This window comes from Pinus tabuliformis, chromosome 1_2 (genome assembly GCF_031772625.1).
Source record: "Pinus tabuliformis cultivar Carrire ecotype Pingquan chromosome 1_2, CPIR1, whole genome shotgun sequence".
In the NCBI taxonomy this organism is placed as follows: Eukaryota; Viridiplantae; Streptophyta; class Pinopsida; order Pinales; family Pinaceae; genus Pinus; species Pinus tabuliformis.
The window spans coordinates 63,519,856-63,591,944 of NC_142298.1; positions in this window are offsets into that span (position 1 = coordinate 63,519,856).

Consider the following 72,089-nt stretch of genomic DNA (forward strand, 5'->3'; position numbering starts at 1 on the left):
TTCCATTTCTGATATTTTTGCTCTAAATTGTGAAGTAATGTCCGTAAAGCAGTAGAGTAGGTTTCTGTCTTGTGATTTTGATTAAAACTTCATAAGCATTTGCAAATCTACACCATAATTTCTATAATTATCACAACAATATTCCAACATATTAATCAATACCCATAGAATCTTTACACTCAAGTAGTCAATCATAAAGCAGTTCACCAAGATGTTGTCAAATCCTAATTAATAAAAGATGTATCAATGCCAAAACAATTCTACTCAACTAGGTAAGAGTATCATGTCAAACCTTAGTTACTTCTTGACAGGTATCTAACCAATATTGATACGACAATTTATCAAATTTTGTCATATGATGATGGCATTATTCAACATGAAAACTTAATTATATGTGTTCAACAAATCAAAACAAACCCTATGGAATATGGATGTAGGCTTCCAAAATTGTTGCCAAATGATGTAACAATGTTAACCCAACTTCAATATTCAATCAATTGTTGAAGTTTCCAATCAATTCATACCTTAGGTGTGTTGGAGTATATGCCTCGGGATCTTTGAATTTATGCTCCACATAAACTAGTACCTTCTTACTGCTAAAGATGTAAACCCTTCTCTATCTGTGATAACTGACAGTGATGGAGATACAAGTAAATTTAGTGGGATCACAAGTTTGTGCTTTAGCAATCTTCAAACCTTCAATTTCAATATTATATTCTCCAGATGAAGGTTGTTTGAAAGTATCATATTTTTTCTTAGGATTGTAGCACAATCATAAGATTTAGAACTTTATAAGGACACTGGTTAGGCCACAACTATACAAAAAATATGTCCTACATGATGGATATAGACATACCCTTCAAATCCATTGTCAAATGTCAACCTTGCATAAGGAAAAATGCTCAACAATCTTTTGGAAAAAGATTTACAAGATATTACTTCTACAACATGATTTACCTCAGTTTGTAGACAAGATTCTCAAGGATGAGCTTCAATCACAATGCATATTCATCATTAGTTGCTCTATCATAAATATCCAAATCAGACCGTAATATTGGTATTTTTTATTAGGCTTGTTCCCTTTGGATTGACCCAATGAACAATCTTAGTAATAATGATATGTGCCTCAAATAGTTGTGCCTTACAACCCTATGTCAAAGATTTTTTTTTTCCAAGAGAACCGAAAAGTTGTATGCAATGATTTGTTTGAACAAGGATCCGAAATCAATTCCTGCAACTTCTGAAAACCTAACCATAATTGCTCTCTAAAATGAAAAATGCTTCTAAGATAGAGGGTCAAATTAACCTTGAGATTTAGTGCAAACAATAAAGAGCTTGGATCATTGTTTTGAGTGCCAAAAAAATTTGTAGGACTCAAAATATTAGGGAAAAGTTTGCAAAAAAATTAGGCCTCGCACCACAGGTCAAAACAAAAGGTGAAATCAAGCTAGAACTAGGTCAAAATAGATGAGATCTCTAAGTTTGAAACCCAAGCTATATCTCTACATTCAAGACTAATCCAATGTATTTTTGAGGGTCGAACGTTTCCAGAAAGAGACAAGGATTTCTCCCTTAAACTCCCTTCAATCCTGCATCCAAACTGCTCAAAACGTTTCCCTAATAGAGGGTTGAAATTCTTTTGCAAGAGAACTAAGATCTGAGTCAAGAGTAAGGCCTCAAAATTAGTCTATAAAGGGGCCAAATGGCCATAGGAATGCTCAGTGAATTCCTTAACTCTCACCACAAAATAATGCTCTCAAAGTGATTCTTAAGATAGAGATTTGGTACGGGAAAAATCTTTAGATACACCTGCAAAAACAAGCTTGAAACACCAAATGAAACCCTCATCAAAATCATAACTCAGAACAAGAAAATTCCCAACCAAAAGTTGACTTTGTCTCAGGCTTTGCATGACCACTCCAGGTCAAGAAGATGCAAAGCAAATACCAAAAAGATCAACGTTGAATTCATGGCCCTTGTGAAAAATATGAGTCCCTTTATATATATTTAGAGAAGCATCATTGAGGGCGATCGAATTGCCTTGGAGGGAAAGTTAAATTTTGAAAATTTAATTTTTTTGGAGCCAAAAACCCCTTCTTCAAACCAGGTGAACTTGCACTTATATTTAAATTTACATTTTGATCCCTTCCACAAAGTAACCTTGCCATAATAATACTTGATTTAATTTTTAATGATAAGACCTTTTTACCCATAAGGCCCTAGCCAATAATATACTTCCACATCATCTCCAATTGGGGTTATTGACCACAACAAGGGGGATTTGACCTTCCAAAGGGCATATCTTTCGAAGAGTGAGGAGCTACAAGGTGTGCCATAGACGATTGGAATCAAAACGACAAGGAATATCCAATGATATTCATCCTCAAATTCATCAACAAGTGCGGGGCTTCTAGGGATTTCTAGGGTTTTTTGACCATTGGAGCTTCAATTAATGCAATCCAGACAGATATTAAGAGCATCCAGGAACTGACGTTGGCATCAATGATAACTCCATTCAACAAAGTTCATCTTGATGAAGTTGAATTTGAGTTTGGAGAAGATTAACTTGAGCTTACTTTACTTTCAAATAAGTTGCCATTGATTGGAGAGTATTTTTGTGAATGATGATTATGTTGTCTTCGGTGTTGATTATGAAAGTATTCAATAAGTCCAACAATTTAATAATTCACTCCATTTGAACTCACTCGCTTAAACTTCACACTCACTTTTACTCGCTCTCTTGTTCTTATTTGTTTAGTAACACACTCGCTTGAACTCCCTTGCTTGAATTTGATTTCTTTATTCACTTGAACTTTCTCTCTTGAACTTCTCACTTGCTTGTACTCTTGAAGTCACTCGCTTGATTTTTTCTGGAAGTTGAGGGTGTTGTATACCATTGAAAATGCACCTTAATTCATGATTTTTACAATGACTTGAGTTTCAATTACATAACCTTGTCAAACGTTGACTTTAGAATGACTCAAATAGGTTTTGGGTTCAATCGAAAATGCTCCTAATAATTCCAATTCAAGTTGATTTTGATACTCTTACAAAAAAACTATTACAAGTTATAATTGAACTTACTACAAGTTAAAATTGATCTTTTGGATGTTTTATAATGCATTGAGTTTATATGCTTGATTTGTACATTAATTTCATTAATTTATGTAGAATTATTGTTGAACATTGGTGTGATTTAGTTGTTGTACTTGAATGCGTGTCATTAAACTGCCTGTGCTTGCATTTTCTTATATTTCCTTAGACTTTTTGTATTACATGAAATGATAAATGGTGAATAAATAATGAATATGTCAAAACTAAATATAAAACAACATAAACCTCCATAAAAATTTCACTATCACACAGAACTCAAAATGTTCCTAAAATCCACTCATTCAATCCACTCATTCAATTTTAGACAATAATATCCATAATAATAATAATATCCAAATACATTTTATAGCGGACATGATCTTCACTAACCCAATAAATGTGAAATTTCAACCAATGACCATAAAGATTAAGGCCCTTTGGAACTATGAATCATCAACTCTTTAAATTTTGGTCTTTCTTAAAAGATATATGAAATTCACTCATTACTCCAAAAAGCTTTGAAAATATCTTTCATAAAGCTATAACCCTCCTAAAATCGCAATTTAATTTTCTCTATGAAAAGCTTTATAACTTATTCATATCACTTTATATTTTCTAAAAATGAAAGAGAAGCAGCATTTAATCCAAGAAGATATTACGCCAAAACTCGAAACCAACGCCACCAATCACGTAGAAAAAGAATTTTCTAAATTGTTACTTTATTTTGAGCATCGTATCGAGCTAATGGTAAAAGTATTTTCACAAATGATATGATTTGATTTGACTCTTCTAGATATATACCCTTATTCCATGACAACCCACTTCAACCATCCATATGGTCACGATTGGGACCATATATGCTCAGCGTGGAAGCAATTTTCAGGTTCATCATTTTAATATTGACATGATTCTTTTCCAACAAATAGGATTTCCTTCTTTGTGACTTTTCTGTACCTGGGAATTGGTTAAGAAAAGTGAAATATTATATTGCAGAATTCCTTGTTCCCATGATGCATGGGTGGTGTGATTGGTTCCTTTTATTAAACGTTAAATACCTATGACTATTTCCACTCTTGGCATGATTGGACTCCTCTTCCAGCAAACTTAAATCCATTCAGGGATGAGTAGTGATGCATCCATTCAGGGATGAGTAGTGTGCCATCCTGTTCAAGAGGAAACAAGTACAGTGCTTTTGAAATTTTGGGCCATGAGCCCACTCCATTCATATCATCATAGAATTAAATCTGCTAAAGCTTTCGCAGAACCGAACCTTGTTCTTTATAGCTTTGGATATGACTCCACTGAAGTGAAGGAAGAACAACAATATTTTATAGACTATGTTCTGGTTCGATTCGATTTCAAAGAGGAATAATAATTTCTTTATATACGACTAAACTCTCACTAACCACACAGTTTTAGATACGACCACTCTTATTCTCATGTTGATCCACAGATAATAAGAAATATTCCAATGCTTTTAGAGAGAATGTACATAGACTTTGGTAGCTACAGGCATTTACTGAAACTATAATATTTACTTAATTTATTTCTCCAACAAAAAACCTCTTGCTACCTTTTTGTTCTGCAAGAAATAATGAATACCTCCAAATTTATGGAATTTAGATGCACGGATTTAGATCACAGTTCAGATTCATGGCGCGATTCGAATTAGCAACTAGGGTATTTCTTGATTGAGGCTGATTTTGATGTGATTGATTGGCAAATTGCTCTTCTCTTCACTCGCTTGTATAGATCTGTTCGCCACTAGAGAACCCATCACCACCAACCTTTTGCTAGGGTTTGAACATCACAACTCTGAAAACATAATGCTCGTTGAAATCACTTGAATTTCCGCTTCACCAAATTGCGTTTTCTCTCTCTCTAAACGAATCGACTGCTTTTGTCTCTCCATCTTCTCTCTTGTTTGATGTTGTCAGCACTTGCACGCTAAATTACTTCAATGAAGTAGTTGGCTGCTCTCTAATCAACCTATACACAGAGACAATATTTTAAATTAAGCTCTCATACCAATTACTAAAATATAGCTCACAAGAAAGGCAAGAAAATTGGTGGAAAACGCCTCAACCGGTAATCTCTATTCTCACATTTTGGAATTCAATTCTCACATTTTGGAATTCAGTTTTCAATAATACAAATGTATAATACAATTAAACCATCTCAATTTCACTCATCTTGACACCTCATAAAGAGATAAAGTAGGATGAGACATAATAGGATCTAGAAACACACTTAGGGTAAAAGGTTGCATCCCAAAATGTGAAATATATGATAAAGTAGGATGAGACATAATAGGATCTAGAAACACACTTAGGGTAAAAGGTTGCATCCCAAAATGTGAAGTACATAAAGATGGTATATTAGGACTTCATGATCGTATATGAGAAAGAGCCTAACAGAAGTTGTGCACCAAACACCTCTCTAGTTTCATCCATATTATAATCAACTCTAAGCAAATCCATCATCATCTCATCATTCACAACAATTTCATTTATTGGAATATTCATTGGAGGTTCATCTATTGTGCTGGAAATTGGATTCTCCTTTTCTAAATGTTTGTGTTTTTCCATACCTAGGTTGGCCTTTTCTCTTGCTTCAACGATATTTTCTATGGGATGTTTTTTCCTCGAGGACTTTCTTTTCGGACTTTGATGGTTCCCCATATTTAAATGGATTGTGATTACAAGGAAACAACAATTGTCTTCCAATCATAGATAAACATATAAATTGTCTTCCAATTACAAAAATTGTCCTGCAATTATATAAGAAAACAAAGATTATCTCCAAATTTTAAAAGTAAAAGGACAAAATTTGTCTTCCATTTTCATAGCAGGATAAAAAAAAAAAAATCCTTCCAGGCACATAAAAATACAAAAATAATTTTCCAATTCTTCAACAAGAAACTTTAATTGTCTCCAAATTACTTAAATTTCCTCCTAATTACATACAAATTGTCTTCTAGTTACACAATAAGATAGAATCTTGATTTTCAATAACACAAGTGGAAAAAAATATTCTTTCCATTTACACAAAAACTCATACTAAGTGTTAAATAGTCATTTTTCTTCTATGCTTGTTCGTTATATTTTTTCTAGATGTCGGGCAAGTGGCAAGCGGTTAGGGTTAAGGCTAGCAAAGAAAGTGCACACATTCTTAGGAATGTGCATACATTCTTAGGAATGTTTACACATTACCAACAATGTGCATGCCTTCCCAAAAGTGTGCATGCATCCCTGAGATTAATTTCCACAATAATAAGTTCCCTACCCACCTTCCTCTCTTACCTTCTCATGCTAGCTTGGCAATGGAAGGATCGTGCAAACACTATCGAATGTGTGTATGCTTATGTTTCAATTTCTCTCCCTTTATTCTCTCTCTACCTCTTTGTCTCTCTTTTTTCCATCACACTCTTTGTCTCTCCCTCTTTAGCCCACCTCCATCTCTATCTCTATCTCCCTCCCTCTCTCATTATTTCTCTCTTTACCCCTCACTCCCTCACTACCCCTCTCCCTCTATCCCACATCTCTCTCTCTCTCTCTCTCTCTCTCTCTCTTCCCCCCTTGCTCTCTCTCTCTCTCTCTCTCTCTCTCTTCCCCCCTTGCTCTCTCTCTCTCTCTCTCTCTCTCTCTCTCTCTCTCTCTCCCCCATCACTATCTATTCCTCTCTCTGCCTCTCCCTCTCTCTATCTATCTTTCTTTTCTTTTCCCTCCACTCTCTCCATCCTTCCCTCTCTACTTCGCTCTCACTCTCTATATCCACCTCTCTCTCTCTCTCTCTTCATCCCTCTCTATATCTCTCTCTTCATCCCTCTCTATCTCTCTCTCTCTATCCATGTCTCCCTTCCTCCATCATTCTTTGTCTCCCTTACTATCTCTCTCCATCTCTCTATCTATTTATCTCTTCTTCCCCCTCCACTCTCTCCATCCCTCTATCTCTCCTTCTCTCTTACTATCTATATCACCTCTCTCTCTCTCTCTTATTCCCTCTCTTTCTCTCTCTTCTTCCACTCTCTCTCCTTCAATCTCTCATTTCTCAATCTCCCTCCCCTCCTCCTCTCTCTCCTCATCCCATGTCTCCTCCCTATCTCTCTTTATCCCCTCACACTCTCTATATATAGATATTTCCATTGGCATATGTATCTCTCTTGAGTCTCTTCTTCCTTGTTTTTCTATATATCCTTCCCTCTCACCTTCTCTTTATCCCTCGCTTCCTAAATATCTATTCTCCTCCTCTCTATCCCTCTCTACCTCCCGTCTTCCACTCTCTCTCTCTCTCTCTCACTTTATATCTCTACCTCTCTATATTTTCTTCCCTCTCTATCTCCCATCTTCCACTCTCTCTCTCTCTCTCTCACACACACACTTTATATCTCTACCTCTCTTTATTTTCTTCCCTCTCTATCTCCCATCTCTCTCTCTCTCTCTCTCTCTCTCTCTCTCTCTCTCTCTCTATTTTCTTCCCTCTCTATCTCCCATCTTCCACACACACACACACACACTCTCTCTCTCTCTCACTTTATATCTCTACCTCTCTCTATTTTCTTCCCTCTCTATCTCCCGTCTTCCACTCTCACTATCTCTTTCTCTCTCTCTCCCCTTCGAAATCTCTATCTCTGTTCAAATTATCTATCTCTCTATTTCCATTTTACATATTTGTTTCTCTCTATATCTGTAACTCCCTCTCTCTCTCTCTCTCTCTCTCTCTCTCTCTCTCTATGTCTCTCTCCCACACACAGCTCTCTCTCTCTCCCTCACACACACTCTCTATCTCTATATTTTCATTTACATATTTGTTCGTGTCTCTCTATCTCTTCTTCCCTCTTTTTCTCTATCTTCGTCCCTCTCTCCATCTATCTCTCTCTCCATGTCTCCCCCATTACTCTCTCTCTCTCTCTCTCTCTCTCTCTCTCTCTCTCTCTCTCCCACTCTTTGTTTGTCTCTCTATTCTTTCCTGTCTCTACCCCCCTCTTTCCCCCTCATGCTACTTCTCTTTGTCTCTCTTTTATTCCCTCTCTCTACCTCTCTCTCTCTCTCTCTCTCTCTCTCTCTCTCCCCTCCAACTCTATTCCAATCTCCACTCCCCTCTCCCTCCATTAATCTATTTCACTTTCAATCCCTCTTCCATCCTCTTCCTCTCACTCTCCATCCTCTCTCTCTCTCCCTTCCTCCTTCCTTTATTTATCTATCCCTCCCTCCCAGCCTCATTCCATTTGTGCTTCACAACAACCCCCCCTCTCTCTCTCTCTCCTCAAACTCTATTCTAATCTCCACTCCCCTCTCTCTCTATCAATCTATCTCACTTTCACTCCCTCTTCCATCCTCTTCCTCTCACTCTCCATCCTCTCTCTCTCTCTCCCTTCCTCCTTTCTCTATTTAGCTATCCCTCCCTCCCCGCCTCATTCCATTTTGCTTCACAACCCCCCCATCTCTCTTTATCTCTCTCTAGTTCGATCTCTAAATCCCTCCCTTTATCCTTCTCTATCCCTCCCTCCATCTATCTCCTTGAATTACTCCATCCGCTTAAGTCCTATTTTTATCTCCCGCTTATCTCTCTCTCTCTTTACAAATCTATTTATCTCTCTGCTAGTCCCTCTTCCTCTATCTATTTCAATCATACCTATATCTCTATCTCTCTCTTCCTCCCTCCAGTTCTATATTTTTCCTTCCATGTCTTATTATTTGTCTCTATCTCAACACCTGAATGTCTCTCTCTCTCCATCCCTCATCCAGTCACTCTATGAAACCCTCTCTCTACCCCTCTCTCTCTCCTCTCTCCCTATTTCCCTATATCTCTCGATATTATACCCTCTCTCCATATATATATATATATATATATATATATATATATATATATATATATATATATATATATATATATATATATATATATATATATATATATATATCATTCCCCCTTCCTCCCTCTTCCTTTCACTCTCCATCTTTTCTCTCTCCCTCACTCCCTCCCCTCCAACTCTATTTATATCTCCCTCCTCTCTCTCCCTTTTTATCTCTCCATACCTCTCTCTCTCTCTCTCTCTCCATTCTCCCCTCCCCGCTTCCTCTTTTTATATCCCTTCCTCCCTCCCTCTCTCACTCAGTCTATTCTTCACAATAACTCCTCCCCTCCCTCTCTCTACCCACCATTTATGTCTCTATATTCCTCCCTCTATTCTTTTATACCCATCCCTCCCTCATTCCCTCTCCATCTCTCATCCCCTTCCCCCCTACGCCATTCTCCCTCTCTCTACTCCATCCATTCTCTCCCTTTCTCTCTCTCCGTCCCACCCCCACTTTCACTCGCTCATGCAGTTTGTTTATCTCTCTCTCTCTCTCTCTCAATACATCATTCAGAACATCCCCCTCCAAATTTGTCTCTCTCTTCCTCCTTGTTTCAACCACAACTATCTCTCTCTCTCTCACTTTTTGACTCTCACTCACTCACCAACTCATTCTTCACCACTCCCCCCCACTCTTTCTATATCTCTATATCTATCTATATTTATCTTGATCCCTCTATCCTTCTATATCTCACCCTCCCTCTCTTCCTCCCCATCTCTCATCCCCTCCCCCCTACATGATCTTTCTATCTATCACTCTCCCTCTCTCTTCTCGCTCCACTCCTTTTCTCTCTCTTCTCTCCCCAACCTTTCACTCACTTAGATAGTATCTCTCTCTCATCCCTCTCCCTTTCTCTCTCTCTCAATAGATCTCATTCACAAAAACTCCCTCCAACTTTTTCTCTCTCTTCCTCCCCATGTCAACCACAAATATCTTCCTCCCTCTCCCTTCCCCACTCTATTTCATTATCTCTCTCACTTTTTGACTCTTAGTCACTCTCTCCCCTTACTCACTAACTCATTCTTCCCCACTCCTCTCTCTCTCTCTCTCTCTCTCTCTCTCTCTCTCTTCGGGCCCCTCTATCCCTCCCTCTCTCACCCTCCTCACTCCCCCTAAACGCACCTCAACCATTTCCTACCAAGTCATTCTTCCCCACACCCAACTCTTTGTATGTATCTCTCCTTCCTTCTCTCTTTATCTTCCTTGGCCCCTCTATCTCTCACTCTCTCACCCTCCTCACCCCCCCAAATCCACCTCAACCATTTCCCATGTGTCAATTTCACTAGTTGCATGAGTGTGTGTGCATTCATAGTGCTATAAACACACATGCATTGTTGGCACTAAAAATGTGCATGTACTACTAATTTACACATGTTTGTTGGGTTGTGTTATATTCTTTCCACGACTAGCCCATGTAGTTAACTGGGGGGTTAGAGGGGGGGCGAAGCCCCCCATTCGTTGCGCCGATTAGGTAGCGGAGGGGTCACAAGGGGTTTGAGGGGTGCAGGTAACCCCACTCTATGGGGTCCGAGGCAGCGCCCCAAAAAATTTTGGTTTTGGAACCTATGTTAGGTTGGGCGGACCCACCTATGGTTTTGCGCATGATTTTCGCACATGTTTTTGGATGCGATGGTTTTCGATCCATGGTTTTGGACACGATGGTTTTTGGTCCATGGTATTGGATGCTTCGGCATGTATAAATATGTATTATAACATTGAAAGGAACATAATGAAAAATCAAGTTGGTAGTCCCGGTTTTGGGATCCAAGGGAAAATCTCTATGTATATGTGTTTCATGTGTTATTCTCTCGCATTGTTTATTTTTTGTGTTTTAGAATTCGTATGCAGGTAATTTCTGTACAGGGTTAAAATCTACATTTGGTATCAGAACAAGTTTTGGCTTCAAGGGGACGCCTTTGTTGCTGAGGGGTTTCGCTTGGGCCTGTGGTAGACCCTGTTCAGTGGGAGATCTACGAGATCGATTCTAGTGGTAAAAGAAGATGGCAAGCAGTGGAAAGATAGAGATCAAAAAATTTAATGGTCAAAGTTTTTAATTGTGGAAACTCAAGATGGAGGATGTGTTGGTGGATAAAGATTAGTGGATCGCGGTAGATCCGGGTACTAAACCAATGGGAGTGTCTGATGAAGAATGGAAGAAGTTGGATCGGAAGGAAAAGAGCACAATATGATTGTGTGTCTTAGATTCAGTATTGCTAAATGTATCAGGGGAAGCTACGGCGAAGGCTTTGTGGGACAAGTTACAGACTTTGTACCAATCTAAGTCTCTGGTGAATAAATTGTTCCTGCAAAAAAAATTGTATAACCTGAGGATGAAAGATGGAGACTCAGTGATAGAGCATCTAAACGCATTTAACACTGTGGTAAGTCAGCTAGCATCTGTTGATATTAAAATTTCAGATGAAGATAAGTGCATCAGTTTTTTGTGTTCTCTACCAGATTCGTGGGATATTCTGGTTATTGCAATAGGTAGCAATACAACTGCCTTGCAGTTTGATGAAATAGTCTCATCCTTGCTGATGGAGGAGATGAGACGGAAAAATATGGAGAGCCAGAATGGTGATGCCTTGTCTGTACGAGGACAGTCCCAGAATAGAAACAAAAATAAGTCATCGAATGGGAGATCTAAATCTAGAGGGAGATCTAAATCTCCAGGAAAACCTGTAAAGGTGGTATGCTGGAAATGCGGAAAGGAAGGGCACTACAAAAGGGACTGTAAATCTAAAGCTCCTAATAAAGGAAAGGGATCTGATGATGCTCCTTCTGCGGAGGCGAAAACCACCTCAGATGAAGGTGGCAATGTGTACTTGGCTTCTTCAAGTACACATGTAGATCATGAGGCATGGTTGATTGACTCAGGTGCATCCTTTCACTTCACTTCCCATAGAGAGTGGTTTTGCGAGTATGAGAAATACGATGGTGGTGATGTCTTCTTAGGGGATGATAGGAAGGCTAGAATCGTTGGTCATGGAAAAGTAAAGTTGAAGTTGCAAGGTGGAAGGGTTAGAACACTTTCGGGTGTTCTGCATATTCCTACATTGGCCAGAAATCTGGTTTCTGTAAGCAAGTTGGATGATGCAGGTGTAAAAACAGTGTTCGAGAAGGATACCTGCAAGATGTTTCGGGGAGCACTGGTATTGATGCAGGGAGTTCATATTGGAACTCTGTACAAGCAGCAAGGTAGCACGGTTGTTGATGGGTGAAACAATTCTGTGGTTCCTAAAAGTGGAGTAGAAAATCTAGTGGTATCTAGAGAGAAGACCATGCTGTGGCATCAAAGGTTTGGACATATTGGAGAGAAGGGCCTTCGAATACTTCATGGTAAAGGTATGGTAGAAGGTATGAGTAATAGCTCTCTGGATTTTGATTTCTGTGAAAATTGTGTATATGCGAAGCAGAATCGGGTGAGTTTCCCCTCTGGTGGTAAGAGGGCGAAACATATATTAGAGCTTGTGCACAATGATGTGTTTGGACCTGTGAAGGTTCCATCACTAGGTAAGTCTGTGTACTATGTATCATTTATAGTTGACTTCTCAAGGAATACATGGATATATTTCCTTAAGAAGAAATCTGAAGTCTTTGATAGGTTTAAAGAATTTAAGGCTTTGGTGGAAAACCAGACAGAGAAGAAGATAAAGGTGCTGAGGACAGATAACAGTGCAGAGTTTTGCAGTAAGGGATTTGAAGAATTCTATAAGAAGTGTGGTATAGTATGGAAGAAGACTACTCCATATACACCTCAGCAAAATGGAGTTGCAGAAAGAATGAACAAGACGTTGATGGAAAGGGCAAGAAGCATGCTCAGTGGTGTCGGGTTAGGACAGGAATTCTGGGCAGAGGAGGTGGAGACAGCATGTTACCTGGTCAACAGATCACCTTCATCAACATTGGAGAATAAGACTCCACAAGAGGTATGAACTGGTAAGAAACCCTCTCTTTCACATCTGAGGGTATTTGGATGTGATGCATATGTACATGTTCCAAAGGAGAAACGAACCAAGTTGGATAGCAAATCTGAAAAGTGCATCTTTATTGGGTATAAGGATGGGTTAAAGGGTTATACGCTTTGGAACCCAACAACAAGGAAGGTTGTGTACAACCGAGATGTGGTGTTCAAAGAGGTGAAAGATGTTATTAAACATGAAGTCCAACCAACAGAACTTGAGAAAATAGAGTTTGAACTAAAGGAGGAAGAATCAAACTCTACAGCAGAGGAGGAATCAGAAGATGAAGAGCCACAAACTCCGGGTGTGAGAAGATCAGTTCGAGAAAGAAGGCAGCCAGAAAGGTATAGTCCATCTGCTTTTTGTTCAAATTTTGCTTTATCTATTACTCATCATGATCCCAGAACTGTGAAGGAAGCAGTAGATTCAGAGGATGGAAAACTCTAGAAAGAGGCCATGGTTGATGAAATGGCATCTTTACACAAAAATGAGGCTTGGGATCTGGTGGAGTTGCCGGCTGGAAGGAAACCCATTGGCAACAAATGGGTGTTCAAGAAGAAGACAAATGCAGAAGGAAAGGCAGAGAAATACAAAGCTCGGTTGGTAGAAAAAGGTTATTCCTAGGTGTCGGGAATTGATTTTGGTGATATTTTTTCTCCTGTTGCCAAGGTAACTTCTATTAGATTACTTTTATCTGTTGCTACTGCTTTTGATTTTGAGGTACAACAGATGGATGTGAAGACAACATTTCTTCACGGGGATTTGGAAGAGGAAATCTACATGAAGCAACCTGAAGCCTTTGCGGTGAAGGGTAAGAAAGAACCGGTATGCAAGTTAAAGAAGTCTTTGTATGGGTTAAAACAATCACCAAGGATGTGGTATCAGAAATTTGATACATTTATACGGGGACTTGGCTTCACCAGAAGCAGATCATATCACTGTGTGTGTTTTAAATTAATTGGTGACCGTGTTATTTATTTGGTCTTGTATGTGGATGATATGTTGCTGGTTGGAAATGACAAAGAAATTATTCAAGATTTGAAGACCCAATTGTCCTCTAAATTCGACATGAAAGATATTGGTGCTGCAAACTATATTTTGGGCATGGAAATTAAAAGAGATCAGGTAAAGAGGAAGCTTTGGTTAAACCAGAGGAAGTATGTTGAGACAATATTGCAGAGATTTAATATGCAAGATAGTAAACCGGTGAAGGTTCCTATTCCTGTAGGTGTAAAGTTAATTGCTAAATAGTGTCCCAAGACACAAGAAGAGGAAGAGGACATGTCCCGTGTTCCATATGCAAGTGCAATCGGTAGCCTGATGTATGCAATGGTCTGTACTAGACCAGATATTGCACATGCAGTGGGAGTATTGAGCAGGTTTATGTCAAAACCAGGAAAGGAGCATTGGACAACAGTGAAGCGGGTTTTCAGGTATTTGCGTGGCACTAGTGATTATGGTTTGTGCTACCAAGGAAGACCAGGATTGAACAGAGTGTTGGATATTCGTGGCTTTGTTGATGCAAACTGGGCTGGAGATCTGGATCATAGAAGATCTACAAGTGGGTATGTGTTTAACTTATTTGGAGGTGCAGTCAGTTGGATGAGTAAGAAACAATTTGTAGTGGCACTATCAACTACAGAGGTAGAATACATGGCAGCCACTCATGCAAGCAAGGAAGCAGTTTGGTTGCAGAGATTGTGTTCAAGTATGGGGTTAGTACAGGGAGCTTTAAGGATAGACTGTGACAAACAAAGTGCAATTTTCTTGGCAAAGAACCCTGCTTATCATTCGAAGACAAAACACATTGATGTTCAGTATCACTTTGTGAGGGATATGATAGAAGACAAAAAGATGTTGCTGGTAAAGGTGGACACTTTGAAGAATACTGCAGATGCATTGACAAAATCTGTGAGCTATGAGAAGTTCTCTTGGTGTAGAGAAACAATGGGTGTTGCAGGGCTGGATAAATGACTAAGCTCTCTTGTGGCCCCCTATGGAAAGAAAACAACAAGTGGGAGAATGTTGGGTTGTTTTATATTCTTTCCACGACTAGCCCACGTAGTTAACCGGGGGGTTAGAGGGGGGGCAGAGCCCCCATTCGTTGTGCCGATTGCGTAGCGAGGGGGTCACAGGGGGTTTGAGGGGTGCAAGTAACTCCACTCTATGGGGTCTGGGGCAACACCCTGGAAAATTTTGGTTTTGGAACCTATGTTAGGTTGGGAAGACCCACCTATGGTTTTTTACATGATTTTTGCACATGTTTTTGGACGCGATGGTTTTCGGTCCATGGTATTGGATGCTTCGGCATGTATAAATATGTATTATAACATTGAAAGGAACATAATGAAAAATCAAGCTAGTAGTCCCGGTTTTGGGATCCAGGGGAAAATCTCTGTGTATATGTGTTATGCTCTCACATTGTTTATTTTCTGTGTTTTAGAATTCGTATGGAGGTAATTTCTGTACAGGGTTAAAACCTACAATGTTTTATTGAATTTAATTTTTTCCTTGTGGGAACCCTATATGAAGAATGACTTGATTGCTTCGAATATGGGTTTGAGATCACAAACTTGGTGGTTTAGGCTACAAATACATGGAAACATCAAATTTAGAGAAAGCGCATATATCTCTCCATGAAACTACATACTCTTATTTATGTGTGTGCGCGCGTGTGTGTGTGTGTTACTAATTTTAATACATTTTTCTATTGGTATATATCAACATATTAAAATACATCCATTTTCTATTTCCACTATAACTTTCTGGGGCCTTAAACATTTGGAAAAAAATATATGGGGTGCACTAGAGGACATTCAGGCCTACAATATCGAAAAAAAGAAGGAAAATGATATATATATATATATATATATATATATATATATATATATATATATATATATATATATATATATATATATATATATATAAGATTATAAAATTTGGAAAATTAGTTGTGCACAAGATATTCTATACAACTCCACAAGTTTTTGTAGTGAGATTACATAATTTGATTACTCAAAGTTTGCACCAACGAAAACTCATGCATTATATTTTGCATGAAAAATAACATATTGTTGTAATGGCTACAACCACCCTCCAAAATTTTGGCCTACACCAATTTCATATCCTCCCTTAAAGAGTTTCACTTGATGACTACACACACTCAGGTCTACTCTATGAGCTCGTGTGAGTCTTTACATCCGCCTTGCTTATTCATTGCATTCAAGTTTCTACATGCTGATATCTAAGTCATGCTTGCGACCATGTTATGGTTATGCTCAAATTCCTCGCTTCGTATGTGCTTGTTGTGTTCACTATGAAAGCATTTGTCACACTCACACACAGAGTCACACTCGCTGTCGCGCAAGCATCGTCTCAATCAATGAACACTTAATCACAAGTGTCACTCTTGTCACCTGCATCGTCAGTCAGTCATGTTGAACATGTGTGTCTGGATGGTTTGGGTCGTTTCGTCGTCGAGTCATGTGAGTGTGTGTTTGTATGATCACCTATGCATCTTTTTATCGTTCACACACTTAGTCATTTCTGTTGAAGTTCTAACAACCAGACTCCCCTCTAACAGCCACACCCTCACCCTGCTTTCGACTCGATCGACTGTCAACCAGAACAGCACAGAAGCACCAAGCTAGTCTTTTCAAGCTGCTTTGCCCACAAGCAATCAAATCAACTTCCATGCTGACCACCCAGACAGTCGGACGTGACAGTCACCCCAGGATTGACTCCTTTCAAAAATTACACAGAGGCCACTGACCTCTCTCGCTCAACTGACTGAGGAAATTTCACAGACAAGCCGGACAGACACTAAGTGCTCATCCCCGTCTCATTCCGAAATTTGTGCAGTTTTCCTAGTCAGTCATCTGGACAATCGACCAGCTGCTCATCCAAGAAATTACGTAGTTTTCATGAGTAGGCCTTCTGCTGTCCAACAGTTTGCTCAACTCAGAAATTGCACAGAGATGATCATCAGGCCGACTTCCCAGCTACAGTGAAATTTCCTCGCCAGCATCTCCTAGCAGCAGACTACGAGTTTCCTCCAGGAATTGCACAGATTCTACTACCAGTGACTGAGCAGCCAACTACCAGTCCCCTCTGGGAATTGCGCAGTTTTGGCTGCCAATGACCCCAGCAGCCAATTGTCAGTTTCCTTTGGGAATTGCGCAGTTTTCGTTGCCAGTCTCCCGGGCAATTCCTCCCAAAAACTGTGCAATTCGTGCTTGCTAACCCTTCATGCAGCTCGGCCTGTTCCTATGGAAAATTGCACAAATTTGGCTGTCTAGCCCCACTTCCATTCGTTTCGAAAAATGAGCAGAGCATGCATGCCTTGCCTTCCTGCAGCCCAGACTGTCCCTCCAAAATTTTTCACAATTTTGTCTTCCAACTGAGCCAAACCTCGCAGACAGTCACTGTCGAATCAGATTGCACGTCTTCATCACGTAGTGACTTTGCACAGTTTTCATCAGCAGTGCCCGGAGCCATCATCCTGCTTCACAACCTTGCTGCCTCTCCCGGTCACCTACATCCGAAATGATCATGTGTCATTGTAGGCTAGGAGGTTTTGGATTTGATGACGTCTCGTCATGAGTGACTGCAGGTACAGGTACACCAACAAACATGGCAAGACAACGAATGGGATGAGTGAAGGGAGCACATGCAGAAGGACAGGTTCACCAATGGATGAATGAACGATGCATGCAAAATGGACGAACGCGATGAACATGCACCTTCACGAATATATGAGCCTGTCAAGCCTTCCAACATGCAAGCAAGGAACAACATGTTAAAGCTTCATCAAGCAAACTAAGGACCATCGAAGACTCCACGCACTTCGCCATGCAGAGGTGAAGCTATGATACACCATGAAGGCATCCATCACCTAGCAGCACTGTAGCTCGACATGCACTCCAACAGCAGCATGAATGTACCAACACTGTCATGTCAAGTCTTGTCGAGTCATGTCATGAGTCATGTTGCCCACATCTCCACTATGGGCTTGTTTTCAATCAATGTGATATAATGTGGAAGTCCAAGAGACCCACTTGTTGAACAAAGAGTCATGTAAGTCAAAAATTCATGGAAGTCAAATGATCATGAGGGTAGTCGAACAACCATAAGGGTCAGTTTCACCCTTGGTTATAAATACCCCCTCATTTGTACATGAAAGGAATTTTCACCTCAGCTCCTCTGACATAGCCAAGAGAGTCTGTAATCTTTTCTTTGAGGAGTAAGTAGTGGCTCCAACGCCCTGCACTCGGGGTTAGTGAAGTATGGTGTAACGATGTGTCTTGGAACTTTTGCTTAATTCAGAAGCCTACGAACATGCCAACACGTTTTCACACATGTATTGTATATGTTGTAAGATTGGTCTTTAACACTTGTAATGCATGTTGCCTTAACCTATGTTCTACATCTGAACTTATTCATTTGTTGTAATGTATAATCTATTAATGGAAATATGTTGTATATGCTGTTAACGATATCTCGCCTGTGTAGACTACTCTCCCGGGCATCAGACAAACCTTTCTCATGAAGCTTGTTGTAACAACCATTGCACTCGTTCAGACTGATCCGTTGAGTGTTGTACGTATTAACTTACCTTATATGTTGTGACTTCCGCATCTGTGTGGACTGCTCCTCCGAAAGCTGTGCATGTCCTGTTGTGTTGTGTGTTCCTAACAGTGTTGGGACTACTCCCGATCGAACTGGAACTCACTCTCATCCTCTCCCTCGATAGTTAAAGAACCATTGACACAAGTGACGCTTACACTCACCAGGCATGCGAACCTCACTTCTCGGAGACAAAGCAAACCACTCTCCTGTGCTGACAAGCAAGAGTTGAGGCAGATATTTAAGATAATGGCAACTGGGCCATCGTACTAGATGGGAATCCTACACCAAATGGTGTGAGGTCTAGTTGGGAATTCATACTATGGAGATCCCCTGAATGTTGGTAGGTCCAGCACCGTCAACACATACCAATATTAAGAAAACTCAAAATTCACATAATTATACATTGTCCCTATAAACAAAATTTACATATTCGAAAAGAAAGATCATTTTCCTACATTTCATCATTTTACACCATCTTCAAATTCATTGTGTAAGTACCTCTAATTATCCATTCAAATTAACGTATTATTGATTTTCCAAGTATGCATTTCCACTAGCATGTCATGAGAGACCATCGTTAGCTTGCACTCACCCCCATAGAAGTTTGGAGATACACTATCTTGAGAGTGTTACCTTGAGATACATTGGCTATTTTGTCTCATCCAATCAATAGGCCTCCTAATGGGACCAATAAACATCCTATTCCCACTTTACATCATCATTTCACAAAGGCCTATGCATGAATCTCTCACTCCCCAGAGTTTCTTCTCTAAACTTCATCATCTAAGCCAGTTTTAGTACCAACGCACCTTGACCTCTTGTTGGATAGCGTTCACTTACAGGTTGCTCCACTATGGTCTATGTTGATCACTTGTAGATTTCTCCCCATTGCACCTACATTGGTTCTAGAATTCGGGAAAAAGAGATAGAATCTTGAAGCCTCCATTTCCAGAAGCTTCCAGGATCTGTTGTAACCATTTACCTTAGATAAAAAAATTTAATCCTATCCTATCCTACCTTAGAGTTTCCATCCCTTATCCTTATATCTCATCCTCTCATCAAGAGTGGATCTCAATCCCAAGATTGGTAAAAGGATAAGAGCTCCTAACTTACCTCACTTCTCTATATATTTACAACATTCCATATGCAAGGGGTTGGATTTTGGAGAGTGGTTCTATCCTTATTTTGTTGTTGTTAGAGTTATCCTTTCATGCATTTGGGGTGATTGGAGGTGCACTTTGTGACAAAAGAAGGACAAGTCAACAACTTGGAGGAGCTCTTGTACAAGATCAACACCTATTTATGGTTGTAACTCACTCCATTTATATCAATTCAAAGAGTTCTTTTTTTTTTCCCTATATGTGATGTCGCTATTTCATGTATTTCAGTACCATGTTGATCTGTTGAATGAAGTAGATATATCATGTTACATAGATATCGTAGTTCCTTGGCTTGTGTTGTCTAGTTGTGCAAGTTTTAATTTTGGAAGCTAGAGCTAGGATTGGAGCATTCAAGCCAAAGAAGGAGCGAAACATACGACAGATTCCAAGTAGGTTTATTCCCCTCATCTACTTACTTTAAGGAAAACATTGGGTCCTTTTTCATTCTATTGTTCTAATTTATCCAGTAGACCTAGGGGAGATATTTATGTCTGCGGTCGTAAATATCGCATAACAACCATGGTCTTAGACCTCAAAAGTGAGTAAAAATGATGAGAGGGGAGATCTTAATCATCTAATTACAACAAAAAATTTCCCAAGAGTTGGAACCATGGCCTTCAATATGCCTTTCCATAACTAGTAATGAATAGGGGTCGCTACCATTCTTTTAATCAATCACATTTTAGTTATTAGCCCTTAATTTGATATACATGCCTCCACATATAGGAAAGTGACTAGGAAGGTTAGGGAATATATATAGTGTCCATGTGTCCTCACGTTAGGCTATTCCTATTTGCAAAATAATTTCAGACAGGTATGAATATGAAGAGTGGGAGGACCATGAATTACTTATTGATCACATAGATAGAGATGAAGGGTCAATCTAGAGAAAGCAAGAGGAAACATCCTTTTGGGATAGGAAGTCCACTATATAGATAATAGCTAGTACATACTATCACATTGATAGCTTTTTTTGACTTTATGTTACTTCTTATTCAAGATTTATGAAAAGGGGACATGGTCCCAAATCTAACATCAGACCAATTGCAAATTGTACAAAGGAAAACATTTTGCTAACATTATGTAGGCCAGCTAAATTCATCTTTAGAAACAAATATGCTCTATTAATTACATAAATATGAAATACCCAGAATTGCATAACTACATAAGGAAAGTTATAGATTGTCCTTAGACATCATGACTACACTGAGTAGGCTAATTTATTTAATTCATAAGATATTACTGTCAACAAGAGAGTTAGCGGAACACAAACTACATCACATTATTCATGAACACAATATACCCTAATCACAATCCATGTACACAATCAATTCATAACATGTTTGATACCAAGTTTCTACCAAATTATGTCTTAAAGAAAACAATTTGTATTAAATTTCAAATTTTACAGAGTTTTCTGATGTGAAGTGATTCAATCAATTGATTGAAAAACCAAATTCATCGAATCCATTTGTCGTATATCCAAATAGCCAAATAGCCAAGTGTTATCATTTCAATGATTGATCAAATTACTGGAATTTACAAATGTCTGAAAAAATCAAACTTCTAAGAAAATCAACTCTGAACCACACTACTATTCTGGATAAAATTTCACATAAGCATGACATTGACTCTAGCACTAATAGATACAACTGAATTTTGTTGATAAACATGGAATATATCGTTCATCTCTTGATGTGGCTCAACAGTAAAGACAAGGGAAATCATATTGATGGATAAGCACGACCATGCTCAATATCTGATTCGTACAACCGAGTTTGCCCTGGTTGCATGTGTGACTCGATGGAGTATTCTAACACTCTATTGTCTCTCTCCACTGCTATGTGTCATTTTGTAGTATGGACATGTCAAATTGCATCAGATATGGAGTTGGCTAAAACATTCTTGAGATTAACATATCATATTGTTAGTGTACAAAAACTCTCAAGCCAATGTTTCCATCAGAAAATAGAATATTAGGTGTCAACGGATAGAACAATAAAATGCTTGCCATGTAAATTAAGCAAAGGAGTGAACCACTGAGACTACTATGCATCACTTAAAGGAGAATAGATGGTGTCCTCCACTAACTTTTGAATCATTATACACACACACACACACACACAAACACACATTGCATGTATATTCATTCATAATACTCCAATAAAACTAAAATAATATCACATCTTGAAAAATATATTACAACAAGATAGTTTTTTCCTCAATGAATAAGGGAGGATTCATAATGGAAAGAATTTCCTTTTTCCTCCTCTTACAATTATACTTCCAATATTCTTTAGTTCTCCACATACTTACTAATTTATAAAAACCATTCTAAATCCAAAATAGGATCAATATCCATAATCAATGGATACGATCCATTATTTTAGTAATTAATTTGGAAAAATCAAAATTAAGACTAATTTTAGCTAGCCTAATCTGTAATAATCGATGATAATGTTTTTAGAGTCAGACTAATTATTACAAAATTAAGATAATTGCAAGAGGAATCCAACTTCATAGAAAAAATAATAAAGTTTATAAAATTTTATCGATGCCCCTACATCAATGTTAGACAACTTACATATCATGAATATGTAAGTTAACTACCCAATTCCAATGTTCAATATAATTGAGGATTTATAAGATAGCTAGTTAATCGTGAGTGAACTCCAGGAAGTCATACTTAAACATACAAAATATCATGTAAATCATGAATATAGTAGTGAACCACATAGTTTAAGCATTCATTTCAACAATTAACAATTAACATATCTTGTCAAGTATGAATATAATAGTGACCATCAAACACTCAGTAATAAACGTATAAGCTTTCCGTTAGTCACACATAGTATGGAATACCACAGTCCATAAATCAAGTTTACATAAGTAATTATACTTATCTGAGTATATTAAGGTCGCTGGAAATAGGAGGGACTTCTTCTCTCCACCCAACCATAGGCTAGCTACACTACAACCTTCTTGCAACTTACCACCATTTAACTTGATCCAAAGTTTGAGGGGTTGCTTGCTCGGGATTTCAAATTGAAGACTTTGCGAGAAACTTAGGAGGTGGAGTCCACTGTCATGAAGGTTTGTTAAATGCTCTTTGATAGTAAGCACCATAGTGACCCACTATGATGTAGATAAATTCTAAGCGTGGACACAAACAATTCCTCTAGCTCGAGAGAGTGAATCTAGTCACAAACAGATAATCTATGGAAGATTTCCTTAAGCTAGAACCAATTAAGAGGGTCTACCTCTTAGAACGCTATTCCGCTTGGTGATGATCTTGCTTCCTCGCTCCACCTATCTTTCATTTCCTTCCTTCGAACACCTGAAACAAGCAAACAATAGCAAACAACAAACGTAATAGCATACAATATTGTATTCAACCTACTTAACAGGTCAAGGAACATTAAGCCATAAATATGTAAAATGACACTTCATGTAGGAAATCAATTGATAGTTGTATTTATATAAATCAAAAAGAGATTACAACTGGTGCCTTGACGTTGTTGGTCTCCTCTGACGTATCCGGGTTCCCACACTTCCACTAGCACTTCATGGACAACCCCAACAATAGAGGTTTTAAGGCCTCTTTCCCTCTAGTCTCAAATCACACCAAAGCACACTATTCTCCCTCAAACATACACTAGAAAACTTCAGACTATAGATGTCTTGCTGATTATTCTAACTCCAAAACTAAAAACTAGCTTTTTCTTGGGAAAAAGAGAGGTTTATATAGCTTTGATGGATGGGAGATGGTTCTTCTTCTCATGGGAGAAGGCCGTATCTCTTGGATTAGTTCCATCCTAATAGGGGAAAGGAGCCCAAACTAACCTCCTCGACTCCATTTGGCCTAACCATTTACTAGACTTCCATTACAAAACTTCTAGAGCTTGAAGCTTCGGCTCCATATTTAAACAAAATTCCAGAAGAGGATCAGCGTGACTCAGAAAGGGCTCAGTCGATCCAATCGGCACAGGGACAGTTGTAATCCATGCACATCAGCCCGAGGAGGACACGGGTCATTAGCGCTAGTCTTGTAAACTGGGGTAAACATAAGATTTTTGGGAAATGATGCAAAAGGGAACTGTTATGCTCATGAAAAAGGACATAATGGGAGTTTCTTCATCAGAGGAAAGCATGTCAGGTAGCGGGTCTAGTAACAAATAGACAATCTATAGAAGATTTCCTTAAGCTAGAATCAATTAAGAGGGCCTACCTCTTAGAACGTTATTCCGCTTGGTGATGATCCTGCTTCCTCGATCCAACTATCTTTCGTTTCCTTCATTCGAACACCTGAAACAAGCAAACAATAGCAAACAAAAAACGTAATAGAATACAATATTGTATTCAGCCTACTTAATAGGTCAAGGAACATTAAGCCATAAATATGTAAAATGACACTTTGTGTAGGAAATCAATCGATAGTTGCATTCATATAAATCAAAAAGAGATTACAACTGGTGCCTTGACATTGTTGGTCTCCTCTGACATATCTAGGTTCCCACACTTCTGCTAGCACTTCATGGGCAGCCCCAACAATAGAGGTTTTAAGGCTTCTTTCCCTCTAGTCTCAAATCACACTAAAGCACGCTATTCTCCCTCAAACATATACTATAAAACTTTAGACTATAGATGGCTTGCCGATTATTCTAACTCCAAAACTAAAAACTAGCTTTTGCTTGGGAAAAAGAGAGGTTTATATAGCTTGGATGGATGGGAGATTGTTCCTCTTCTCATGGGAGAAGGCCTTATCTCTTAGATTAGTTCCATCCTAATAGGGGAAAGGATCCCAAACTGACCTCCTTGACTCCATCCGGCCTAACCATTTACCAGACTTTTGTTACGAAACTTTAGAGATGGAAGCTTTGGCTCCATATTTAAAAACTTTCCAAAAGGGGATCAACGCGACTGAGAAAGGGCTCAGTTGATCTGATCAACGTTAGGGAAAGTAGTAATCCCTACATATCAGCGCAAGGAGGACACGGGTTATTAGTGTCGGTCTTGTAAACTGGGGTAAACAGAATATTTTTGGGTAATGATGCAAAAGGGAATTGTTCTGCTCATGAAGAGGGACATAATGGGAGTTTCTTCATGAGAGGAAAGCATGTGGGGTTCACTATAGAGGTCCTCCGGGATCGTGGACGGGGAGAGTATAGGGACAGTGACAAAATGTTTTGTAACAGATTCCCCCTAAAGCATGAAGGCTGAGCTAGAGTCAGGGGTGAAATGCTTTACAAGTGGAAGTGGGGAACCGGAGTCCATCATCGAAAAACCTGCAAACAAGCAAAGATACATATACATCACTAAAAACTCTGTCAAATGATACATGAACCATGGTATGGATGCATACATCCATTGAATTATCATGTAAATGGATCCAAGGCATGGGCGCAACCATCCAAGAGAAAGGATCATAACGAAACCAAGGTATGGTCACAGCCATCCAATAATGAGAATGATCACATATAACAACTCATGGTATGGTCGCAACCATCCATCTGAAAGAGACATGTATATCAACATGACCATCTCACATTGCCTTGCAGCCTGTACTTGTGTAATCTTAGCCCAGGGTCTTGCGCTCCAAATGACCTAATCAAGGTACAAATCCTAACATGAAAATGAATGTGTTGAAGTCGAACATGCTAAGAAGTCGCTTGATTACGAGTCAATGATGTGAACCGTTAACAAGTGCGAGAGAAACCACCAATAATGACAATGTTTCTCAAGGTACTGGCTGTACAGTTCACAAAATGTGAATAAAGGAAATGATGTTGAACACCCACGAAATCACCCAATTGAAAGCCAATGATGGATCTTGTCTTCGAGTTCGAAGAACTTGCCGTTAGGGCATGCAAGCTCTAAGGTACTAGAAGGGAGTCTCTCAGCCAGCTTCATGGATAATGAGCTGAAGTCGACAGGAAGTGACCATGTCGAAGGAGGGCCATGATGTATCCCACATCATCGACACGAGACAAAGGGATGCAAATGATTTTAGATGGTACAGAGAATCAGGAGTAAGTGTAACTGCAGAGGGACTAACTCTTGAACATATCAGCGACACAATTCTGGAGTTTGGCAGCTTTCGAATCCATGGGATCGGTGGTCATGATGACGTGGCAGAGATCAAATGGAAGGTCAAGTGAACGACCCAACCTAGGAAAGTCAATGATGAAGGGAGGATATCCCAACTAGACATGAAACAGAAATTGTCATGTTCAAGAGTGAGCTGCCAACATGACTAATAGGATTTCCAATTTTCTCCCACCATTTCTGGCAAGTACCCCAATTATTTTTTAATGCAAGCTTGAAGGGGATAGCATGTGCTTGCACTGTAAGTTCATCCTTCGAACAAATTCGACCTAGTAAGTTTAATGAGCCCTAGGAAGGAGAAGCTCATGTGCGTCATGGTGATGAATCCGATGTCATTTAATGCTTTAACGAGTTCGACAAAGGTGTAACTCGGTATCTTTTTCATGTTTAGAGATTTTTAAAAAGACACAGAAAAGAAAACTCCACATGGTCCCTTTTCATACATTTGTGTCTCTCGAGCCTAAAAAGGTAGAAAATGATACTTGAGAGAACTGCTTGACCATTTCAGTCAAGGAGTACCTTTTTCATAAATAGTTTATCCCAACTGGAAAAAGGGGTAAATGTATACTGGGTAAACAACATCGCAGATCCTTTAACGAGTTCAAAATGAAAAGAGCTTGGAAATATTTTCGTGTTTAAAAGGTCAGAAAAGAACTGAAAGCAAACCCCTCCATTTTATTTTCTTTAACGAGTCAAAAGGGAAAAATACTCAACGATCTTTTCATTTGAGTTTTACGAGCCAAGAAAAGAGCTTAAACGGGACTCGAGTATCATCGTCAACAATCTGTCACCTGTCGTTGCACAAGAAAGGTAAATGCATTATGCAATTTTGAGGAAAAATAGGTCAAAAACACTTTAAAAACCCTAATATTTTAATAAAAATTGAATAAAAAGGGGAAAAAAGTAATTATTTTTTACCATTTACCATTTTACCTTTGTGTGAAGAGCTTTTTACCCTTTTGTGCCCTAATTTTTCTGGAGCAGATTGCGGGAGATCCGGGAGGTCATTTGCCGAGTCGTCAGCTGCAGGTAAGAGCCAAGACCTTAAGCTCCATTTTCATACTATTTTTACCTGTTTTTATCCATTTTTTGGATTTCATGGGAAGGATTTGGCAAAACAAATTCGCCCTTGGTTGGCGCGATTTCCAGGCACAGATTCGCACCGACCGGGGGTTAAGAAAACTGCCAATCACGCTGTCGGTGCCACTGTTTTTAAAACAATCACGCCAGCGCCATGAGAAAAGAAAAAACATGTTTTTTTCTCAATTTGACCGCTTGAATCCAAATTTCTCCGTCAAAAGATGATCATTGACTTGATTAAATGGTTTTTGTAGGAAGAAAATTGTTGAAAATGGTGGATTGGAAAGAATGAGAGCATGAGGATATCGATACTCAAGCAATAGTTGATCCAAATTTCTTGGAGGCTTTGAGGAACTATGGGCTCCTCAAGTTCTTTCTCACACTAGGGATGCGGGCTCAACCCGAGCTGCTACAGTACCTGATTAGTCTCTGGGACATAAATCGGGAAATTTTCATCATCGATGACCAAGAGCTGGAGTTGGAGACTTCAGACATTTATTTCATCATAGGACTATCCCAGAGAGGGGAACTAGTCAACCTATATGGGTCGAGGCCGATTGGGGCAAGTGTGTCCATGCTACTTGCTGAACATTGCCCAGAAGCTCTCAAATCCAAAAGTGGCAAGATCGAGATCACGACTGTTCGGGATCTTGTGTTGAGAGTGTTACTGTTGACCATCAACAGAGTGGCTGGGTCCCAAGCACCGCATGAGACTAACAAGTCAAAGTTTCTATATGCTATCGAGTGCACAACACCCACTATTTTTAACTGGGCGGAATCTATGAAAATCAACATGAAGCGCTAGCTATCAAAATCTAAGGCAGAAAACCTGACTGAGGCAGATCCGCCGATGACACGAGACCCACAGATGGTCCATTGGAGCGAGTTGATGCCCAGGGTTACAGGGGCCCAACAGATGTCCTATAAGCCCACCTTCTTCTCATGGCTACGATGACAGCTGATCATAGTGGAGGATTGGCCTTACAGCAGTACCGAATTCCACGGAGATCTGGATATGCCACTCCCAAAGGGGGAGGACTTTGACGATGAAGGTAAAACAAACAATTTTTTAATATTTTGATGTTTTTTATTGTTTTTTAAATATATGTATTCGTGACATTTCAATTTTATGAATGCAGATGTTGGACCAGAACGCCCTGCCGGGATGTCCCTGATTGCCAGGCATATTTCTCATCAGTTCGATGTCGCTCCTTATCAGGAAGGAAGCGATAATGAGGAAGAGATCGTGTGGAACCTCGAGGGATTGACCCACGGTATCCCAGAGTATGCCCAGGTGGGTGATATTCCGTGCCAGTACCAGAGGCACACGGTGGGAGTATCAGACCAGATCCATCAACTGCTGACTCATGTAGTCCGAGCAGTTACATGCTACCATGAGCATCATGCTGATTAGTGCATAGGCCTAGCATTCCACATTTTTTTAGGCCTGCGAGCCATGGATGTTTTTGAACACACATATTATTTTTTTGGGGATGTATGACAATCATTATTGATATATATATATATATATATATATTCTATATTTTCCTTCTTACTATGATACAAATGATTTGTATATATATATATATATATATATATATACATACATACATATATATATATATATATATATATATATATATATATATATATATATATATAGATATATATATACATATATATATACATATATATGTATATGTATATATATATGTATATATATATATATTCTATATTTTCCTTCTAAGTTCTTACTATGATACAAATGATTTGTTTTTTATTTTTACATGTTTCGCAAATGTCTATCCAGCACATAATTAGCTAATGCATCTGTCAATGTATTCATATGTCTAGGAATATGATGATATGTAATGTAATCAAAATTTCTCTCCAATAGACGAATACGTAGATACATTCTCAATATCTGAGGGTTTCTGACAGAATATTTCTTATTGAGTTGAAGAACGACAAGCTGTGAATCAAGGTTGACAACCAAATCTTGGATGCCAAGAGCGATAGCTTCTGACAACAATTCAATAACTGCGCTATACTCAACGATGTTATTAGTTGTTTGACCTAGACAAATACCTTGAAGATCAATCAACTCACCATGGGAGTCATAAATGGCCCATGCCGCAGATGATAGATTCCGGGTACTTCGGCAAGCACCATCAGCAAAACCGATGTGAGGAGACACTGACATCTGCAAAGTAGGAAAAAACATAATAAGCAGGAAAGTTGCTTTCAGAAAAACACACCAAACCACATTGCACAAAAATGAATGCCACACTTATTGTACAAAAGTAACCATGCAAGTTGACCTAAGCATAGTACTTTTTGAGAGACTCCATGCTCAAACTCGGGGAATCAATCAACATAGATGAAAACCAGAGTTTTACCATTGACATGACGAGTAAGCATCAACTCGGCCAAATAATGGAGTGGAACTCATATAATGCTATGCTCCCATGCCCCCTGCGCGAGGGAGGGTTACGAGTCAGAAGATGACAACCCCATTGTAATAATGGGAAATCGGTAAAAACTCAAGGAGGGAGAAAAAAAATGAATCCATGAAGAGATAAAGGTGCCCTCAGTAGAAGGATCTTGACAATGTCAGGAGAAACTAACATGGCAATAGGTAGTGGACAAGAGAATTTCTCAAGACACATAGACATGACTGCCGAGCTAGAACCAAGCCATAGGGAATGAGAAGACACGTCAAGAGATGAACTCGAAATAGGATGATTAGAGGATACCGAAGGTGAAGCCGAAATAATTTCCACATAATTAATGTTGGTGGGACTTAACGGCATTACCTCGCTCCATGTGTCAACAATATCCGAAGAAGGAAAGACCCAAGAATCAGACTTGACCAAAATCATGTTAACAGAGGCAACATGAGGAGGTGGGAGTGGAAAGATACCCATCAGAGCAGGATCTTTAAAGAGTCCTACCCCCACACTCTCATAAGGAGCACTAGTGTGCTTGACATACAAAACATTGCCATCCGAGGAGGAAGAGGCAAATAAGGATAGTTGGTCAACTGTGACTATCTTCCCTTGATGGGGAAAATGAATCACGCAGAACAAGGAGGAGGCTACAGCATGCATGGCATGGGTCCAACTCCATCCAAGTAGAAGATTATAATTGAGATTAGCGTCAACGATCTCTACCTTGACATGCACTGTCTTTCCCTCCAAAGTAATGGCAAGGTTGGGTAAGACACCGAATGGTCACGAATCGCACCCGTCAAAAGCTTCCAAAGTGTTAGGGGACTGGTTTAGAGTAGGAGAACCAATTGCCTTCCAACAAGAAACAGACATGATGCAGGTGGAAGCACCTTCATCGATGACAGTCCTGTGAATGGTTTTCTCATTGATGATGACCTGAATGAGAAAGGCAATTTGATGAGGCAAACGTGGAACATGGTTTTCCAAGTCAAAACAAATAAGATTAGAATCAGTAGGATCAATACCCCCAATAGCTGATAGTAATGATTTCCACTGAGAAGGACAGCTTTGAAGGACCTCGAGAGAAGACATAGCTGATGGCGCTTGAGCCAAATCCTCAACAATGTTATAATGCTGAGTGGCTCGAGCATTTGGATTGTACGAGGACTTTCGTAGCACACCTCGAGAAGGTGGTTGAACGGCGGAGTCAGGATTAGGTTGCTCTATATGGAGAGGACTAGAACTTGATGGGGTAGAAGAAGAAGGGGCACCTTCTTTTTCTTTCCCTATTGTCGGAGTAGGAGTTTGATAATATTTTGTTCTGGTAGCCACATTAATTGGTGTATTCATCATGAACACTTGTGAACCTGAGGAAGAAAATGACTGAGTCTGGTCTACCATTTGGGTCTGTTGGGATGGAAAGGGCTCTTTCAGGACAGCTAGGGTCCCTTTGAGCAACCGACTAACCTCGGATCATTTGGGACAATCCTTAGTATAGTGATCATCCTCACAAATGAGGCATGGATACTTAGGCTTCCATTAGGAAGCATTACCAATAGACGACTTAGGAGGACCCTGTTTTGGGGCATCAGCTTTACCCTTGCCTTTGCCTTTCTTCTTACCTTTCGAGGATTTGTCCATTGCGGTGGAATGAACAGCGTGGACCTCTGAGGTTTTACCAGGGCCAGGTGGATTATGAGAGGGACTATTGGAAGCAGTGTTTGAGGGCATCTTCTATTTGGAAGAAGATTTTGTAGAGGCCTAGGACACTGAACCAATTAATCCATCAACAAGAGGTGTAGCATGTGACTTCGATGTCGTTGGATCAGATGATGACCTTGGAGCATCGAGTAATAACTCATACAAAGTGCTAGACTAAGAGTAAACGAGATCTAAGTACTGGGCACGAGCAATAGCTTGCTCCTCCATGACAGACCCACCCATATCGATATCGCAAGAAATTGGAGTGACGAATGATTTGGTGAACCATTCAGTCAGTAACTGATCAACAACCTTGAATTTGATCAGGCGACGCCTACGTCTCCATTCATGGATGTGATTGAAGATGTGGGTTGCAATATTTTGCTTGAGCGATGTAAGAAAATAGGTGCCAGTTTCATAGCAAACTGGCAATTGGAAATGCGTGAGGAAAGCCATGGCTAAAGAGTTGAAGTCATAATAAGTACTTCGAGGGAGCTCGATGTACCACTTGGATGCAGTGCCTATGAGATTTCGTTGGAAAAGATGGAGATGAAGAGAATCATCAACGTAGGAATTCGAAGAGCACCAGAGGTGATATGTCATCACATGGGCTTGAGGATCTTCTTTCGCTTTCCCATCGAACTTCAAACAATCGCTCGGGATCTTGGATGGGACCGGAGGCCAGTATGGCAAATGAAGAATTGGATCATTCGTGAGTCAAGACACATCTAGAAACTCTAATGTAGCCAAGAACGGAAATTGAGTATTGAAAGGCATTGGAGGTCGATAAGCAGGTCCAACTGGAGGAGCCCATCCCTGCTGGTAAGGATTTTTCCCCCATAGTGGAGGGTTTTGTCTGTATGGAATTTTATCTTGCCCCCACTGTAGGTTACCTTGCCCGTAGGGAGGATTCTAGCCTTGAAAGCCTTGAAATTGTCCAGCCATAGTTTGTTGATAAGCAACATACGGGTTAAAAGGCTGTTGAGCCTGTTGACCTTGGACATATGGGTTTTGCACCTGTTGTCCATGGAGATATGGGTTTTGAACCTGTTGACCTTGGAAATAAGGGTTTTGGACCTGCTGCCCTTGGACAAAAGGATTTTGGACTTGTTTCCCTTGGACATGAGGATTTGGGGCCTGCTTCTATGGGACTTGACCCTGACCTTGTCCTTGCAAAGGTTGACCCTGTTGATATGTATATAAGGGTTGCTACTACCCGGGTTGGCCTTACTGCTGTGAGGGCTAACCTTGTGGATGCAAAAGTTGTCCCTGCGGATTCAGAGGTTGGCCTTGCAAAGACATGGGTTGGGAGGTTTGCTGAACATACTGCATTTGAGACTGCATGGTTTGTTGCAACTGCTGAGAGGGTTGCCCTTGTGACTATTGAGGTGGTTCCTTCTGCTGCATCATCGGTCCTTGCTGCCGCATGGATGGCCTTTGCTACAACGAAGGTTGCCCTTATTGCTGCAGAGGTTGTCCTTGCTACTGCAAGAGTACTTGGATAGTTCCCGGATTGAAACCTTGAAAATTTCTGAACTATATCTGGCCATAGCCACTGGGAATGGTGGTCAGACTAGGCTGAACGTACTGTCCAGGCTGAAGGATGTAAGGTGGATTTACCATTCCTTGGGAACCATATGGAACATAAGGAGTTTGGTACTGAACCTGAGCCTCATAAGGCTGCTGATACTAGAAATTTCTTGACCCAGATGGACCAACGAGATTTTGGACCTGTTGGTACTGGACATTGCTTGATCCAACAGGACCAGCAGGGTTTTGAATAGCACCAGAAGAAGGTTGGTTCACCCCAACCATGTGAGCCTATGAGCTACTCACATTAGTTGTGCTCGACACCATAGAGACATTCAGATTCTGCCCCCCAGGTGGTGGCACAGCCTGTGCACTTACTGGAGGGACCGAAGGACTAACAGAAGTAGGACTTGAGACCGTCAGTTGCACCGGATGGGTGACTTGGACTGACGAGAAAAGAGGGTTCGTAATGGTAGGTTTCATCGGGACTAATGTAACTACATAAATCACGTCTGTTGGGGGGTCAGATTCTGAATGAACGGACCTGTGGTAGGCATAACACTATACGCACAAACAAGATTATGATACAGCGAAGAGGGACTAGGTTGACCTGAGACCAACTGTGCTAAAGTCACATAATTAGGAGGCAAGTCTCGATAAACACTGATGGGAATTCTTCCCGTGTAGGGGAAACCTTCAGGAGGAAACTGATCTTCTTCCTCTTTGACAGTGTGTGGAGTGGAAACCTCCAAGTGACCCAGAGAGGAGACTGGAAATTTTCCTTCGGGTTCCATGGGTGGAAACAAGCGACGATGAATGACCAAAGATGTTCGAGGGGATAATTCCAAAGGAATACCTGGCTGATCATACGGACTGTACAGACGTTGCGGTGATATCACAACAGGGTCGAACAAAGGATTCAGAGGATAAACAACCAGTCCAAGCTGACCGTCAGTAGTCGGCTAACTCTCAGGAGTTTGGATAGGGTTATCCGGAGATTCCGAGCCAATATCTGAAAGTGACCCACTATCTAAGGGAGGTGGATGAAAATATGACAAAGTTTGAATGCTCAGAACAATTCTAAGTTCAACACCTTGGTCCTTAAGTGACTGCGGAAATTCAGGAAATGGTTCCTTGGACAATCTTTCAGATGGAGGAGAGGAAGAGGAACTAGGTGAACCAGATGGTTCAACCACAATGGCTTCGTCTCAAATAACAGGAAAAGAGAGATAAATTCCAAGGCTTTAAATGTACTTTAAAAGGAATACTCACAATTTGGTCTAGAAAAGACTAACAGGGATGTTATGAGATCGTGGGCAATAATTTTTTAAGACGCATAAACAAACTGGTGCTCTTTCATGTTTTAAGAGTCGAGAAAGAAGAAAAGGTGACTCTATCACTTTCAATTTGAAGCGAGCTCGAAAGGATAAGTGCTCGGATGATCTTTTAAGCTTAAAGAGTCAAAAAGATCAAATGACTACTCAAGATGATCTAGGTAAAAAGGATTACCAGGTAACCGTGAACTATAGAATACCTCCCGGCGAACTGAGAAGTACGGGCAGGCGATCTCCCCAAATGCTGTGTTCGGTGTATCACGTTTACAAGGCAGTAGACTTGGCTTCCTATGGATAAAGGATTGCAGCCTAGTGGGGTCTCCCTTTATATACTTGACATTACGGGGAGCACAAATCTGTACTAGTGCTATCTAGTGCTGGAGTGAACGACAGCTACTAGGTTTAAAGATGTTGGAACACATCTCTAGCCTAGACCTTCTAGATGTGATCATTAGGTTTCACATGCGCCTTAGGTTAATTGAGTTCATTTTAAATTTTATCTTGAATTACGTCTCAGTTTTCAGGCCTTAGCGATGTGACTTGAAAAGTCCTATGTGCAGCTAAATGAGACAAGACTCTTTCAATTCGATGAATTTTTTACACTAGAGAGGGTAGCAAATAAAATCAAATGCAAACAACCAAGAAACTGAAATAAAAATGATTTTTTCACTACTTTACTTTTTGAAAACAAAATAATGAAAAAACCCTTCTCAATTCCTATTTTCCTAACAAGTGCACTTCAAGCAATCCTTTCAAAAGTAAAGAGAATTATTTTTCTTTTCAAATGTAAATGAAACTCTAGTCTTCAATGATGTTAACTAACGTAACATATTGATACAGTAAAATAGAATTGTGTACTTTTCATGAAATGACAAAAAGGAATTTTTTTGTAAAACACTTCAATGAAAAAGTTTTCGAGACAATCAATCTTGAGACAAATGAAAAGACACAAGAGGAACTTCTTCCAAACTAATGACGCAATGACTCTACCAAAAAACAAGACAAGCAACGTGATCTGTGTCAGAAAAGAGTTGTTTAAACAATCAAATGAAACTTTTCAAACTTGAATGATGGAGATCAAAGCAATAAGAGGACTACAAACGAAATGCAAGGAATAAATTCACCAACAACTTGACTCACTGAGTTCACAATCAGCTGAATGGATGACAACCTAGATGTCCTAGAGCCACTAACCATTAAAAGACTCAAGAAATCAAGCAAAATAAGACAAATCAACAAGAACATAAACCAAGCCAACTCAAGTTTTTCAGTCATGGAGAAATAGTCTAAAACAATCTAAGAGGCAGAAATCAAGAGAGCAAGACACACTAGTTGAGATCTAGGGTAAACCCTAATCTCTACCTATAGGCATCGGTGCGACTGCCTAACTGACAACAAGTGCCAGAAGGGGGTCGGCGCAACTATTTTTAAGAAACTCGATCTGATCAGTGCGATTGTTTTAGAAAAAAACGTGCTGGCCGAGGATTCAAAGGAAAAAATAAAAATTTCCTCAGGTAAAAACTAGACTTGCTACTGTAAATTTCAGACTCAGAGCAGTAAACCAGGCAAAGCAGAGAACACTAGAGGGAAATGGTGATACTAGAAAAGTTCACACAAAACCATGAAATTACAATCAATCAAACAGAAGGATTGGTTCCCCAGCGGAGTCGCCAATTTGTGATGCAGGTAAATTCTAAGTGCAGACACAAACAATTCCTCTAGCCCGAGAGAGTGGGTCTAGTCACAAACAGACAATCTATGGAAGATTTCCTTAAGCTAGAATCAATTAAGAGGGCCTACCTCTTAGAACACTATTCCGCTTGGTGATGATCCTGCTTCCTTGCTCCAACTATCTTTCGTTTCCTTCCTTCGAACACTTGAAACAAGCAAAAAACAACAAACAACAAACGTAATAGCATACAATATTGTATTCAACCTACTTAACAGGTCAAGGAACATTAATCCATAAATATGTAAAATGACACTTCATGTAGGAAATCAATCGATAGTTGCATTTATATAAATCAAAAAGAGATTACAACCGGTGCCTTGACGTTGCTAGTCTCCTCTGACGTATCTGGGTTCCCACACTTCTGCTAGCACTTCATGGACAGCCCCAACAATAGAGGTTTTAAGGCCTCTTTCCCTCTAGTCTCAAATCACACCAAAGCACACTATTCTCCCTCAAACATACACTAGAAAACTTCAGACTATAGATGTCTTGCTGATTATTCTAACTCCAAACTAAAAACTAGCTTTTGCTTGGGAAAAAGAGAGGTTTATATAGCTTGGATGGATGGGAGATGGTTCCTCTTCTCATGGGAGAAGGCCTTATCTCTTGGATTAGTTCCATCCTAATAGGGGAAAGGAGCCCAAACTGACCTCCTCGACTCCATCCGACCTAACCATTTACCAGACTTCTGTTAGAAAACTTATAAAGCTGGAAGCTTCGGCTCCATATTTAAAAAAATTCCCAAAAGAGGATTGACGCGACTGAGAAAGGGCTCATTCGATCCGATCAGTGCTAGGGACATTTGTAATCCCTGCATATCAGTGCGAGGAGGACATGGGTCATTAGCGCCGGTCTTGTAAACTGGGGTAAACAGAAGATTTTTGGGAAATGATGCAAAAGGAAATTGTTATGCTCATGAAGAGGGACATAATGGGATTTTCATCATGAGAGGAAAGCATGTGGGGTTCACTGTAGAGGTCCTCCAGGATCGTGGATGGGGAGTATAGGGACAGTGACAAAATGTTGTGTAACACCCACTCACTCCCACATGGGCTCCATTAGGGTAACAATACCATACCACGTGCTTTCATAATTGGGGATATATTTTGAGGAAAAAATGATAAAATATATTGGGGGATATATAAGGGGTAAAGGGTTTTTATATTGGCATGTATAAAAAATGGAGTTCAAAGTTAATGAAAAAATATAAAGGGGTATAAAAAATATTAATGAAACAATGGATACCTACAACATCTAGTGAAATTATGGGTTTTTTAAATTGGGAAGGTGTATTGGGTTCATATTGGTAGGGGGTTAAATAATGTGATTTTTAGAGGCATTATCCAATATGTAGTCAAATTAGGGGTATTGTTTAGTATGCTACGAATGCATGTGATATGTGAGAGGTTCATTGAGTGAATCCCTCGTGCTCACTCCTATGAGCTCTTTGACAAGGCTTTACCCAATTCTCAACAACAATTCATATCAAACATAGGGCTCAACAATCATCTATAAAAATGCTCTTGTATTCTACTATCATGCTACACATCTCCATGTTACCCATACTCAATCTTGAACATTGTTTATCTTCTAGAAGAATGAGAAAGAGCCATGCACTAGCACTAGCACTAGCACTAGCACAAGCGAGATAGAGGGAGAGCCAACTCTCTCACATGACTAGGAAAAGACTAAATCCCACAAGAAGAAACCAACGACCCAAACAAAGAACGATTGATGAGAAACCTCAAATAGAAAAACTAAAAAATGAACAACGCAGACGAATAACTCTAGATTAACCGCCCCTACAGAAGAGATAAGCCCCTGACTTATCTTTTGATGTTACTTTATATTTTTCGTCAGTTTTTTCATATATGTAATGACCCAGAATCAAAACATACAAACTACTTAAATCAATTAATGTTATTAATAATCAACACTAAAATATTCAATTGATTAGCACATAATTTAGGAAACATGAGAAGTGAAGAATTACCTATAAAGAAAAGATATATCTTACTAGAGATTTCAAATTTGTGGGACTATTTGGATCTCTCTAACCACAACAATGTCTTTTGGAAGGATCTCCACCCAACTATAGGCTTAGTTTCACTGAATATTTCTATAGTTGACCACCCTCGAGCTCTCAATCAACTACTACAACCAGTGAATGCTACTCTCCTCCATCCACCCCCAGGAAAGAATGAATGCTTCTCATCCCCTTTTCATCAATTAAATAGAGCAATCCATTCCAAAAATGGAAATGGAATCTTCATGCACATAATCCATGTGTCATCATGCCAACTTATTTTTCTTTGTCTTAAGTTTTCCTTAACTCAATCTTTTCCTTAATTTGACACTTTCTTATTTTATTCATATTTTACTTTTTGTTAACTTTACTTATTCTTACTATTTTTTATAGTTTATTTTTATTTACTTATTCGAGACTTCACTTTATTATTCATTATTTTAGTTATTTACTTTTATTATATTTTAATTATTTATTTTATTTTATTTATTTATTTATTTTCTCATTTTTTATTATTTTTTATTTCATTTATTATTATTATTATTATTATTTATTGATTTATTAATATAGGGCATTACATACTCCCCCTCTTCAAGGAACTTTGTTGCAAAGTTAAGTTTAATCATTTAACTAGTTTATTATTTTATTTATTACTTCATGTATGTCCAACACCCTCTATTGAACTATTATAAGGCCACCCAAGTGACCACAATAGGAATTGAAAGTTACATCACAACACTAAGGATATTAAAACGAATCTCTAACCCTTTTCCCTAACCTTCAGAACTAGGCATAGAACCTCATCGGTTTATACCAAAGCCCCAAGGCTCAAAACTCATCTACTCCAAGGTAGACATTTGGTCCCAGTACTCAATTTCCCCAGGTATCTATAAAGGGTGGGCCCAAATTCCACCACAATTCACTAAGGTTTACAACCCCAGGCATGGAAGTCCCCACACCACTTCTGACTTTGACATCCCTACTCCAATATCAAGCACTCGACCCCCTTAAGATGGTCCCATATCCCATCGAGAGCTATACAAGACAAAATAAACATTGGCATAATCGTGTTGATTGGGTTTTTCCCTAGCCCTATGGTGTTATCTATTCTCCCTACAAGTGTGGGCTCCCATGATATCATTAAATAAATTGGCCCTCTAGACCTATTGGGGTATTTCCTACCAATCACCATCTCTCAACATGCAACCAATGCATTAGTCACAATCATAACATCATAATCTCATAGAAAATAATTTGCATGCTAACTCTTACATGTCATCATGAGGACACAACATCATTGTTATCTCAACATTCTGAATAGTAAAGAACTACTTGCTCATGCATGTCATAAAATTTACATGCAATTACCAAAAGCTTCACACCATGAAATACCATCTTAGGTTATAACATAAATATATCTATATCAAATGTATATCATTATATCACATAATAAATAGAACCACGTGTCAATATAACCTCATATCTTAACATCATAAAAATGAGAATCATCTCAATACACATCAAATATAAAGCAATAATATACTATAAGCATTCTTATCATTACTCATCAGAAAAATCAATTTTGTTTGCTTGTATAAACAATGAAAGCCAACTATGAAAAAATAATATTCAACATCCATGTAGGATTTAGGCTATCTCATTAATACTATTAGTGTCATGTTTCATCTAGATACCAATTACTTTTCAATAATAATTTCATGTTCTTTTAACTCGGAAGTTGACTATTTACACAATAGGTATAGTAATTTAAGTACATCGTTAAACTTCAAATGAGCCTCATCATCTAAAGCCTTAATCTCTATGATGTATTCTTCCTTCCCTGAGGAACTCTTTAAATTCATCATTAATATATTACTGGTTGCACATTCATAAGAGCCACCTTCGAGCCCTCAATAAACCACTACAACCAGTGAATCCTCCTCTCCTAGATTTTTCCTCTGGAAATAATGAATGACTCTCATCCCCTTTTCATCCATTAAATAAAACAATTCATTCCGAAAATGGAAATGGAATCTTCATGCACATAATCCATGTGTCATCATGCCAACTTATTTTCTTTGTCTTAAGTTTTTTTTTTTACTCAACATTTTTCATAATTTGGCTCTTGTTTATTTTATTCATTTTTTATTTTTTGTTAACTTTACTTATTCTTACTATTTTAAAGTTTATTTGTATTTACTTATTCACAACTTACTTTATTATTCATTATTTTATTTATTTACTATTATTATCTTTCTTTTACTATTTTTTATTTTCTCATTTTTTATTGTTTATAATTTCATTTTGTTACGATTATTATTATTATTATTATTTATTAATAGAGGGCATTACATGCTACCCCTCTTCAAGGAACTTTGTCCCAAAGTTAAATTTAATAATTTAACTTGTTTATTATTTATTTATTTATTTATTACTTTATGTATGTTCAACATCCTTTGTTGAACTAGTGTAAGGCCACCCAAGTGACCACAACAGGCATCAAAAGATATATCACAACAACGTGGAAATTACAAGGAATCTCAAGTCATTTTTCCCAACCTTCAGAACCAGTCATAAAGCCTCACTGATTTATAGTAAAACCCCAAGGCTTAAACATCATCCACCCTAAGGTATCCATCTGGTCTCAGTACTCAATAACCCTCGACATCTGGAAAGGTTGTCCCAAATCCCTCCATAACTCACTAAGCTACACAACCTCAAAATGGAAAATTTTAGGGGCTAATATTCACAGATGGGCTAATTTTCCATGATTTTTCCAAAAAACAATTCGCAATTTCCATTTTTTATAAAAATGATTTGCCCAAATTTTACAATATAAAATTATTTTTCCCTAAAAATCGCCAACTTTATATAGAGAGTATATATATAATCATTATAAATTTGAATAATTTTACAAATACCTCAATAAACATTTTATAGTTTGCATATTAGGGACTAGTGAGATTCGCCTATGTTTTTAAACTTCAAGAAATTTTTCCATCCTTAAAATTTTTCCTGAACCTCAAGCATCAAATTCCCCATACTCATTCTAGACTTTGGCCTCCCAACTCCAATGTTAGGCACTTTTCCTTCTTAAGATGGTCACATAGCCCATCGAAAGTTATAAAAGGAAAAAGAAACACGAGCACAAGTAGTGTTGATTGAGTTTGTTCCCATCCCATATGGTGTTACCTATTCTCCCTTGGAAGTATGGGCTCCCACGATATCATCAAATAATCTAGCCCTCTTGGCCCATTGTTTATTTTCCTGCTAATGACCACCTCTCAACATGCAACCAATGCATTAGTTTCCATCATAACATCATTAATCTCACAAAAAATAATCCACATGCTAACTCTCACATGTCATCATCAGAACACAACATCATTGTTATCACAACATTATGAATAGTAAAGAACTACATGCTCATGCATGTCATAAAATATACATGCAATTACCACATGTTTCACATCATGAAATATCATATTAGGTTATAACATCAACATATCTATATCAAATATATATCATGGCATCACATAATAAATGGAACCACATGTCAATATAACCTCATGTCATAACATTATAAAAATGAGAATCATCTCAATACACATCAAATATAGAGTAATAATACACTATAAGCATTCTTATCATGATTCATCAAAAAAATCAATTTCATTTTCTTGTATAAGCATAACTAACAACTATGAAATAAAATTATTCAACATCCATCTAGGATCTAGGCTATCTCATTAATACTATTAATGGCATGTTTAATCCAAATACCAATAACTTTTCAATAATCATTTCACGTTGTTTCAAGTTGGAAGTTGACTATTTACACAATAGGTATAGTCATTTAAGTACATTGTTAAACTCCAAATGTGTCTCATCATCTTGAGCCTTAATCTCTATCATGTATTTTTCCTTCCTCGAGGAAATATAGTGAAATTAATCATTAAGATATTACTGGCCACACAATCATTCTTTAAATCATCAATATCAAAATTAAAATTACATGATCACTATACATATTTTTCTTATTCATTCTTGTACCATTCTACTTAATGGAACACTTACACTAGGTCATCCTTGTTTAAGTTTGTTATTGTTCTTAATCCACTTGCATGAGGGTTTGTTGATTCCTAGTTATTTATACATCACTTGGTAATTATCATTGTTCATCCTAGAAAAAATTCTTATCTCATTAACCTGCCATCTCAATATCAGTTGGTTTCTTTTATTTTACATTCACCCTTCTTCAAGTTGAGCTAGAGATTATTCTCTTTCACTTTTGGTTTTTGAACATTATTTGTGGTTTATAATTTGTAGCACTTGAACTACTACAACCATTATTGTCCACAAAAAAAATTATGTGCTTGGTGTGGTTTGGTAGTAACTTCTTTCAATGCTAATGTCACAAATCAATAAGTTGTTTATATTAATCCACTCATGAGATAATGAATGCGGATTAGAACAATTCACCCCATATTAGTTGATTCTCAAATCTTCTGTGAATTTGTGCATAATCCTTCTCAATTTTCTCAATTATGATTTTCCACCAACATTCATCTTATACTTCATGCTAGGTGTTTTATTATTAGTCTACGTAGTCTATTTCATTTGCCAAAAGGTAAATAATTATTATTTTGGGTATGTGTTATCTTCTATCCACGAGTAGTCCCAAGGATGGTGGACAGACCCACCCATGGCTTTACGCATGGTTTTGGGCATGATGGTTTTTCCCATGGTATTTTGTAGATCTGATCAATGGAATTGTGGTTATGTTATAATCTAAGGTTAATAGATTTGGGTTTATAAATGCTTCGACACGTATATAATTCATTGTAACATTAAAAGGAATATAATGAAAAATTAATCTAGTTTTCACAGTTTTGGGTTCCAGGAGAAAACCTGTGTATATTTTATGTTCTCTCCATTGTATATATATATATATATATATATATATATATTAAGAATTCATTTGCAAGTAATTTTTGTATAGGGTTGAAACCTAATTTGGTATCAAAGTTGTTTCGGTTACAAGGGGATGCCTTTGCTACCGAGGGGTTTTTCCTAGGCCTATGGTAGACCCTATTACAATGGGAGATCTGTGAGATTAATTCTTGCAATGAAAGGAGATAGTGAACAATGGAAATATAAATATCGATAAATTCAATGGAAAAAGTTTTGACCCGTGGAAGTTGTTTTAGTTGCTACAACACCCCTCCAAAAATTTTCATATATTCCAATTTTCAAGCCTCCTTTTGGTATTGTGAACTATCGTTTTGAGTTGCTTAAGTAATACTTGGTCTTAGTTTACTAACATTCAAGTCATCTTCTAGTGTTATCAAGTGTCGTAATTTCTTGATCTCACATGCCTGGCTTTTTCCCTCAATTGTGCACTTCGAGATGACAGACATTGCATGCCACTCATAATTGCGCACTCCCTGATGGTAGTAATTGCATAGGCCTTGATAGTAGGGATTGTGCAATCCTCTTTGATAGTCAATTGTGCAGTCTCTTGTGATAGGAAATCGTGTAGTCCCTTGAGCCAGTGAATTGCACAAGTTCGAGAGATTGTCAATTGTTCATTCACTAAGGATAGAAATTGCGCATTATGTATAATAAGATATTGCACACCACTTGTCGACAATGTAGACACACTTTCCAAAGTTAACATAGTCACAAGTTGCAACTAGCTAACTCTAGCTCCTATATTTGTGACATGCATGTGAAAATACTAACCCTAGATCTATGAGTGCTCACCTATATAAGAAGCTATCCCAAAGATCATTCTCATACTCATTTCTTGAGCATAAGGATATTTTACATGCATGTGCACCCATATTTTGGGTATGTTTCATAATTGTTGCCTTTATTTGCTTTAACTATCACTTTTGTCATTTTTTCTTTCGTAAGTGTCGTTTTTTCCTTCTCTTTACATAAAAAGTGTTGCTTTTGCTATATTTAGTTGTTTTATGTGTCGTTTCTCTCTTACATGCTTCATTTCTAGTGTCTCTTTTGCTATATTTAGTTGTTGCATTTGTCGTTTCTCTCTTAAATGCTTCATTTCTAGTGTCACTTCACTTTCTAAGTCCTTTCTCATTTTGGTAATCATTGCAGTTCAATGTATTTATGCATGTTGATCTTCTCATAATCCTCATCGCTTGTTGTTAATCAATACTTAGTTGAATTTCGATATGATATTCTTCTCTGCCACTCTAACTACGCATTTCTCCCTTCCACTTAGAAGATATCAAGCCTTACTCTCAGTTGATCCAACATGCGCACCTCCCAAGGTCTGCCTCCTTTCAACTATGCATTGCAAAACTCTAGCTAGCAGTGGTGTCATCTCTACTCTTTGTGACTGAACATTGTGCAATCCTTTGCCTCAACTGCATACTACGCACTTCCAACTAGTAGTTTGTCACCTTATATCCACTGTTGATGAGAAATACACAGTCAATGAGCTCTCTCTCTCTTGGGAAATACGCATTGTGCAGTCACAAGACTGAAGCATCCAACCTTGCCTTTATTGACCAAGCATGCACAATCTCTCCTCTTTATCATTGCATAGTGCACACTTCCAATGGCTAGTAAAGTCCCTTTAGCCTAAAGTTTGCTTCTTGTACTTAGAATCTTGCGCAATCCTCGCTCTCAGTGGTTGTTTTTTGCATTTGATAGCTTAATAGAATAAGATATTATTTGTGGAACTAACTTTGTGTTTCCATGAGTGCATCTCCACGTACAAGTGATACAATTCAAGAGCTTATTTGTCTCACATCCTCCACCAACACAATGCCTCCAGTTACGAGACAAGCACCAACTAAGGAGGTAATTGAAAGTAGTATTGAAGGTGTTGGGGAGAGTTCTAAATCAGGAGCACCTATATTGGAAGATACCAAGCGTTTTGTGGATAAGTCCCCTACTATATCATGGTTGACCATAAAATATGATTTCAATAAGAAAGAGTTCCCAAATGATCTGGACGACAAGGAAATTAACATCAATGTAAAGAGATATAGGTTCCACAAAATTTCTTGTAGATATCTGGTGAAACCATGTGTAGAAGGAATAGGATGGATTTTGCAAGGTCTAGAATCCAAGAACATGGTTCTTAGAAATGTCAGTGGGAAGGATCTCGCGACATTCCAACCACATGATCTTCACTCATACAACAAACTTCTGAAGCCATAAGTCTATCTCAATTCTCAGTATTATGCAGTTTGGGCTCATTTGCATGCCAAGGATGTCATCAGATCATGGTGGTAGGAGCCAACCAATTTTCGCCAAAATCTAGAGGGGATCTATACGATAAATTTATTAAAGAAGGTTTATGAGTACCTCATGGAAATTTGTTGCAGACTGTATGGGTGGGAAAGCATTGAGTTTTGTGAAAAAGGATGAATCTAAATTCTTTACCCGATATTCATAGAAGGGAATATCTTCAACTAGTCAAAAATATTTGCCCATCAACTACAGATTAATGTATCAAAGGTGAAGAAGGATGCAGAATGTGGGAAAACTCGGTTCTTCGTATTTGCATACTTTCTTGATGGAATTTTTGCAAGAAATGAGCTTTTGGGTCTAGAGTAGAAGTGGACTCAATAGTAGATCTTTGTCAACATCTATTGCGAACTACTTTCAGAATTCAGTTATAGGGGAGTTTATGGAAAACTAGTTGAGCACTTCTTTGATGTGATCTATCAAATTATCTTTGAAGAAGATGAACTTTGCATGACCGGTCAAGCCAAATAAGCGGTTATTGAAGTTGCAGAATGGTTCACTTCTTCTTATGGCACCTACCTCATAGTCTTCAATTCCCAAAAGCCACCACACCTTTTAATGAAGTATGTGACTAATAAGGTGGTCATGTAGGAGATTGAATGTCAAGTTTTCTCAGGAATATCACAACTATTGCAGAAGAAGAAGAATTCACCATGGCCTCTCCTTCCCTTGAAAGTGGAGTCTTATGATCTGAAGAACCTGAATCCAACAAAAGAAGAAGTTGAAGAACTCAGTTGTTTCAGGTTTAGTGAAATGAGCTTCCATATATATGACCCCAGGGGAGTATGCAAACATTGTTGTGCTAAGTTTCATTTTTCCTAGTCTTATATTTCTATTTCTCTAGAATATGAGGAAAATATGAAGAATTGATACAATGCTTCCAGAGAAACTAGGTTAGGTGATGAGGCAGACCCTTCTAACACAATTTATATATCAGATATTTCTCAAGAAAGGAACCAACATGAAGTGCCTACTCAAGATAGTGTTATCAAGCCAAAGAGGAAGATTATGCATGATCCAGAAGAAGAGAGGAATATAAAATTCAAAGACGACCCAAACACCAAAGGCACAGTTGAAGCTGAGAGGCAAAGAAAATAATTAGAATAAGCGTAGAGGAAGTGGCAGGAAGAGGAGCAGAAACAGGAGGAGGAGAACTAGTACAAGGAAGGAAATAGAAAGAAGAAAAGATAATTAAGAGAAGAGAATACATGCAAAGGAGAAAGGAGGAGTTGATAAAGTGAAAAGAAGAGGAGACTAGAAAAAATTAACAAGAAGAGGTTATGCAAAAGCAGCGGGAAGAAGAAGAATGACCAAAGTTATTAGAAGAATAGGAAAGAAGGAGAAGGCAGGAGGATTATTTGTGGGCCCAGAAGATAGATGAAGGACAAGAGGAGGATAACTAAGAATTAAATATCATGTTGATCGCATAATAAACAAGCTATCGTTCCTCGCCTCTTACTAGTGGCCACCGCTCGTTCAATGAAATGAGAATTTCTCCTTTACTAGATGACAGGGTTATGGAAATTTCAAACTTTACCTTCGATCAATTGTTAGAAGAATAGTACAGGAAAGAATAAGGTATTTTCCTAATGACCCTCATCACCTTGTTTCCATTAACATATAAAGGGTGATAATGCCTAATACTAGGAATAATTGAAGAGTAGTTTCAATAGCGAATGCAACCTTTGTGGAAGACACCAAGGAGAAAAATAATTTCTTGATGAGAGAAAATGAAACAATGGTAAAGGAATTGCCTTCTACAAGGCAACATGTTGATCATCTCATGGATAAGAATTATAGGATGTATTCCACTAGTGCCATCAAGAAGGAATTGAACTTAGCAATACTTGATGAAATTAAGCCTCTAGAAGACACCATGAAGCAGTTATATGATGAGATGTTCACTCTTCATGAAAAAATGGTGCTCTTACATAATGTACACAAAGGATCATAGAAAATGGTAAAGGTTATAAATACAACCTACAAAACAATTGATACCATCCAGGAATGGGGCACAAAATATATGAATACACCTGCAATGCTGGTTAGGAAGAGTAGACGGGATGTTGAGATCGATAGGGAAGAAATCAGGTGTTTATACATATGAGCAGATCCATATTTTTGTAACTAACACCATAACAACATATTCATGATTATATAATGGATTGAATTCATTAGTTAGTATGCACAAGATACCTTATGTAGGTACATTTATAGAAGTAAAGAGAAAAAGAATTATCAAGCAAGTGCTAGAAGATTTCTTAAGCAGCATTAAATAAGCGACCACTCAAGATGAGCTAGAGGTGTCCAAAGAATATATTTTTCGGTATGTGACTGAGCCAGCTAAAATCCACATGAAGTTAATCGTGTTGCTAAGCAACATTCAAACAAATTCCAAGACCATATATCTAAATGCACTAAAGGGTAAAATCGGATATAATCTAGAAATACCAACAAAGATTGAGCACATACCAGTAGAGTACAAAATTTGGCACCAATGACTTATAACAAAGTTACATGTTATTATCGTCGAGCTACAATTTCCATGAGTTTGAGCATAATGAAATATTTTGTTATGGCTATAGCCAGATTTTGTCTTTATTTTAATTTTGTATTTCGGAAATAATGAGAAAATGAAAAATGTGTAAGTGGTAGTCCAAGAGTCAAATAGGGAATGTGAAGAGCCATTAGGTACCTATAAGGTTAAATAGGATATCAAAAGACAAATGGAAGCTAAATAGTCACGAGGGAGCTCAATAGTCATAAGGGGAGGCGAAAGGTCACCCCACTTGTTACAAATAAACTCTCATAACTCAATCAAAAGGCTTGGAGTTTTGGAGAGCAAGCCTTGGATTCTCTAGTTTAGCATAGGAGAGAAGATCATTCTTTGGAGAAGAAAGTGGTAGATTCATATTCCACTATTTGGGCTAGTGTTACATCATTGTAATTGGGTAGTTGGAACTTTCATTTGATCATCAAAAGCTCTCAGATCCAATGCACTTTCATGCATGTATCGTGGATGTTGTAAGACTATTCTTTTAATGTTTGCGGTATATGTTTATGTTCATGCATACTAAAGAAAATGAACTAATTTGTTGGCTTTGGTATATATTTTTTTGAATGTGCATTGTTATTTTATTTCATGATCCTTGTTATCTTGTGAAGTATTTTGTTGTTTAACTAATGACTATTTATTTTCTCTTGTATGTCTCTTTTAGGATAATATTATTACTTTTCTTCTAGAGGCTCGGTATTTCTCTTCCCCTTGTGAAAGTATCGTTTATGCATTATGTTGACGATGCTGGACCTGCCAACATTTAGGTAATCACCCCGGTGTGAAGTCCCAACTATACCTCAAACCGTTTGGTGTGGGAGTGCATCCAGTATGATGGCCTGGTTGCCATTGTCTTAAGGATTTGCCTCAACTCTTGCTTGTCAGTATAGGAGAGTGGTCTGCTTTGTCTTCGAGAAGAGATGTTCGCATGCCTGGTGATTTCTAGTGCTACCTTTGTTAATGTTTCTTTCACTATAGAGGGGGAGGGTGAGAGTGAGTCCCAAGTCGGTTGGGAGGAAGTTCCAACTCTGCTACGAACACACAACACAACATGACGTGCACAACTTCCAGAGGATCAGTCCACACAGATGTGGTAGTCACAAAACACAAGGGAAGATAACACGTACAACACTTAGCAGATGAGTCCACACGAGTGAACAAGTTTTATGTGAAATTTTTGTATGGTGTTCAGGGAGGTAGCCACCACGGGCGAGATAGCGTTAACAGCATATACAACACATTTTCATTAACAGATTATGTATTACAACAAGTGAAATAAGTTCAAGTGGTCAACAGAGGTTAAAGAAACATGCATTACAAGTGTTCAAGATTAGTCTTAACACAGTTACAATACATCTGTGAAAACATGTTGGCCTGTTAGCAGGCTTCTGAATTAAGCGAAAGTTCCAATACACATTGTTACACCATACATCACTAACCCCGTGCGCAGGCCGATGGAGCCACTACATACTCCTCAAATAAAATATTACATACTCTCTTGGCTATGTGGGAGGAGCTGAGGTAAAAATTCCTTTGCATGTACAAATGAGGGGGTATTTATAGCCAAGGGTGAAACTGACCCTTGTGGCTCTTCAATTGCCATCATGATTGTTTCACTTACATGACTTTTCGACTTTACATGACTCTTTGTACAACAAGTGGGTCTCTTGGACTTCCACGTTACATTACATTGATTGACAACATGGCCCATAGTATAGATGTGGACAACATGACTCATGACACAACTCGACATGACAGTGCTAATACATTCATGCTGCTGCTAGAGTGCATGTCGAGTTGGAGTGTTGCTGGGTGATGGATGTCTTCATGGTGTGTTACAGCTTCACCTCTACATGGAAAAGTGTGTGGAGTCTTCGATGGTCGTTGGTTCGATTGATGTTGCTTTGGCACGTTGCTTCTTGATTGTATGTTAGAAGGCTTGACAGGCTCGTCTGTTCGTGAAAGGTGCATATTCGTCCATTCATCCATTCGTGAGCACATCTTGCATGTTTGCTCATCCGTCCATTCGTGAACACATCTTTGCATGATCATCCATTCGTGAGTACATTTCTTGACATGCATTGTTCATTCATCCATTGGTGAACCTGTCCTTCTGCATGTGCTCCCTTCGTTTATCCCATTTGTTGTCACGCCATGTTTTTTGGTGTACCTATACCTGCAGTCACTCATGATGAGATGACATCAAATCCAAAAACCTCCTTGTCTACCATGACACATGACCATTTCAGATGTAGGTGACTGGGATAGGCAGCAAGGTTACGAGGAGAGATGATGGCTCCAGGTACTATTGATGACAAATGTGCAAGAGTCATTGGGTGATGAAGATGGGCAATCCAAGTCGACAATGACTGTCTGCGAGGTCTGGCTCGACTGGAAGGAAAAACTGCGTAGATTTTGGGAGGGACAATCTAGGTTGCAGGAAGGCAAAGCAGACAGAAACTGCACATTTTCCAGAACGAGCAGGCAGCAAGGGCTTGACAGCAAAATTTGCGCAATTTTATGGGGGAACAAGCCGGGCTACATGGACGATCAGCAAGCAAAAATTGTTCAGTTTTTTGGAGGAACTGGTCGGGAACCTAGCAGCCAAAACTACACAATTCTTGGAGGGAACTATCAGCTGGCTGCTGGGTCATGGGAAGTAGAAACTGCGCAATTCCCAAGGGGAACTGGCAATCAGCTTCTGGGAGCTTGGCAATAGGAACTACGTAATTCCTGTAGGGAACTATCAGCCTGCTGCTGGGAGCTGCTAGGGAGAGAAATTGCACTGAGGCTAGGAGGCCAGCCTACTAATCATCTCTGCACAATTTATTGTCTGAGTGGGCTACTTGGTAGAAGAGGTTCTGATCATGAAAACTATGCAATTTTCTTGATGAGAAGTCGGTCGACTGTAGGGAGGGCAATTGGAAAAACTGCGCAATTTTATGAGGGAGAAAGGGACGGGAACTAGGTGTCTGTCTGGCCTGTCTACACAATTTATTCAGTCAGCAGAATGGGCAAGGTCAACAGCCTCTATGAAATTTTTGAGGGGATTCAGTCCCGGGGTGGCGACTGGGTCCAACTCTACGAGTAGCCAGCATGAAGGTTGATTGAATTGCTTGCGAGCAGCGCAGTTTGAAAAGACTTTCTTGATGCTTCTGCACTGTTCTAGGTGACAGTGGATCGAGTCAATGGTGGGGTGATGGTCCAGCTGTCAGAGGGGTGTCTAGTCGTCAGAAATTTGGCAAAATGACTAAGTGTGTGAACGATTAAAAGATGCAAATGTGATCTTACAAACACACGCCCTCATGACTTGACGATGAGATGACTCAAACCAATCAGACACACATGTTTAGCATGACTGACTGATGATCCAAGTGACAAGCGTGACACTCGTGATTGATCGTTGATCGATCATGAAGATGCTTGTGTGACAGTGAATGTGACTCCGTGTGTGAGTGCGATAGATGTTTTCATAGTGAACATAACATGTACACACGAATCGAAGACCTTGACCATGACCAGAACATGGTCGCAAGTAAGACATTGACATCAACATGCAAAAGCTTGGGTGGAATGAACAATCAAGGTGGGTATAAAGGCTCACACAAGATCATGGAGTGAACCCGAGTGTATGCAACCATCAAGCGCAACTCTCAAGGGAGGCTCTGAATTTGGGTGAAGGCCAAAATTTTGGAGGGTGTTGTAGCCGCTACAACACTTGGTGACACACTGGTAGAACTCCAGCTTCTCTGTATTGGTTCATTGATAGCACATGGCCTTGGTCTTTCGGGGAGTATTGAATAATTGTGCAGTTACTTCAGCTTCCCCACTTACCCCATGAACATACATGGTTCACCTTTAGCCAACTTAGTCAAACACAAACAAAATTTCAGCTTGATCGTAGTGTTTACGAATCTAGGAAGTGTAATCTAGCTTGCGTGTTGAAGATTTTCAGAGTATAAGTTTTCATCTCTGGTGTTGCTTCGCTGCCAACAGGCCTGGACAGTACCCCAGTGGAGTCATGCAAGAACACACACATTGCTCCACTACCAACTAGCCTAGTTAGTACCCTGATGGAGTTGCATGCTTGACCTCTCTGTGTAGGAAGCCTTTCTCTTCTTTCACCTTTGCATTTTTCAAGAGGAGTGTGCATAGGCACTTATTTATTTTTGGGGCGGAAGAGGGATCCCAACTTATTGAGAGAAGAAGAGGTTATTCCTTCAAAGAAGCATGTAATACCTATGACATAGGTTTTCTCGTTTAGATTTTCCCCTTCTTCGTTTCTACTAGTTGGATGAGCTTGAACACATAGAGCAGAAGGTTGAGTACATGCATGGGGATTCCTCTGTGGACACCACAAGTTCATGGTTGGACCAAAAATTCCCTTGCAAACGGTTCGTATTTTCCGTCAAGACTTCATTGGCCGAAGGTTATAACCAAGCACAGAGAAGATGGACACAAGACTGGCCAAGTGTTGCAGTGTCACAAGTCTCTTCAAATTTCAACCACATACTCTATTCAAAAGCCAAAACGTAGTAGTTGGTAGCACTTATTTTCGGAAACAAAAATAGTAATATATCAAGAAAACAGAACAAATGTAAACAAAATAGTAAGCAGAACAAACAAAGTAAAAACAAAGATAGTAAGCAAAGCAAACAAGATGAAAACAACAACCAGCAAACAGATTATGTACATGGCATGGGCACGGCCCGACCTACTGAAAGTAATGTTTGAGATCTTGGTCATTGACAGGAAGGTTTCCAATCCTCCCATAAAGTGATTGTATATGATACGTGTGTGGGCCATGCTTCTCCTGGATTGTATACGAACAAATCCAAAGGGATTGAAACTTCATATGTTTTCCCTTATCTTCATGGGGCTTATCCCATTTCAGAACCATGTCATGAACATCGAAGTTAGCTTTCCCTGCCGACTTCTTATCAAACCATCTCTTAATATGGTTCTGGTGGAGTGTGAATTTTTCTTTTTCTTTCATCCTTTCTTCCTAAAGCTTATGGAGAGCATCCATCCTACGCTGAACTAGCTGCCAAGGCTTGCCTTGGGATTCTTAGGAAAGTTGAAGTGCAGGCAAGTATATATTTGGTGGAAGGATAAATTCTTTTCCATAGACCAGGAAGTATAGTGAGGTATTTAGAGAAGGCTTGGGTGTCACACGGTCAGCCCATAATGCATTCGTCAGGGCGGCATGCCAGTTACGCTGCTCAAAGAAAATGGTCTTATTGATTATACGGATGAGGTTTTTATTCGTGGATTTTGCTAGACCGTTTCCTTGCGGGTAATAGTTAGATGAATTCTTTAACACAATACCATTATGTAATGCAAATTCATAGAGTTTCAAAGACAAAAAATAAGTTGCATTATCAAAAACACGTGATACCAAAATGTCGAAGCATGAGAGATGTTCTGCTGAACGAAACTGATGACCTCCTGGTCATTCACTTGTTTGAGCGGAACTAATTCTGTCCATCGCATGAAGTAGTTAGTTACTCTTAGGATGTGGCAGTGTTGCTTTGATGAATGTGGGAATATTTCACCAATGATGTCCAGGCCCCACTATTGGAATGGTTCGATCACTGCAACAGGGTGCAGTGGGGCTGCTGATCTTCGTGTTCTGCCTGCACATCACTGACAGACCCGGCACTTGTTGGCATAAGCATGTGCATCCTTGAATAATGTGGGCAAGTAGAAACCAGCTTGCATAACTTTGTGCACACTCCTATTTCCCACAAAGTGACCCCCGGCAGGTCCATCATGCAAATCTTGAAGTACCTTCTCTGATTCATGTGCCTCCACGCACCTCAGAAAAACTCCATTACTGTGCTTTCTGTAAAGCACTCCGTGCACCAACTGATATGCTAAGGCTCTCAAGCTTAATGCCCTCTTCTGTCTAATGGAAAAGTGAGAGGGTACGGTGTCGTGCTGAAGGTACTGGCGCACATCTGTGTACCAAGAGGTTCCATCTTCAGTGGGTGTTTCTCACCTTATATCATACATCTCAATTTCCTGCTCCCAGCCGGCGAGCTCTTCTTCACTTTCCGGAGCGTGCACTGCTTCAGCTACAAGTCTGCAGAGCCCATGTCCTTTTATCATGTGAACTGGATTTATCTCAAGATCATACTCTTGTAATAATGTCATCCAGTTCGCGTGTCGTTCACCCAGTTCTTGTTGTACAAGCAATGTGAGAACTACTGGGTTAGTAACGAAGACTATGTAGTGGTTCTTTAACAATTAGGGCCTGAAGTGTTTCACCACCTTGTAAACTGCATAAGCTTGTTTGTCAACAGTGGGGTAGTTGAGTTTTGTTCCCTGCATGCTCGCGGTCATGAAGGAGATTGGGAATTCATCGTTCATCTCATCCTTTTGAGTGAGCACTGCAGCTAGTGAATTATCGGAGGTGAAGGTGTATAATAGGAAATCCTTCTTGAAGTCTGGGTTGTAGAGTGCAGGCGCTTCTACAACGGCCTGCTTGATCTGAGCGAATGCATACTTTTCCCTCATACCCCATCTGTAGACTTCATCTTTCTTGATCATGTCCTACATGGGCTTAACTATCTACACATAATCTGAGATGAACTTCCGGACAAAGTTTATCTTGCCCAAGAAGGACTGCATATCTTTCTTGTTGGTTGGGTAAGGGATCTGTGTAATAGTCTAGACCCAGTCTAGATCCACCTTGATCCTACTTTTGGCAACAATGTGTCTGAGGAGGTTCCCCTCTGACACTGTGAATACGCTCTTTTTGGGATTCAAGGAAATCCCGTATCTCCGGCATCGCTCGAAAATTTTCTTCAGATGGCGTATGTGGTCCTCTCGTCTTCTTGAGAACATAGTCACATAATCGAGGTATACCACTGCTCTGTCTTATGAGTCCGCGAAAAGTGATGCCATGGCATGCTGAAATGTTGTTCCTACATTTACAAGCCCAAACAGAATTCGTTTGTAAGCAAACGTACCCCACTTGGTACAAAAATTAGTTTTGAGTCTGTCAGGTTCTGCTACTAGAACCTGATTGTATCCTGACAAACCGTCAAGAAGAGAAAACATTTGTGCCCTAGATACTATTTGCAAAATGTGGTCCATAGACGACACGAGGTAGTTGTCTTTGTCTGAGGAATGGTTTACGTTTTGGAAATCGGCACACAAGCAGATTTCCCCGGACTTCTTACATATAGGAACAAGATTTGAAACCCATGTGGAATGACAAACTTTGTATCTGATCTGTGCATCCAACAGCTTAGTAAGCTCTTTCTGTATGAGGGGTTCAAGCAACGGATGTACTTTCCTCAACTTCTGTTGATATGGCTTGACCCCTTCTTTGATCGGGATGATATGTTGGATGATCCACATGTCATAAGTTTTTAGATCATCATACATCCATGCGAACACATATCAGTATTGTTTCAACAAGAAGATAAAGGCCTGCCACTCTTGTTGTGTACTACACGTACCAAGATTGAAAAACTTTGGATTGTGTTCTGTTCCCAGGTTAATCACTTCGTGCCTCATGGTAGAACTATGGGTCTTGTTTTCCCTTGGCCCCTCAAAACGTTCTTGCAAGTCATAAAGCTTTTCTAATGTTTCCACACCCTTTGTGATAAGGTGGCCTTTCCTATTACCATCTTCAGGTTGCAGAGAGCATTCATGCTTGTCATCGTCTACCACTGCATCTTTGAAGACGTCAGCGTTGGCCATGAAATGTAGTATCTCTTGCTGGTAACTTTTGAGATGCGGTGATAAACAGTGAATGTTGTTATGTACCTGTCGTACCACTATCTCTGAATCACCTACCACTTTGAGTGCGACCACGTCAAGGATGATGGCTTTTTGCAAGCCTAACATGAGTGCTTCATACTCGGCAACGTTATTCATGCACTCAAACTCCAAGCGACTTGAAACCAAATGCTTCATGTTGTAAGGTTTGATCAAGACACACTCGGCTCCTGAGCCATCCTGTGCCTTTGATCTGTCAAAGTACATGGTCCACAACTTGTCTGTACATGGACCACTTGATGTGCTAGTACTACTGCTACTACTGTTGCTGCTATTACTACTACTACTATTGGTACAATGTATTGTACAAGTTTCATTACCATCAGTTGGGCAAGGAAGGAGTCCCAACTGCGTGTCTGGTGGGGTTGGAGCTGGCCATGCAGGATAACACCCCAATGTTGTTTCAAGGAGGTAGTTTCCAAACATGAGATCTGTGAAGGCCAATGGTTCATTCTCGCCATTAAGGGGAGTAACATTATGCTTCATGTACCTCTCAGACAATGCCCAGATTTAGTTTCACTTGCCCTTGTACGGAAGCCACATGTGAGACCAGTCTGTAGCAAAATATCCGTCTAGCTTGCTGGACTAGTCTCTACTGAGTAGTAGACTGTATGCTTCCAGTATGTCCACAACCACTATGTTAATGCATTGGTGGACTCGACCATCATGAGATAGTCAGATGATCACTTCTCGCAGTTCACCAATGGTTGGCACTAATGTTCGATCAAGTTGGATGATTCACATGGAGGTCTCACTCCATTGTGCATTGATCCTTTTCACAATGGAGAGCGGCATGACGCTGGTTGCTGCACCAGAATCAACCAAGCAGTTGTAAAAATTGCAATTGAAAATTTCAAAAGATAGCAAGAATGGACGGCAACCTAAGTTAGCTTCTTCCATCCGCAGTGTATTAAGCATAGTGGAAAGTGATCTGGGAGGTGTGCTTGCTCCCCTGCTAGTAGAGGTTGCGCTGTCCATTGCTATCTATCCCAATCCACGCAATAGGATATCTCGCTGACTCTGGATCTTGGCTAACTTGAACAGACTGATGTTCGCTCGAGTTTTCTTCATGTCATCAATAATGTTGTAGTCCAGAGGTGGTAGACTTACCGAGGTGTCCGAGGTAGAACAAATGTTCGTGTTATTCGGCAGAGTGTTTTGCAGCTTGCTGCTTATGGATGCACCCTTGTCTGCCACTGTCTTCCCAGACTTTTTTTGTGTTTTCTACTTTGGGGCGGTTGGTGGGTCAACCTTCCTCATCAGCAGTCTCATCTTCTCTTGCATTTCCCCAAGTGTGGGGGGAGCCCCTTTACTCCTAAGATTGTAATGGTCAGTTTGCTTTTGGGGCTGCTTCTCGGTATTTGTCTTTGACATTGTTCGCGAGCACTGATATGCATTCACCACATGCCCAGAGCTTGATGGCTCATTAGGTGCAACCTCTTCATCATCATCAGTGTCTTCTGGCTGCTCCTGCATATTGCTTTCTGCATCGAGTGTATGACTACAGAAAGTGCTTGTGACTCACTTCCAGTCCGAACAAGAGTTCTCGAGGCGATGTTCTTCGTGGAAAGAACAGAACTTAGGATCTACACACTATTTGACCTGAAACACAGGTTTCTGCGCAGTTTTTGAAGCAAACTAGTTGCTGCTTGATGAGCTGCTTGCCTGTCTCTGTCTGGGTGGATGACTATCTACAAATGTGTCTATTTTCCTTTGTTTGAGTTCGGACACTTTTGTAGTCAAATTCTTGACAAGGCGAGTGAGGGTTGCAATATCAATTGCTTCCTTGTCTCTACCCTTGCTCGCCATTGCTTAGGACTTCCTGCTCGCATCCTTGGATTCCTTTGTTGATTCGTCATCCTTGATGACTCCAATTGAGCGCAGGTCTTTCTCAACAGCAATAGCCTCTTCACAGTTTTCTAAGAGTGTTGGTTTCATAGCTCGCTTGATGAATTGCGCAATGTTGGTTGGCTGTGCGGACGTGTAGTAGTCAACAACGATGGAGTCATGAGGTTTAGTGGCCACTGTAAACTTGTTCAATATGCGTGTAAACCTCTAATTGAAATCTTTCACTTTCTCTTTTCCCTCCATCTTGAGGCTTCCCAATTCTCTGAGTAGAATGGTTGGGGTCTTGTCATCAACAAACTCTTCAAGGAACATGCACTTAAATGCACCCTAGTTCTGTATAGAGTTTGGTGGAAGGTTGTGATACCATGTAGCTATGTGACCATCCAAGGTACATGGGAACAATCTACATGCTACATCGTCATATCATACCTCAAGGGTCTGCAGCTGTAGGTAGAAGTTTTCCAAGTGGTCTTCTGCCTTCACCGTGCTGTCAGGGTTGAACTTGATGTTCATTCTCTCCGCTTGCTTTGGCATATTATGCAGAATAGCCGGGAGAGCCAATGGTCCCTGAGTCATCCATTCAGGATTTGGGTCAGCCATCTCTTCTTCTTCTTCATCCTCCTCTTCTTTTTCAGAATCAGATGGTTTCGGCTCTGAGTTTGTTAGTTTGTTTCTACCTCTGCCTCCTGTACCAGAGTTCGATCCCAAGATCAAAAGAGTGTCTTTTTCGCCTTGCCAGAAGACCAAAGGTTCCTCTCCGTCTTTAATAGCTTCTGCCAGACCTTCAAGTGTGGCAAGGACTACCTCTTCCATCGATGATACAACAACTCCTGTAGGAGTGGCTTTTGGCTTTCTTGATGCATATGGAAGATGTTGTATGCCTTGGATCAGTCCGACTGCTTTTGTGAACTGGCGAGTGATGGGATGGATGGAGCGAAGGTGTTGATATGGAATCTCGTGTTCAATCCTGGGAGGTAAGGAGTAACCAACTGTAGAGTCGCGTGTAGATGAGAGGGAGTACGAGTTACTGCCTTGACTAGATGGTTGATGAATGAGTGTGAGATGATGTTCAACCATATACAATTGGCTGCCCTCCTTCTAGTGCAAGAAATGTTGACGGTGCTCAACCTGCCAATATTCAGGGGATCACCCTAGTATGAAGTCCCAACAAGACCTCACACCATTTGTTGTGGGAGTCCCATCCGGTATGATGGCCCGATTTCCATTGTCTTCACAATTTTCCTCAACTCTTGCTTTTCATCACAGGAGTGGTTTGCTTTGTCTTTGAGAAGTGATGTTCGCGTGCCTGGTGATTGCTAATATTACTTGTGTTAATGGTTCTTTTACTATAGAGGGGGAGGGTGAGAGTGAGTCCCAAGTCGATTGGGAGGAAGCTCCAACTCTGCTAGGAACACACAACACAACAGGACGTGCGCAACTTCTGGAGGAGCAATCCACATGGATGCGGAAGTCACAACACACAATGGAAGATAACACGTACAACACTTAGTGGATGAGTCCGCACAAGTGCAACGGTTGTTACAACAAGTTTTATGTGAAAGTTTTGTTTAGTGTCCGGGGAGGTAGCCACCATGGGCGAGAAAGCGTTAACAACATATACAACACCTTTTCATTAACATATTATGTATTACAACAAGTGAAATAAGTTCAAGTGTTCAACACAGGTTAAAGAAACATGCATTACAAGTGTTCAAGATTAGTCTTACAACAGTTACAATACATGTGTGAAAACATGCTAGCCTATTAACAGGCTTTTGAATTAAGCGAAATTTCCAAGACACATCGTTACACCATACATCACTAACCCCGTGCGTGGGGCGTTGGAGCCACTACTTACTACTCAAAGAAAAGATTATAGAATCTCTTGTCTATGTGGGAGGCGCTGAGGTGAAAAGTCCTTTGCATGTACAAATGAGGGGGTATTTATAGCCAAGGGTGAAACTAACCCTTGTGGTTTTTCGACTACCATCATGACTGTTTGACTTCCATGACTTTTCGACTTTACATGACTCTTTCTACAACAAGTGGGTCTCTTGTACTTCCACGTTACATTACATTGATTAACAACATGGCCCACAATAGAGATGTGGATGACATGACTCATGACACAATTCGACAGATAGTGTTGATACATTCGTGTTGCTGTTGGAGTGCATGTTGAGCTGCAATGATGTTGGGTGATGGATGTCTTCTTGGTGTGTTACAGCTTCACCTCTACATGGAAAAGTGCATGGAGTCTTCGATGGTCGTTGGTTCTCTTGATTTTTCTTTGGCACGTTGCTTCTTGCTTGTATGTTGGCAGGCTTGATAGGATCATATGTTCGCGAAAGGTGCATGTCCCTCCATTCGTCCGTCCGTGAGCACATATTGTATGTTTTCTCATCCATCTGTATGCGAACACATATTGGTCCTTCTGCATGTGCTCCCTTTGTTCATCCCATTCATCGTCGTTCCATGTTTGTTGGTGTACCTGTACCTGCAGTTACTCATGAAGAGACAACATCAAATTAAAACCTCCTAGTCTACCATGGGACAAGATCATTTTGGATGTAAGTGAACGGAAGAGGCAGCAAGGTTGCGAGGCAGGATGATGGCTCTGGGAACTACTAATGAAAATTGTGCAAGAGTCACTGGGTGATGAAGATGGTCAATCCAAGTCGACGGTGACTGTCTATGATATCTGGCTCAGCTAGAAGGAAAAAATGCACAAATTTTGGCTGGGACAATCTGGGCTGTAGGAAGGCAAGGCAGACAAAATATGCACATTTTTCGGAATGAGTCGGCAGCAAGGGCTTGACAGAAAAATTTGCGCAATTTTCTAGATGAGCAGGCTAGGTTGCATGGAGGATAAATAGGCAGAAATTTTGCAGGTTTTTGGAGGAACTGGTCGGGAGCTTGGCATCCAAAACAAGGCAATTCCAGGAGGGAACTGGCAGTCAGATGCCAGGAGCTTGGCAGTAGAAACTACGTAATTCCTAGAGGGAACTGTCAGGCTGCTACTGGGGAGAGAAATTGCACTGAGGCTAGGAGGTTGGCCTACTAATAATCTCTGCACAATTTCTGATCTAAGCGGGCTGGGAAAAAGAGGGTCTGCTCATGAAAACTATGAAATTTTCTGGATGAGCAGCCGGTCGACTATCGAGAGGGCTGATTGGAAAAAGTGCGCAACTTTTTGAGGGAGACAGGGACGGGCACTAGGTTTCTGTCCATCCTATCTGCATAATTTCTTTAGTCAAAAGAATGGGCAAGGTCAGCAGCCTCTGTGCAATTTTTGAGGAGAGTCAGTCCCGAGGTGGCTGTCGGGTCCAACTCTCCAGGTGGCCATCATGAAGGTTGATTGAATTTCTTGTAGGAAACACAACTTGAAAATACTTTCTTGGTGCTTTTGCGTCGTTCTGGGTGACATACGATCGAGTCAATGGTGAGGTGATGGTCCGGCTATCATATGGAGGTCTGGTCGTCATAACTTCAGCAAAATGACTAAGTGTGTGAACGAGTGAAAGATGAAAATGTGATCTTACAAACACACACCCTCATGAATTGACGACAAGAGGACTCAAACAAATGAGACACACATGTTCAACATGACTGACCGACAATGCAAGTGATAAGTGTGGCACTCGTGATTGATCGTTGATCGACTGTGATGATGCTTGCGCGACTGTGAATGTGACTCTGTGTGTGAGTGCAACAAATGTTTTCATAGAAAACATAACATGTATACACAAAGAGAATACCTTGAGCATGACCAAATCATGGTCGCAAGCAAGACATTGACATCAACATGCAAAAGTTTGGCTGGAATGAACAAGCAAGGTGGGTGAAAAGGCTCACACGAGCTCATGAAGTGAACTCAAGTGTATGCAACCATCAAGTGAAACTCTTAAGGGAGGCTCTGAATTTGGGTCCAGGCCAAAATTTTGGAGGGTCTTGTAGCCGCTACAACACATTACAATTGGTGTCTCGCAAAGCTAACTCACTTTCTGACCTCAAAGTTTATGTTTATGATCTCTTGTGTTGTTTATTGCAGCTAAGGCATATCCTTAAGATCACTTTAATGGTGGTCGGGCTCATATTCTAGATGGGGTTCCTATCCCAAACGGTGTGAGGTATAATTGGGACTTCATACCAGGGATACTCCCTTATTGTTGGTGTAGAAATTCCTTGTAGATTAAAATTGCTTATGTAATTTTCTAAAAAAAAAACTTGAATCTACTCTACTCATGAGTGGAAACAATTAATTGATCAAGAAATCACGAAGCATAAAAGAGAAATAATTAAATCAACACATTACACAATTATTTCTTGGGGAAATCCATAGCTAAAAGCCCCTGCTATCTGTATATTGCATTAGTCAGAAAATATGAGAAGATTACAATGCTTTGCTCAAGCCCGAGCAACCTTTGCACTATCTCTATTTGTCTCACAACTTCCTAGACAAGCCTTGGCCAATACTTAACCAATTTTCTTCTTGCCCAAGTCCCTATTTCCTTGCATTGTTTCCTTAGGAATTAATCCCTATTAATTAGGGAAATTCCTCGATTGGAATTGTGCAATCCATAATAGGCCTTCCTCTGACTGCATGCACCACCTGTACAATTTGGATGATTATACAACTGATAATACATTGTCCTTGAACTCCAATCTCAACCAAGTAACTCTTATATCACACATGCATGAGTTATTTATGGCTGAATTATTAGTTAATTGGTTGAACACATGAAGAAACACCCCACTGTTAGACCTCCTACTAGTTCCTCCATCAGTTGGAACTAGTTTAACTGACTTTAACTAAGTTAAACTGAATTAATTAATTACAACTCAAAATAAACTCAATTAGGGATCCTATAAAGTAGGAGATGCTATACATGACTCAATTTAGACCCTCAACTCAAATTAACTGAACCAACTAAGTCAAATTAACTTAGTTAACTCTTACAAGTTGTCTTGTGATGTGGAATTACAATTTTTTTCTCCTAATTTAATTCAAGGTAAAATTAAATCAAGATTTTCTTGTTTCATTTTCAACACTCCCTCTCAAAAAGAAAGGGATTATTAGATACCCCAATCCTACCTCTATGGAACTCTAATTTTTCTCTTGACAGTGCCTTCATTAATATTTTTGCATCTTGTTCCTCTATATGATTGTAATCTAGCAACATGATTCTCCTCTACACACAATCTCGTAGATGGTGATATCAGATGTCGATATGCTTAGAACAATCATGAAAAATTGGATTCTCAGAGAGTTTGATACAACTCTGATAGTCACAGTAGATCACTATAGGATCCATCTGCTGGCCAAATAACCCAACAAGGATCTTCCTCATCCGGATAGCCACACAAGTTGCTTGACTAGTAGCCATGTACTCTACTTCTATTGAATTGAGTGCAACTGATATTTGTTTCCTGTTGTACCAAGAAAATAATGTTGACCCAAAAATGAAGATTCCCCCTAATGTGCTCTTCATGTTTGATGGACTCCCTGCCCAATCTACATCTATGAAGCCTTGTAGCTTCACTCCCTCTGTCTGTTTGTACTAAAGACCAAACAGAGTGGTGCCTATGAGGTATATCAACACATGTTACCTGCCTTCCAATAGAGTTTGGTTCACTTAACCATTGCTTGACTAAGTTGGTTAACTACAAAACACATGTTCGATCGTGTGTTCACCAAGTACATAAGTGAAACTGACAAGCTTCCCGTAAATTGTATCCTCTACTACTTCACCTGAAGTAGCATCTTCCTTCCTCTAATTCCCTGCTAAAGGAGTCTCCATGGGTTTGTTGCTCTCCATGTGGAACTTATTCAGTATCTCGTTGGAATACTTTCCCAGAGAGGCAAACAGTTCCCCATCTCCTTGCCATACTTCCATACTGAGGAAATAATGCATGAGCCCCAGTTCCTTCATCTCCAATTATCTGGAAAGATCCTCTTTGAAATATCTGACCAGCTTCTTACCACCTATTAGAATTAAATCATCGACATATAATACTATAATCAATAATTTAGCTTCAGCCATAATATGGTAAAGGTTTGCATCTGCTTCACTTTTGGTGAAGCCCCACCTAATGAAATAATTGTCGATCCTGGTGTACGAAGCACGAGGTTCTTGTTTCAATCCATACAACACTCTCTTGATTCTGCACACATGTCATCCTCTGTTGAAGGTCTTAAATCCTTCTAGTTTCTCTATGTATACCTCTTCCTCAATCACTCCATTGAGGAATATTGTCTTCACATCCATCTGATGTATCTTCCATCCCATCTGCACTGAAAATGATAGAATAGATCTGATTGAAGAGTACATTACTACTGGAGCAAATGTATCCTCATAATCGATTCGCTCCACCTGAGATAAACCCTTGGCCACAAATATGGCCTTTTGTTTCTCGACACTCCCATCTGCTGCTTGCTTCACCTTGTAGATCCACCTGGAACATACCATTGACTTGTCCTTTGGCCTTAGGACAACTTCCCAAGCACTGTTATTAATAATGAAGTCATACTCCTCTACCATGGCACCAACCCATACTTACTGGTTTTTTCATTTCCTCCTCGAATGAGGATGGCTCAATATCTACACTCTTGCTCATTAGAGCCATGTAGCCAATGTACCAATCTGGTGACCTCCTCTTCCCGCGTTGTGATGTGGGTGCCCCCACATTTTCTCTAGCACAATGCATCAATCTACCAGCTTCTATGGTGCACTTCCTTCCATCTCTAGGCGTATCTGCATGAGTGGGTGCTTCCACTCTCTTATCCTCTACATGTGGATGATCCACATCATCCTAAGGTTCTTCCTTTGGAGCTAAAATCTCCTCATCTGCATGTAACTGAATCTCCCTCTCAAGGGAACATCTGATGGCCTTCTCTTCATCATAATTCACATCTCTACGAATAACTATCATCCTGTGAGATGGAAGGTACACTAGATAGTTGTGAGGTGTATTAGTGTACCCCACAAATATACCCACCTCAGCTGTCGGCTCTAGATTGTTTCTTGCATCCTGGTAACGTGACAGTAAACTGATGAACCAAAGATCCTGAAGTGTGACACATCTGGTTTCTTCCCTGAAAAATCTTCTTCTGGTATACTCATCCTGAGAATCTGATGAGGACTCTTATTCTGCACATATACCGTTGTGTTGCATGCTTCAAAACACAAGTGCAACAGTAGACCCTAATCATGCAACATTTCCCGTGCAGCTCCCATAAGACTTTTGTTCTTCCTTTTAGCAACCCCATTCTACTCTAGGTTATGGGATGCTATTAACTTTTGTCGAATTCCTTCTGATGCACAAAAGTTCTTGAACTCATTCAACACATATTATCCACCGTTATCACTCCTGAGAGCCTTCACTTTCTTGCGAGTGTCTTTCTCAACAAGTTATTTAAATTCAAAAAATTTACAGAACATCTAATCTTTCTTCTGCATGAAGAAAATCTAGCACTTATGTGAGAAATCATCTACAAATATCACATAATATTTGTGTTTGGCCGTGGAGGTTGTCAAGAATGGTCCACACACATCTGGGTGAACTCTTTCAAGGATCGCTTGCACTCGGCTGTACTTCCCTAGTGTACACCCTTTGCATGTATCTCGCTTCTCTAGTGCACCCTTGTGAAGTCATGTGGAAATCTATTGCATGATCTTCAAGGCTCCATGGTGCAAATGGTCCAATCTTATATGCCATAATTCACCAATGTCTCGGCTCTGCACCTTCTCTGCTTTCTTGCTCAAGGCAACATAGTCTTCTACATCCAATTTGTAGAGGTTCTTCACCAGAACCCCAATCCACTTCACTTGTCCCATGGAAATGTGTATAAGGAAATCATTTCCTTTTCTAAATATCACATCGTAGCCATGGTCTTCCAACATAGAAACTGAAACTAAATTCTTCTTCAGACCCGAAACATACATGAAATATTTTAATATGAGAGGAGAACCTGACTCCCTCTGAAAAGTAACAGTATTGATGTCATTCGTGCTATACCTTCCATCATATCCCATCTCAATGTGTATCTGGAGGTCCTTCTCCTCCAAGTCGTTCATAAATTCTTTGTTGTCGGTCATATGGAATGAGGATCCACTATCTATATACCACACACTACCCATCACCGATGTCACCATTCATGTAATGAGGGTTAAATCCAACTCATTTGTGAAGCTAGAGATTCACCTACCGCTCCTCCTGAGGGCTTCTTGTCAACCTTCTTGTACAGACACTTTGTAGCATAGTGTCCCAGCTCATGATAGTGAAAATTTTTAATCTTCAACAAGTCATTCTTCTTGCTGCTCTGACTGGAAACCCCTTTGGATTTGGATTTATTCCCTTTCCCTTTATTTTCCATTCCAGCCAAGGCACAATTCTCCTCATAATCATGCTTGGATGAGGTTCCATCTTTGGTGTTCCACCTTATCTCTTCTTGCACTAATTCAGACCACAACCTCTCCCATTTTGGTAGATTCTACCTCCTATTTACCGAATCCTGGTAGTTGTGCTAGCTCTTGGGAAGGCCTATAAGTGTTAGACTGACCAGATCATCTTCAGCAATTGTAATACCAACGCTCCCAATATCATCCTAATATTGGGTGAACCATCTCAAGTACTGTGGTATTGTGTCACCTTTCTCCATTTTGATCTTCTGAAGCTCGTCCTTTAGTGCTAGCTTCTTGTGGTCACTATTGTTCTGAAACAAGTCTATCAAGGCTTGCCACATTGCATATGGTGTATCCTTCCCATGGATATTCAAGAAAATATGATCTCGAACTCCTTCTAGTATGATCCTCCTCGCCTTTGCCACACATTTCTTCCACTCTACCAGATCTTTAGCATCAGTTGTTGGAGGCTTAGGAATATTATTGTCTACAAATTCCTTCAGCCCGTTGTCTTCCAACACTGCCTCCATCATGTCCTTCCAAGCAATATAATTCAAATTGTGCTTAATGGCATACTCGAGTCTCAATCCATATAATGATATCATGCTAGCTCTGAAGAATGATGTTGCAAATTCAATTTCACCTGCGAAGACAAACTCGTATTCTTCTATTTTAGTGTGATTTCTTCTCTGGTAACATGTATAAATTCCTTGTAGATTCAAACTTCTTATGCAATTTTCTAAAACAAAAGACTTGAATCTACTCCACTCATCAGTAGAAACAATTAATCGATCAAGAAATCATGGATCATACAAGAGAAATAATTCAATCAACACATTACACAATGATTTCCTCGGGAAAGCCACAACTAAAAACCCCTTCTATCTGTATATTACATTATTCATAAAATATGAGAAGATTACAATGCTTTTCTCAAGCCCGAGCAACCTCTGCACTATCTTTATCTATCTCACAACTTCCTAGACAAGCCTTGGCCAATACTTAACCAATTTTCTACTTGCCCAAGTCCCTATTTCCTTGCATTGTTTCCTTGGGAATTAGCCCCTATTAATTAGGGAAATTCCTCAATTGGAATTGCGCAATCCATCATAGGCCTTCCTCTGACTGCATGCACCACTTGTACAATTTGGATGATTATACAACTGATAGTACACTACCCTTGAACTCCAATCTCAACTGGGTAACTCTCAAATCACACATGCATGAGTTATTTATGGTTGAATTATCAGTTAATTAGTTGAACACATGAAGCATCACCCCATTGTTAGACCTCCTACTAGTTCCTCCATCAATTGGAACTAGTTTAACTCACTTTAACTCAGTTAAATTGAATTAATTAATTACAACTCAAAATAAACTAAACCAGGGCCCCTTTAAAGTAGGTGCCACTCCACATGACTCCAGTTAGACCCTAAAATCAAATTAATTGAACCAACTAAGTAAAATTAAGTTAATTAACTCTTACAAGTTGCCTTGTGATGTGGAATTACAATTTTTTTCTCCTAATTTAATTCAAAGAAAAAGTAAATAAGGATTTTCTTGTTGCATTTTCAACAGTTGGCAACATCCAACACCATCAATAGAAGCTTAATATGGAGGATTTTTTGGTGGATAAAGATCAGGAGATTGAGGTAGATCCAGGTACTAAATGAATGACAATGTTGAAAAAAGACTGGACCAAGTTGGATCAGAAGGCAAAGAGTGCAATGCGGCTATGTGTCTCAAATTGAGTATTGTTGAATTTTTTAGGAGAAGTTATAACAAAGGCTTTGTGGGACAAGTTAGGGACTTCGTATCAATCTAAGTCCTTGGTGAACAAACAATTCTAGTGGAAAAAGTTGTATAACCTGAGGATGAGGGATGGAGACACAATAAGAGAGCATTTGAATTCCTTCAATATTGTGGTAAGTTAGTTGTTATTTATTGATATTAAAATTTCAGACAAAGATAAGTGCATCAATTTGTTGTGTTCTCTTCCATACTCGTGGGATAGTTTGGTTGTTTCTATAGACAACAATGCAACTACATTGAATTTTGATGAAATAGTATCATCCTTATTGTCAAAGGAGGCTAGATGGAAAAATATGGAGAGACAAAATGGAGATGCCTTGTCTGTAAGAGGATTGTCCTAGAACTAAAATAGAAATAAGTCCTTAAATGGGAGATCTAAATCTAGAGGGAGATCTAAATATTTAGAGGAATAAGGAAGCCTCCTCACATCACTCTCATCCATTTCCTAACCATCCACAACCTTCACCCATAATTTCCAATCCTTTCCCATTTGTTTTCCTCACAATCCTGAGTTTCTACATGAAAGCTTTGTAATACTAATGGAAAGACGCAGAATTAATAAAAAAAAAAAGGCAGAAATTTGTTTTGACCATATATTGTAAATTGTGTATCCATTTGCTAAGAGTTTTTATGGGAGATGCATAAGGGTGATGGTAACATGCTCACAAAATTTCAGCAAATTCTAGTTTACATTTTCCAAGAAATTGGTCGTTGTCACCTACAACCATTTCTCATTTTTCTTGAGATTCGTTCATCCATTGGCCGAGAATGTTTGTGGGGAGATGCATAAGGGTGATGGTAACATGCTTAAAAAATTTTAGCAAATTCTTATGTATGTTTTTTAAGAAATTGGTCGCCATCACCTACAACCATTTCTCATTTTTCTCAAGAACCATGCATCCATTGACGAAGATTTTTTATGGGGAGATTCATAAGGATGATGGTAACATGATAAAAAAAATCAGAAAATTCCAATGTATATTTTTTAATAAATTGGTTGCCATCACCTACAACCATTTATTATTTTTCTTGAGATTCATGTATCCATTGGTAGATATTGTTTATGGGGAGATGCGTAAGGGTGATGGTAACATTCTAAAAAAAAAATCAATAGAAAAAATAGACCATTTGAGAGATTTTGACTAAATAATTCTGCTACATTTTTTTTCTTGGAAGAAAAGAAGAAGGTGCCTAGGAGTCCCCAACACCCATATATACCATCTGCACCTGCTAATTTTCATTTCTCCCTTCACTATTCCACTTCTCAACCAAAACAATCCAACCTTTCCCCTCTTGTCCACCAATCATCAATAGAAAATGCCTCTCCATCAGCATGAGTAGCTTCCTCCAAAATTATAAAAAAAAATTGAAGGCTCCAACCAAAAGAAATTGTGATTTTGAGGAGCTTTTGTGGTTGTTATAGGAAAACACATAGTCTTGTAGTAGTCTTCAAAAGCCCTACGGGCCCAAGTTTGGACCATAAATAAGAAGAGTTATGAAGAATTCAAGCCTAAGCAGATACAAGATCTCCCGTACGCCCCTATAGGATCTTCAACCACCTACAACATTAGCACTTCATCCATTTGAACTAGAGATATGTGGAGCAACAACAATGTCAATGAAAAGACTCCATAGGACCTCTAGAAGCAATGATAACAACATTAGAACCTCCAACAGATTATTACAAGCAACAACAACATTAAAAAATTTAGGATCGTCAAATGTAGCTTCATCAATTACATTAACAACCTCATAACATCTGCAAGAAAATACGAGAGGTAAGGCCCAGGTATGCAACTCTCAAAACCTCCCCTTCAAACTTATTCTGGCTTGAAGAAACATTGAAATCATATGAAGGAAAATGTTTTTCTATATCCATATTAGTTAGAGCAACCTCAACCATATCTAGTAGTAAACTCGAGTTTTCTCCAAAATACACCCACATGTATGGGAGAGGAACATGACAAGAGTGGAGAAGAATCAAGAAAGTGGGTTGTTATCGTGAAGTACAAAGTAGGTGGGGTATAGGTCACTTAAATCAAATCACTTTGATTTTATTTTTCATGCTATATTGTTCATACAAAAAGATAATGAAATAAAAATAAAAATAAAATGGTGGAGCTGTCATCTCTTGACATGCAAACTAGCTACTATAGGGACCTACAAGAATTGCTACAAGAGAGACAGATACTACAGGAACCTATAGGAATTGCTACAAGAACCTATAGGCATTGCTACAATAAATAGACAAATTGCTACAGGAAGTTGACTTTTTTCCCAGAACAGCCACAAAAGCTTCAAATGACTCAAAAGACAAGGGCACATTCAGAAGAAACGTAAGTCAAAGTTATCCCCACTCACATTTTGCATAGGAAAGAGTGCTCAAATTATCTCACTTATCCAGAAGAATTTTTTTGTTAGAAACTCTGAATTAAACAAGTAAATCAACTAGAAAAAATGATTATTTTCAAAGGACACAAAGTGGAAAAAATGATGAGGAAATGCACGGAGTAATCTGTGACAAGTCTTTTCCTATACTTGAAAACAAAAAATTGTGCATCTTTCCTTTACTACAAAATTCGTTGTTGCATAGGAAACCTTAAATTCTTGTAGAAAAAGAGATCCAAACCAAGTTAGAAGAGGTAGAAACAAAAGTAGAAATAGTAGTAGATACAAAGGAATCCATGGAAGAAATTACAAAGGAAAAGGAAAGAGAAAAAGAAGAAATGTAGGATGAGCCAAAATAATTGAAGAGATAGTAGAGATGGGAAATAGAGGCTCAAGATGTTCTTGCACCTCAAACAGAATCTCAGGAGATCATTCAAACACCAAGAGAACCAATAAAGAAAAGGAAGAAAGAAGAGATAGTATATCCCATGATCTACAAGGAAGAAGGGAATTCTCTGGAGGAAGAAGTAACTGCATTAACCAGAACCCCCTTCTACAAGAGAATTGGCTAGTGACTTGGGGCCAAATGGATTGGACTTATATTCAATCCTCCACTACTATTACATCTAAAAGAACCTCAATATTAGGAAGAGGAGGAAAAGTACTAGAAATAAATTGGAGAACATGTAGGGTCCCACCTGGCAGGGGAAGCTACATTAACATTAGCATGGGATGTCAAAAAAGCCATCAGAGGCATATGTAAAGAACAACAAGGAAAATAATATGAGTAGGTTTCTCAGAAGATGAGCAATAGTTTCAATAAGGGGGTGTGATGGGCCTCCAAATTAAACATAAATTAAGGCCCATCTAACCTTTCCTAGGCACATTTAACCTTTCCTTATGCTTTTAATAATGTTATTCTTAGTTGTAATATGTTCTTGGGAAGGTTAGAGATGAGTGTCATATCTCGTGTTCCTAAAGCATATATTGTGTAGGATATTGAGAATATTTGATGCAAATTATAGGAAATTTAGTCTATAGAAAAATAAGGGACCTGATCCCTAATACCGAATCACCAAAACTCGACTAGCTTAGAGAAATTACTACCCCTCCCTGTAGCTATGAGGTAATAGGGAACAAGATCCTATTTTCTAGGATTTTTGGAGGGAAGCAATACTCTCTTTAAGGAATATTCCCCTCAACTATTTTTTATCAATAAGAGGCTTGAGTATCCCATTTGGGGGATTCGAAACTCTGGGAGGAGATAGTCAATAGTAGAGAAAGGCTTTCTTTCTTATTATTTCAATTTTGTCATGTTTCATGTATGAGAACATTTGTTGATTAATGAAAAGCACTCGTTTGTTCTCAACCTATTTTTTTTTTTGAGGACCCGAACCTCCTTGGGTTAGTTCCCAACCTAATTTCTCAGGGCTCCTCTTTGTCCCTTTATTTTCCAGGCATTAGTTCAGCAAGTCATTGTTGTGATTTCACTGATAAATATCATTTTTTAGAGATTGATAAAATAACTTTTTTACAAGTTTTCTTATGCACCTTGTCTTGTTGAATTTAAGCATAGTTATTTTATGCAATTTATTACTCTTTCTCATGTACTAGACTACTTAGATTGTCATTCTTTTCTTAATTTTCACATATTTCAACATTCTGTGTAAATAAATTAATGTTTTGGATAGCTACATTATAGCCCAAATTTTCCTATTCCTTTCATGAATTGATCCATTAGAGGTACATGAGATTTGAAAAGTTTCTTTTACCATTCTACAACCTTTCTCCACCTTATTCATCCCTCAGACCACATTTAGACCTTATAAAACTGCTTTTGGCTATTTCCTATAGCAAAACAAGGTCATCTTGTAGCAATACGCAGATTGCCTTAGAATACCTTCAAATTTATACCTAAATTTTGTTTATCATTCCTTAACATATTACAATTCTCATTAGACAATGTAGATGGAGTTTATAGGTTCAGAGACCCCTTAGAAATTTTACCTCCGTAGTTTTAGCTTTCTTTCTACAATTAGAGTTTGTTGTTTGTATGTCTTCTTTCAACGGTAAGTTGATTTATTATGGACCATAGAATATGAATGATTTTTCTCCAGAATTATTAAAATGATTTTCTTTTCTTTCTTACAATTCACATAGGTTCTTTCTTGTCATTTACTTTCCTGCACCTAGCATAGATTTATTCCCTGCAAAACTGATTAGGTTTACTTCTTGTCATTTACCTTTCTACAATTAGATTAGGGCATACCTTCTATCATTTTCCTTCTGCAAGATAGAATAGGGATTTCCTTCTGATGTTTCCTTTCCTGCAAGCTAGATTA